Genomic DNA, 72,089 nt, shown 5'->3' on the forward strand with positions numbered 1-72,089 from the left:
AATCTTTGGCAAATCCTTCGAATCATTTCTACGGACTGTCAAACTTCCTTCGGTCCATAGACTCCATCCATGGACTTCAACTTTCAACCCAAATTTTCACTAAGTCTGGAGCTTTTCTACGAGACAATCCTACGGTCTGTAGTCCATTTGACGGACCATCCTGGTCGATCGTAGCATGAGTTACCATGACTTAATTTCCAAAATATTTTCCCACTTCCTACAAGACTGGTCTACGATCCATAGAACCTTCTACGAACCGTAGACTGGTCTTATGGACTTGAACTAGTAGTCATCTTTTGACCTTCTTTCCCTTTTCCGAATTCCGAGGTGTTATAGTTCTGGTTCTTCTTTGTTTTCTCCCTTTAGAACCACCATAGTTCACCACTAAATCGTCATGCCATAATCGGAAAACACCACCTCCATCTCTTCCATTCAAATATCACCGCCAATCTCGCTAATGGAAGATACTTTGCTTGCCATTAATAAAATGAAAAGTTCTAAAAAAAATAGAAAAGAGAAAAAAAGATTCAAAATTACGAAAGAGAAGAATGAATTTAATAATAATAAAAAGAGTTAATGCTTAAAAAAAAGTGAAGCACGTGTAATGCAAACTGAACATACTCATTTGGCTATCTATTAATTCCATGCCAACATTTAGGGTGATATTTATTTCATCTTAAAATAGTTTAGGGGGATAAATAGGACCCCAGTTAAATTTGAGTATGTCACTAAGATTTCAGGTATAGTTTGAGGGGCTACTTATGCATTTTCCCATGAACCAATTAATTTGTATTTGAGCTCTAATTTTCTAGTTCACCTTATAAATATTAATTCTTTCAACAATATTTTTTGTTGCTAAATAATCGCATAAGCCACAACCGAGTGACTTTTTATCAATAAAATTTGATTTATGATAATAATTTTTTTTGGTTGCGTATGTTAGCTTTTTAAAACAATAATTTTTTCCTAACAATGTTTACTCCAACAAAACAACTATTGTATTCTAGTTGCCAAAAGTACTCTTAGCAACAACATTGAATATATTTGCAGCAAGAAAAACAAAATTGTTGCAATTTTTATACTTCTTTATAGTTAATTTATCATAATTTTACATAGCATTTTATCACTAGAATTACATTTCAAAAAATATTCCTATATTAAATTATTATTATATCTACTTTTGAATATTTTCATTGCATTTTTAGTTCTCAGAAAACTACATGTACATTAATTATCATGTATTTAACTCATTTAATAAAGTACTTCATATGACATTTTTTATTACAAATTACTTTTATGATTTTATCGATATCATTTTATATTATCGTTGTAGTATTTCTTTTGGTTTTAAAATGATAACCCTATAGACAATTACCATTTTTTTTCAAAAATTTTTTTGAGCAACTTTCACATATAACAAATACAAAATTCATATTTGTATGATATAGCAAAGTTTGCATAATTGCGCTCCATAGCAAACATATATATGTATAATTCGCTATACATAGACAAAAAAAAACAGTTGTATAATTCGCTATACATATACAAAGAAGGCAGTTGTATAATTTGCTATACATATACAAAAGATCAATTGTATAATTTGTATATGTATAAAATGAGAAAGAGAGAAAGGCAAAAGAAAATTGGGCAGGGAAATATTTGTATTGTATAATTATAAGTGTATAGGATGAATATATATGTATTTGCATGTGTATATATAATTTTCTCTCGCTTTATATAAACAGAAGCAGTTGTATACAAAATATCAATTGTATAATCTGTGTATGTATAAAACGAGAAAGAGAGAAAGGCAAAAGAAAACTGGGCAGGGAAATATTTGTATTGTATAATTATAAGTGTATAAGATGAAAATATATGTATTTGCATGTGTATATACAATTTTCTCTCGCTATATACAAACAAAAGCACAATTTATACATTTCATTTTCTGTTTGTATAAGCAAGAGAGGCGAGGGTGGCGAGCGAGATTTGGGAGAGTGGCGAGCGAGATCTGGGAGAGGGGAACGAAAATATATGTATATATACAATTTCCTCTTGCTTTATACAAAACAAAAACACATTTTATACATTTGTGTTTGTATAAAAGAGAGAGGGCGAGCGAGACTGCCACCAAACTAGAGTAGCGAGCGAGATTCCACCAGGGAGAGTGGCAAAAATAGCAATAGTTTGCTATTATATACAATTTTCCCAAATTTTTTAGCTAAATTTTGTCAATTTTAGCCCAAATCCAACCCCTAAATTGATCCAATTTGTGGCCAACAAAACAATCCAAAACCCAACCCATTAGATCCTTTTAATCTCCACCGTCCATTCAATCTAACCAAACGAACCACACATCTCCCCTCCACTATTTGTTTAACCCTCACAATCATTTTCTAAACCCTAATTCATTTTTGTTCTCTTAGGTCGCCCCAACTCTTATCTTTCTCTCCCATTCATCCTACAAACCATTTGACAACATGCCAAAGAAATCATTTGAGTATATGAATCTGGATCTTTAAGTGAAAAGGAAACTCATGAACGTCATAGTTCCACCCAAAGTGTTTTTAAGTTTTATTGACCATGATCTCAAGCTATCACTGACAAAGATGCGAACTCTATAAAATCGAGAACAACCTGAGACTGACCGTCAAGATGAAGATGCAAGATTGGCAGAATAGACTTAATTGGCTGGCGAGGCAGCGACTACTAATGATCCTGAAGAAATCATAATCTAAGGAACATGGGACATAATCCATAAGCTTTAAAATTTGATGATCAGGAAGAGGAGGATGATATTGAATTTGATGGAGTTGGTGCCACAAGTGCTATAGTCCCTCATCCATAGGCAGAGCTTTTGGAGGTTATCCAAGCCACCATTCGATCAACTTTTTGGGGATATGCAAAGCCTACAGGCTTCTGCAAGTCAGACATAATGTTATAAGGCTAATGCTGTTCCATTTCTCGTTAACTGATGAAGCAACATTTTGGCTTCTTTAACTTTAATATGACTACGTTACAATTTGGGGAGAGCTAAACATTGTTTTTCTTGAGAGATTTTTTCCACCGTCTAGGATGTTGCAGTTGTATAATGATATAAATAATTTCAATAAACAAGGGGAGAAGCATTGCATGAAGTCTGGCTGAGATTCAACAAGAAGCTGAAACAGTACTGCCTGAACCATAAGCTAGGATGAAAACCAGTTGGTAATTTTCTATAGGTTTTTGAAATCTGCAACTAAGACAGATGTTGATACTATTGTTAGAGGTTCCCTGATGTCACATCCCTTTTGTGGAATCACTTGAGCAGATGCTAGGATATGCTAAATTTATGAATGATATGGTTACCAAGAAGAGAGCTGTAAATTTTGAGTCGACTAATAACTTGCACCAATGCAGTACATGCAATAACATCTTGTTCTCTTGCCTAGAAAAAGGAAGATCTTGGGTCTTTCACTTTTCCATGCACTATTTTGGCGTTCAGCTTTGATACGACATTAGGTGATAAGGGAGCAAATACAAAATTAATGTCGCTTGTTGTGTTCAAATAGGTTGGCTTAAGATCCCCCAAACTAACTACAACACGACTACTTATGGTGGATCACACTGTGATGCGTATAATAGGTTCTTTGTATCATGTGCTAGTGAAGGTTGAGACCTAAATATCAGGCTATTGTTTTTTATGTTTGGTTAGAAAGAAGAAAATATTGTCTCAAGAGCATTTAGGTAGAATCAGACAAATACTTTAACATTAGACTCGTGCCCCACCTTTTAACCCAAACCTAGACCCTGATACCTAACCTTGACCCTACATATAAATAGATCCTCAAGACGATCATGCCCTAACACAAGATCCGACACCAACTCAAGACCTAATTTCTATCTTAATCCCGACTGAGATTAAAGACCCAAATTCGAACCAGGATCTGACCCGTCACTTACTTAGGATCCGGTCAAGGAGGTTGGATCTCGTGTTAGGAGTCAACTGCTCAAATCCCAAGTCAGGGTCAGTGATCAAGAGTTGGGAATAAAGAGTCGAGTCTGAGGTCTCGAGTCTCAGGCTCAGGGTTAGGCTCGGGGAATTGGGATCCATAGTCGAGTTTAATTAAGGTTGGGAGTTGGTACCATGTCAAGATCAATTATGAAGTTAGGTCTTAGGTTGGGGAAGACTGCATTTATAAAATCATTCCACACTTAACTAGGAATAAGGTTGAATTAACTAAAAGAAAATTTCACTAAATTTATTAAACTAGATGGATTCTATATCATATATCAAGGAAAGAATTCAAATCAAGACAATCAAAAATGGAAAAATAAATTAGGGTTACAAGTGTTTTTGGGTCGGTGAGATGGGGATGGAAAAATAGAGATTGTAGAAATTTTAAATTATGATTTTTAAAATTGAGATAAATAATAGAGCTTGTTAAAAATAAACAAGGAAATGAGGGCACCTAATATGAAACAGACTAAAATATATGGTATCAAGAGGAATTTTAGTAGCTTAGTTGGTTGATCATCCCGATTTTTGCCTTGTTGTAAGAGTTTGATTCCCCACTTTGTCATCGATCCATCATTTCCCTTTTCAATAATAATAATAATAATAATAAATGGTATTAAAATAAATCATACAAACAAAAAAACAAATCAATTGATTGTCAAAGAGGAAATAGATAGTGTTACCCATTTAAATAGTTTCATCCATATTTTGTGATAGCCTCATCTCTTTTCTTTTATTGGACCAATTTATGAGAAAAAGTCCTCTCAGATTTTCATGTTTTTATCCAAACTTTAGAGTAAGTAGGTAAAGGAGAAAAAAAAAGGAAGTGAAAAAGTGGTTCAAATAACCCTTCAAGGTGGCCCAGTGATTTGAGCTTGGGACTTCCATGTTGAAGGTTTCAAATTCGAAACCCCTTGCCAACGAAAGTAAGGGGTTTGCCTTCTGGGTCGAGCTCGTCGCACCGGGCTTGCCTAGTGCGGGTTACCTCTCCTATCTGATTTGCAAACTATTGCATAGGAGTGGAGGTTTACCCTGTGCGCGCCCAAAGGATAGCGACTGCGGGTTTCCCTTGTCATAAAAAAAGTGGTTCAAATATGAAAAGGATATAGTGATTCACATATGAAATAATAGGGCCTGAAGAAGGCTGCTAAGGTTTGTAGGATGAAAGAGATACAAAGAGGAGTGTTGGGGGCGATTGAAGGAAATAGAAATGGATAGGGTTTAGAAATTAGTTATGAGAATCAAAAAAATAATGAAGCGGAGAAGTGTGGGTCATCCAGTTAAATTGAATGAGCAACAGAGACTAAAAGGATCAAATGGGTTGCGGCCAAACAAAACAATCCAAAACCTAACTCATTTGATCTTTTTAATCTCCGCAGTTCATTTAATTTAATCAGACCACCCACACATTTCCATTTCGCTATATATTTAACCCTTAAACTATTTTCTAAACGCAAGTTCATTTCTATTTCCTTTGGTCGCCCCCAACTCTCCTTTTTCTTTCCCATTCATCCTACAAACCCTAACAACCTTCTTCAAGCTCTCATTATTTTGTATGTGATCGATATATTCTTTTCATTTTCAAACCTCCTTTTCACTTTTTTTCTCCTCTGTCCATTTATTGTAAATATTAGATTACAAACATGAAGAATTGAGAAGACTTTTCATCATAAATTGGTCCAAAAAAGGAAAAGAGATGAAGATATTGAGAAACTTGTGTAAAATTATCTAAATACTAGTAAAATTGTGTAACATTGTTTATTTCCTCTTTAAATGTTGATTGGTATGTTTTCATGTTTATATGATTTATTTTTAAAAAATTTTTACTTATTATTGATAAGGAAAATGATGAAGGGGATTACAATGTGGAGAATTGGACTCTCACAAACAAAACAAAATATTTAGATAGTCAATCAACTAATCTACTAAAATTTCCCTTAATACCGTCTATTTTAGTCTCTTCCATATTATGTATCCTCATTTCCTTGTTTAACTTTAATAGACTCTATGTTAAATCTCAATTCTAAAAATATTAATTAAAAATTTCTACAATTTGTATTTTCCAATACCCCCCCCCCCCCCCCCACCAAAAAAAAAACCTTGTTATCCTAATTTAGATTTCCATTTTTGGTTGTTCTAATTCCAATAGTTTTCTTGATAAGTGACTTAAATTCATCTTGTTACAGAAACTTGGTGAAATGTTCTTTTAATTTACTTAAGTTTGGAATGTTATTATAAATGCAACCTTCCCTAATCTGAGTCCCACGTAATATAAATCTCATAATTCTCAAACCTTCCTTTATTGCAGTATTAATAATTTTATTTTTAAAAAAATACACTATTTGATTCATGAGCTTTATGTAGTATGATAAGATGGATGTCCATATAGATTACAAGAGAGTTGTTACTTGATATTTATCATTTATCAAGTTGTCTTGGTAAGACAATTTTCTTAATCTTCTTTATATTTTTCATTCTATTTAAAAGTTTGGTATGTTATTATGGTCAATCTTATCATGTGTAGCAATAGTATTTTTGCTGGTTGTTTTGTTGCATGGATAGGTCGCAGCTAAGACATAAGTAAAATATAGCTCAGTCTAATGAATTGCTTTTGTATTAAGGAGCTGGAAAATATCCAGTTGGAATATGAGTTTGAGTGCAAGGGTCAAACCTATGGATTTCTGGTCTACGTCTGTTAAGATTCACCCCTTGGAGCCAGAAGCTCATGTTCAGAGTTCTTTAGCAGTTGCTTGGCGTCCATGTATGCTAATTTTAACTGAGTAGTTAGACATGTCCTTACTTGTATAATACCTTGTGAATTGTTGGTAGTTTGGGTGGACGAATGTGTGGATTGCGGATATTTAGGGTGGTAAGGTACTTAACTTGATGATATTGATCTTGCAATTGTTGCTAGGTGTTATTCTAAGGGTGGTAACCGGTAGGTCATGGGTCGTAAGTGGGAAAAATGTTCGTAAAGATTCGTCCAAGAGTAGGTGATGGTTGTTGTTTTCCAAGTTATGTAATGTGTGCATATTAACTGTATCTATTGTAAAACTTGTACAATGCATGTTGGGAAAAACATAAGGGTTTGGATGTGAAATGATCAATTCTTGACAATCTCATGCAATTAAGGTGTTTTACTTACTTGTATTTACTAGTGTGATTGTATATTGTTGTGATTGTGATTGTGTTTGTGTGACTATTCATTGACTCGGGTACCACCCCTGGTGCGGCATATCCCAAGCTATTCTCACGATTATTTCACCCAAACTAGGATTTTTTTTCCACAATTAAATCAACCAAAACCTTCCTCTAAGGTAGTTCCCACAAATTTTATGGCCTAAGAATTGAATTATCAAGCTAAGGGAGTAATTAACTTTCCTTTAACTATGATTACGATGAAAATAAGAGAAAATTCACCCTAGTTCACACTTGCTCTTCCCCAAAATGAAATTTCCTAACAATGGGTGGTTTTGGGAATTTCCTGCATTAAATGCGACTAACCTCGCTATATTTTTGGTAAGATAATTTTCTTAATCTTCTTTATATTTTTCCTTCTATTTAAAAGTTTGGTATGTTATTATGGTCAATATTATCATGTATCGTAATAGTATTTTTGCTGATTGTTTTGTTGCACGGACGGGTCGCAGCTAAGACGCAAGTAAAATATAACTCACTATAATGGATTGTCGGTCTATGTCCGTCGGGATTTGTCCCATGGAGTCAGAAGCTCGTGTTCAAAATTCTTTAGCAGTTGCTTGATGTCCAGGTATGATAGTTTTAACTGGGTAGTTAGACTTGTCTTTACTTGCATAATACCTTGTGTATTGTTGGGAGTTTGCATGTATAGGCATTTGGGCGTCTAGTTTGGATGAACGAATGTGTTGATGGTGTTGATCTTGTGAATGTTTCTAGGTGTTATTCTAGGGGTGGTAACCGGTAGATCATGGGTCATAAGTGGGAAAAACTATTCGAAAAGAGTCGTCCAGGAGTAGGTGATGGTTGTTGTTTTCCAAGTTATGTAATGTGTGCATATTAAGTCTCTATTGTAAAACTTGTACAATGCATGTTGGGGAAAACATAAGGGCTGGATGTGAAATGATAAATTGTTGACAATCTCATGCAATAAACATGTTTTGCTCAATGTATTCACTAGTGTAATTGTATTTTATTGTGGTTGTTATTGTGTTTGTGTGACTATTCGTTGACTCAAGTACCACACTTGGTGCGAGATATCCCAAGCCATTCTCATGATTATCCCACCCAAATTGGGGGTTTTCGATAATTAAATCAACCAAAACCTTCCCTAAAGGTAGTTCCCATAGATTCTATGGCCTAAGAATCTAATTACCAAGCTAAGAGAGTAATTAACTTACCTTTAATGATGATTACGATGAAAATAAGAGAAAATTCACTCAAGGTCACACTTGCTCTTATTCCCCAAAATGAAATTGCCAAACAATGGGTGGTTTTGGGAATTTCCTACATTAAATGCGACTAACCTCGCTATAACGGCCCAATCCCGCTATAGAGGCGTCACTGTAGTGGGACCTTCCGCTATAGCGGGAATTATGTCCACCTCTATAGCGTTTGTCACCCGCTATAGCCGCGTGCACATGATAGAAACTCGGAGATCTCCCAAAAAGAGCCCATTTGGTAACATACTTCGAACCTTGACGTTCTAAATTAACACATTCATGCCAAGTTTGATATCAAGGAGCTTTACTTACCTTAATTCACTTCCTCAAAGCCCTATGGACTCCCCTATACATCTTAACAACAAGAAATAATAAACTCCACTTAGACATTTCACTCAATCCATTTTTCGGATTGCCCCAGACCTCATCACACTCAAATTCCGTCCAACCTAGCCTAAAATTTTTAATTCACTATTCCAAAAGTTTTCTCCCTGATTTTCAGGAGAGTTCATATCAGTGGACAAGCCCTTCGTAACTTTATCCAATATTTGCTGCAAATACTTGCGTGTACCTCTATTCTTATCTATAGTTTCTGGTGAATTTTGTCTTCTTTTAATCCATCCATCTAGAATTATCCCCCAAGATGACCCCTACGTTGTGTATTAATAACAACTAATAGATACATTTAGAGGGGGACACAAACCAAAACCTCTAAGAACTCACAAACTTACATGGATTAGGGAAAACCGGAGGAGTAACACCAAAAAAAAACATAAGCTCCCTGTCTTGAGAAAGAAGCTCAATGTATATAGACATAATAAGGCTCTACAACTATAGTTTCTATAATTGCGCTCCATACCTATAGTTCAGTTTGTATATTTCTGAACGTTTGTATATTTAGCTTGCGAATATACAAATTCTGCATTTATACATTTAGGAATTTTTCAGAATTTTGTTTGTATATTTCGCTTTCCAAAATACAAACAGGGTAAATTTATTATGAATTTTTCATAACTCATATACAAAAAGAATTTTGTATATGCTTACCCTAGATATTTGTATACGATTTACGAAAAAATCATAATAACTTACCCTGTTTGTATATTGACAAACAAAATATACAAACAAAGTTCTGAAAAATTCCTAAATGTATAAATACAGAATTTGTATATACTTACCCTATTTGTATATTCGCAAGCTATATATACAAACGTGCAGAAATATACAAACTAAACTATAGGTATGGAGCGCAATTATCAAAACTATAACTATAGATCCTTATTATGTCTATGTATCATAGTTCCACCCGAAGTGTTTTTTATGTTTTATCAACCATGAGCTTAAGCTATCACTGGCAAGGATGAGTGCTCTGCAAAATCGAGAACAAGTTGAGACTGACTGTCAAGATGAAGATGCAAGATTGGCAAAACAGACTCAAGTGGCTGACGAGGCAGCGACCACTAATGCTCCTGAAGGAAATCATAATCCAAGGCACATGGAACATAATCCATAAGCTTTAAAATTTGATGATCAGGAAGAGGAGGATGATATTGATTTTGATAGAGTTGGTGCCACATGTGCCATAGTCCCTCCTCCACTAACAGAGCTTATGGAGATTATCAAAACCAAAATTTGATGCATTTTCTGGGGATATGCAAAGCCTACAGTCTTGTGTAAGTCAGACAGAATGTTATAAGGCTAATGTTGTTCCATTTCTCGCTAATTGATGAAGAAACATTTTGGCTTATTTAACTTCAAGATGACTCTGTTACAATTTGGGGAGAGCTAAAAACACCGTCTATGATATTGCAGTTGTGTGATGCGATAAATAATTTCAATAAGCAAAGGGAGAAGAATTGTCTGAAGTCTGGCTGAAATTCAAGAAGAAGCTGAAATAGTGCCCAAACGACAAGCTAGGATGAAAACTAGTTGGAAATTTTCTATAGGTCCTTGACTCTACTGCTAAGACAGTTGTTACTATTGATAGAGGTTCCCTGATGTCACATCCCATTTGTGGAATCATTTGAGCAGATGCGAGGATATTCTAAACTTATGAAAGATATGGTTACCAACAAGAGAGCTGTAAGTTTTGAGCTGGCAGACAACTTGCACCAATGCAGTGCACGCAATAGCATATTGTTCTCTTCCTTGAAGAAGTAAGATCTTGAAGCTTTCACTATTCCATGCATTATTTGGGCATTCAACTTTGCTACAACATTATGTGATAAGGGAGAAAATACAAACTTAATGTCGCTTGTTGTTTTCAAATAAGTTGGCTTAAGATCCCCCCAAACCAACTAAAATGCGGCTACCTATGGCGGATCACATTTTGAAGCATATAATAGGTATTTTGTATCATGTTCTAGTAAAGGTTGAGACCTAAATATCAGGTTATTGTTTTTTATTATTTAGTTAGTAAGAAGAAAATATTGTCTCAAGATCATTTAGGTAGAATCAGGCAAATACTTTAACACTAGACCCGTACGCCACCCTTTAACCCAAACACATATCCGATCCCTAAACTTGACCCTACCCACAACTAGATCCTCAAAACGATCATGTTGTAATCCAAGATCCAACACTGACTCAAGACCTAATTTCGATCGTAATCCGAAACTGAGATTAAAGACCCAAATTTGAACCAGGATTTGACCTTGACACTCACTTAGGATCAGGTCAAGGTTGAGGTCGGATCTCGAGATAGGAGTCAAGTACTCAAATCCCAAGTCAGGGTCATTGTTCAAGAGATAAGTATCAAGAGTCGAGTCTGGGTGTCTCGAGTATCAAACTTGGGGTTATGATTGGGGAATCGGGATCCACAGTCGAGTTTAATTAGGGTTGGCAGTTGGTACCCTTGTCAAGATATATTCTGAAGTTATGTCTTATGTTTGGGAATGTTGCATTTATAAAATCATTTCAAAATTAACCAGGAATAGAGTTGAATTATCTAAAAGAAAATTTCACTAGATTTCTTAAACTAGATGGATTCTATAGCACATATCAAGGAAATAATTGAAATCAAGCCAATAAAAAATGGAAAAGTAAATTAGGGTTACAAGTGTTTTGGGGGTGGGGATAAAAAACAAAGATTGCAAAAACTTTAAATTATGATTTTTAGAATTGAGATTAAATATAGAGCTTATTAAAAATAAACAAGGAAATGAAGGCACACAATATGGAAGAGACTAAAATATACGATATCAAGGAGAATTTTAGCAGCTCTGTTGGTAGACTATCCAATTTTTTGCGTTGTTGGTAAGAGTTTGATTCCCCACTTTGTCAGCATTCCATCATTTCCCTTTTCAATAATAATAATAATAATAATAATAATAATAATAATAATAATAATAATAATAATAATAATAATAATAATAATAATATAATAATAATAATAATAATAATAATAATAATAATATAATAATAATAAATGGTATTAAAATAAATCATACAAACAAGGAGACATATCAATCAATATTCAAATAGGAAATAGATAGTGTTACCCATTTTACTAGTATATAAATAGTTTCATCCATATTTTGCGATATCCTCGTCTCCTTTCCTTTATAGGACTAGTTTATAGAAAAAATTCCTCTCAGATCTTCATGTTTTTATCCAAACTTCACAATAAATAGATAAATGATAAAAAAAGAAAGTGAAAAAGTTGTTAGAATATGAAAAGAATATACTGATTCACATACGAAATAATAGGGCTTAAATAAGGTTGTTAAGGTTTGTAGGATGAAAGAGATACAAAGAGGAGATGGGGGCGATTGAAGAAAATAGAAATGGATTAGGTTTTAGAAAATAGTTGTGAGAATTAAAAAAATAATGAAGGGGAGAAGTGTGGGTCGCCAAGTTAAATTGAATGAACAACAGAGACTAAAATGATCAAATGGATTGCGGCTAGACAAAACAACCCAGAACCCAACCTATTTGATCTTTTTAATCTCCGCACTTCATTCAATTTAACCAGACCACCCACACATCTCCCTTTCACTATATATTAGCCCTCATCATAACTATTTTCTAAACTCTAATTCATTTCTATTTCCTTTGGTCTCCCCCAACTCTCCTCTTTCTTCCCCATTCATCCTATGAACCCTACAAACTTCTTCAAGCTCTCATTATTTTGTATGCAAATTGGTATATTCTTTCCATTTTCGAACCCCTTTTCACTTTTTTTCTACTTTATCCATTCACTATAAATATTAGATTAAAACATGTAGAATTGAGAGGACTATTCATCATAAATTGGTACAAAAAAGGAAAAGATATGAAGATATCGGAGAACTTATATGAAATTATCTAAATACTAGTATAATGGGGTAACACTGTTTATTTCCTCTTTGAATGTTGATTGATATGTTTTCATGTTTACATGATTTAATTTAATATCATTTTTAATCATTATCGATAAGGGAAACGATGGATGGGATTACAATGTGAAGAATCGAATCTCACAAACAAGGAAAAATAGTTAGATAGTTAATCAACTGATCTACTAAAATTCCCCCTTAATACCATCTACTTTAGTCTCTTACATATTATGTGTCCTCATTTCCTTGTTTAACTTTAACAGACTCTATGTTTAATCTCAGCTCTAAAAATACTAATTTTATACTTCTACAATCTTTATTTTCATTTCTGTTTGTTCTAATTTCAATTGTTTTCTTGATAGGTGATATAGAATTTGTCTAGTTTAAGAAATTTGGTGAAATGTTCTTTTAATTTACTTAAGTTTGGAATGTTATTATAAATGCAACATTTCCCAACCTGAGACCCAAATTTTTGAACCTGATCGTGACCCTGATCCCTAACCCTTGGCCCTAACATGAACCTTCCTACAACTAGATCCTCAAACCGATCATGCCCCAACCCAGGATCCGACACTGACCCGAGACTTAATTTCAACTCTAGTCCTGATTTGAGATTAATGACCCAAATTCAAACAAGGATCTGACTTTGACACTGACTTAAAATTGGGTTAGGGCCGAGGTCGGATACAGAGCTAGGAGTCAAGTACTCAGATCCCAAGTCAGGGTCGGTGGTCAAGAATTGGGAATCAAGAGTCGAATCTGGAGTCTTGAGTGTCAGGCTCAGGGTTAGGACCGGGGAATCAGGATCCATAGTCAAGTGTAGGGTTTGGAGTTGATACACTTGTCAAGATCAATTCTGAAGTCAGGTCTCAGGTTGGGGAAGGTTGTTTTTATAAACTCATTCCACACTTAACCAGAATCAGGGTTGAATAAACTAAAAGAATATTCCACCAAATTTCTTAAATTATATGGATGCTATATCACATATCAAGGAAATAATTGAAATCAAGACAAAAAAAAAAAGGAAAACTAAATTAGGGTTGCAAGTGTTTTAGGGTGGTAAGGCCTGGGATGGAAAAACAGAGATTGCATAAATTATAAATTATGATTTTTAGAATTAAGATTAAACATAGAGATTGTTAAAAATAAACAAGGAAATGAGAGAACATAATATTAAATAGACTAAAATATACGGTATTACGGGGAATTTTAGCAGCTCAGATGGTTGACTACCAAATATTTTGTCGTATTGGTAAGAGTTCGATTTCTCACTTTGTCATCTCCTCCATCATTTCCCTTTTCACTAATAATAAAAATAATAATAATAATAATAATAAATTGTATTAAAATATGTCATACAAACATGAAAACAATCTATCAATATTCAATGAGGAAATGGTCAGTGTTACCCATTTTTCTAGTATTTAAATAGCTTCGTCCATATTTTGCAATATCCTCATCTCTTTCCTTATTGAATCAATTTATGATAAAACGTCATCTCAGATCTTCATATTTTTATTCAAAGTTTACATTAAATGGATAAAGGGAAAAAAAGAGTCAACAAGTGGTTCAAAAATGAAAAGAACATACTAATTCACTTACGAAATAATAAGACTTGAAGAAGGTTGTTAAGGTTAGTAGGATGGAAGAGAGACATAGAAGAGAGTTGGGGTGATTGAAGGAAATACAAAATGGATTAGGGTTTAGAAAATAGTTGTGAGGGTTAGATAAATAGTGATGGGGAGAAGTCTGGTCATCTAGTTAAATTGAATAAAAACGGAGTTTAAAAGGATCAAATGGGTTGCTACCAAACAAAACAACCTAGAACACAACCCATTTGATCTTTTTAATCTCCGTTGTTCATTCAATTTAACCAGACGATCAACACAACTCCCTTTCAATATAAATTTAACCCTCACAAATCTTTTCTAAACCCTAATCCATTTATATTTCCTTTGGTCGCCCCCAACTCTACTCTTTCTCTCCCATTCATCCTACAAACCCTAAAAATCTTCTTCAAGCTCTCATTATTTTGTCTGTGATTCGGTATGTTCTTTCTATTTTTGAACTCCATTTTCACTTTTTTTTTATCCTTTATCCATCTACAGTAAAGTTTAGATAAAAAACACGAAGATCTGAGAGGTCTTTTCATCATAAATTGGTATAAAAAAAAAAGGAAATCAATGAAGATATCGGGAAACTTGTATGAAACTATCTAAATACTAGTAAAATTGGGTTATACTATTTATTTCCTCTAAGAGTGTTGATTGATATGTTTTCATGTTTATATGATTTATATTTTAATATCATTTTTTAAATTATTATTGATAAGGGAAACGATGAGGGGATTACAACGTCGATAATCAAACTCTCACCAACATGACAAAAAATTTTGATAGTAAATCAACTGAGCTACTAAAATTTCCATTAATACCGTCTATTTTAGTTTCTTCCTTATTATGTGACCTCATTTCCTTGTTTATTTTTAACAAGTTCTATGTTTAATCTCAAATCTAAAAATCATAATTTAAAATATCTGCAATTTCTATCTTCCCATCCCCACCCTCTTAAAAAACCTTCTTACTCTAATTTAGATTTCCATCTTTGGTTGTTCTAATTTCAATTATTTTCTTGATATGTGACATAGAATTCGTCTAGTTTAAGAAACTTGGTGAAATGTTCTTTTAATCTGCTCAAGTGTGGAATGTTATTACTAATGCAACCTTCCCCAACCTGAGATCCAACTTTTTTTAAATATGATCCTGACCAGGGACCAAACACTTAACCGCGTACCCAAATTCCAACTAAGGATCCTGACTCCTAGATCTTTATCATGAGCTCGAGACTCGAGATCCCAGACTAGACTCTTGACTCCTAGATCTCGACCCCTAACCCCAACATGGGATCCAATTACCATACCCTCATCTTGAGATTCGACCTAGATCCCAACTGGATCCTATGTCAATGTCAAGATCAAATTCATATTGTATGTCAAAAATTAGAGCCTCACCAGTTCCTTGTACTACAAAGAAGAAATTGCTCCTTCCTTACAACAAATGAAGTAATCACATAGATAAAATCCAATATATACATAATCTTCTTTTGTTTTCCCTCTATTAAGTATTGGGAAGCCCGAGTAAAGTATGGGGTAGCGAGTCTCAGGCTCAGGGTTAGGATCAGGAAACTAGAATCCCTACTCGATCTTAGGGTTCAGAGTTGATACCCTTGTCAAGATCAATTCTAAAGTCAGGTCTCAGGTTGGGGAAGATTGCATTTATAAATTCATTCCACACTTAACCAGAAACAGGATTGAATAAACTAAAAGAAAATTTCACCAATTTTTTAAAAACTAGATATAGATTGTATATCACATATCAAGGATAGAATCAAAATCAAGACAATAAAAAATGGAAAACTAAATTAGGGTTACAAGTATTTTGGGGTGGTGAGGGTGGGGATGGAACAACAAAGATTGCAGAAGTTTTAATTAAATTATGATTTTTAGAATTGAGATTAAACATAGAGATTGTTAAAATAAACAAAGGAAATAATTGCACATAATATGGAAGAGACTAAAATATACGGTATTAAGGGAAATTTTAGTAGCAAAGTTTGTTGATTACCCATATTTTTGCTCTATTGGGAAGAGTTCAATTCCCCACTTTGTCATCCCCTCCATCATTCCCTTTTCAATAATAATAATAGATGGTATAAAAATAAATCATACAAACATGGAAACAAATCACTCAATATTAAAAGAGGAAATAGACGGTGTATAAAACCCCCATTTTACTAGTATTTAAATAGTTTTATCCATATTTTGTGATATCCTCATCACCTTTATTTATTGGACCACTTTATGACAATAATCCTCTCAGATCTTCATATTTTTATCCAAACTATGTAGTAAATGGATAAAGGACAAAAATGAAAATGAAAAAAGTGGTTCGAAAATGAAAAGAATATACTGATTCACATACAAAATAATAGAGCTTGAAGAAGGTTGTTAAGGTTTGTAGGATGAAAGAGAGACAAAAAGGAGAGTTGTGGGCGATTGAAGGAAAGAAAATGGATTAGGGTTTAGAAAATAGTTATGAGATTGAATAAATAGTGAAGGGGAGAAGTGTGGGTCGTCCAGTTAGATTGAGTGAAAACCGGAGATTAAAAGGATCAAATGGGCATTGGCCAAACAAAACTACCTAGAACCCAACCTATTTGATCTTTTTAATCTCCGTTGTTCATTCAATTTAACTAGACGACACACACATCTTCCTTTCACTATTTATTTAACCCTTTAAACTATTTTTCAAACCCTAATCCATTTCTAATTCCTTTGGTCGCCCCCAACTCTGACTTTAACATTGGACCCGTACCCCACACTTGAACCCAGACCCCTTAATATTTGGCCCTAACCTCAACCTTGCTCACAACTAGATGCTCAAACTAATAATGCCCTAACCCATAACCCGACCCTGACTCGAGACCTAATTTCAACCCTAATAATGAATTGAGATTAAAGACCCAAATTCGAACCAGGATCTAACCTTGACAATGATATCGGGTTAGGGTCGAGGTCAGATCTGAATATAGGATTCAAGTACTCAAATCCCATGTTAGGGTCAACGGTCAAGATTTGGGAATCAAGAACGGAGTCTAGGTCTCGAGTCTCAAGCTTAAGGTTAATTAGGATGGGGGAGTCAGGATCCCTAGTCGAGTCTAGCATTTAGAGTTGGTACCCTTGTTAGGATCTCAGGCTAGGGAAGGTTGCATTTATAAACTCATTCTACTTTTAATCAACCCAGAACCCAACCCGTTTGATCCTTTTAATCTATATTCTTCATTCAATTACACATCTCCTTTTCACTATTTATTTAACCCTCACAACTATTTTCTAATCCCTAATCCATATCTAATTCATTTGGCCGCCCCCAACTCTGTTTTTTCTCTCTCATTCATCCTACAAACCCTAACAACCTTCTTCAAGCTCTCATTATTTTGTGTGTGAATCGGTATATTATATACTTTCCATTTTTGAACTCCTCTTTTCACTTTTTTTTCTCCTTTATCCATTCACTATAAAGTTTAGATTAAAAAAAAAACACGAAGATCTTAGAGAATGCATATTTTGACGTCTAGTCCTATAAGGATGCATATTTTGACGAACTTCAATTTAAGTTGCATAACTTTTACTTCCTTTAGTTATCTTCATACGTGTTACCCTCATTAGTTCTAAGATCCCCCTCTATCTGTGTGTTGTTTGTAGCTCGGTTACCTTGTCGGCATGGTCTTGTGATGTTGTAGTTGTTGGAAAAGTGGATTATTCTGCTCACTCTCTAACCTCTCTTTCTTACACGAGATAGAAAGTGTAACTACCAAAGCTCTTTCAACTTGTCCTCACTTCAGATAAGTATTTCGGTTAAGTCAGTTAACAAGATGCTACTAGAATTTTGTTGTTTGCCGACTGCAAAATTGGTCGGAAAATGGAGTTTTTCGGTGACTTTCCGACTACTTTTGAGTAGTTGGCAAGCTGAGCGTCGAAAAATGGAGTTTTCCAATGACTTTCCGACTACTTTTGGGTAGTTGCCAAACTGAGCGTCGGAAAATACTTGCCGACTACAGCAGTCGGAATTTACCGATTTCCATAGTCACAATATATAAATTAAGACCCGACCATTAAATTACCTAAACTGCCGACCACTGTAGTCGGAACACTAGTAAAATAATACTTTATTAATTTAAATACTACCGACTACTGTTGTCGGAATACTTGTTAAATAATAATTTATTAATTTAATAATGTCCATTGTGGTTGTCGTAATAGTTAAATAATTAATTATATATATTCTGATCACTGTGGTCGGTATTTATTAATCATTTAATTACTTTAACGACTACTATAGTCGTTATAAATAATTAATTTATTAACTATTTAGGTGATCTTCCGACTACTGTAGTCGGCATTTTTAGTTTTCTAAAAAAATCTACAAAAAGCTATATTCTTAATACATAAAATTGTTGTTTATTTTGGTACACCACCAGCTGCTAAATTATACTACTATCCATACATAATAATTCAATATAAAAGTAAAACCAAACATCGAATACATTCCTAAACATTCAAGTTCCACTTCATTCACAATGGATTCTAAAAGTTCAAGCATCATCAAAATTAAGTCTCTTAAGTATTCAATTGTTATTCAAAACGGAAGCAAATGGTTTAGAACAAGTCTAAATCTCATAGAAAATGTCTAAACAATCAAAACATAATCTACTCTTCATTAGAGTTAGTTTCTTCTTCGCTATCATCAGATTCAGCCATATGTTTCTCCATGTACTTCCTGCACTTTAGCATAGTTAGCTTCAGATGTTTGAAGTCGTTCCATCAGCTTTGAAATCTCCCTTCGCATTGCTTCCATTTCTTTTTTCAAAGTTTGAGAAGTAGAAGCACCAGACAACAATGGTGATGGATGACATGAGGAAGGTTGTGCTCCAAGCCCGTAAACTCTACCTTTCATCACACCTCCTGCCACATTTGTCCATATTGAAGTAATATAGATGTTAGTTGGGTTGTGGAACCCGCCTCAGATGTAGGTTGTCTTTGACTCCATCCGTCGAAGCCTCTTTGAAATCCAACCTGAAATAAACGTTAAATAACCAATAACCCCATTTTAAGATATAATACACAGTTAAGCAAGACAAGACGACCATCACAAAGGAGGAAATTAAAAGAATAAGAAACTTATGTTTCCCTGCAATGAAGCAAAATATACAAAGCTTTTGTCCAAATTTGCTATGAGTCCTGCAAGGAATAAAAAGGTGAATACTCCAACTAACTTTGTCTTCTTGACCTACTTTCATCATATGCTTGTTGTCACAATCTGACAACTGAACTTAAGACTTAGAAAGACCCAAGATGGTTGGTATGGGCTCACTCAAGTTCCTTATGGGATGTTGTACGCCATGTCATCGGTGAAGCTAACAGATTCTCTGGACTTGTTAAGTTTCACGTAAAGATTCTGATATGTTTATCTTCAAAGTATTTAAATTGTAGTCCGATTGTTGGAAATTACACAGAACTTCTTGTAGATTGAGGTGTGTCAAGAACACTGTCCATAAGTTCCAACAATCTGACTTCCGGAGTCAAAAAATTGAAACGAGAATTATCAAGTTGTTATTGAATGCATCTTCAAGTAATTGATGGTTTCTTCATGAAAGGCTTGACCTCCAGAAGATAAAGACTTTTTCGGAAGGGTAGAGTCATTGTATTCCCGATTACTACTTCTCTTTGACGAAGGTATTCTATTGAATGAAAGGTGGATCGTGGATGTACATAAATAACATACATATATGTTTTGACCAGTGTCCGTAATTTCCCCCTACCCTTGCTAATATAGCATGGTCTTGGAATTCCTTTGCGGCTACAATTTCTCCAATTCTTGCTTGTATGTCTAATTTATGTCTAAATAGGATTTGTGTAGTCAAACAATATTTGGACATAGACTTGCTACGGCTGGACATAGACTTGCTACGGCTGGTAGAAAATAGTAATATCTGGATAGGACATATAAACATATAATAAACAAAATAATTTATATTCTTAGTATATTCATATATGAAGTAGGAATCTAAAATTATATTTTATGTATAAATAGGATTTGTATAATAAAAACAACATTGTACGTAAATTTTTATTTAAAGTTGGCTATAAATAAAATTTCTACCGCTTATTTGGACAACAAAATAAGCCGATGGATACAAACCCTAACCCTACCAACCATGATTACACCCAAAACGTTCCTCATGATGATATCATAATTGATATACTCACACAACTTCCTGTGAAATCACTTATAAGGTTTAAAGATGTTTGCAGATCATGGTATTCGTTAATTAAAGACAACAAATTCATCAAACAACACTACGATACTCACAAAAATTGCCAAAAGTACTTTATGACTTGTAGAAGACATAATATGAAGAATCAATTCAATTACTACCACTACACCATGGACGTCCCTCAACTTGGTTCTACTAGTACAATCTCTCTTGTCGAATCTCCGGTTCCAATTGATTGATCGCGAATGGTATTGGGTAACACACAATATTTCTCATGTAATGGAATACTTCTTATAATTACATATGCTAATGATATCGTGTTGTGGAACCCAGCCACTAAAGAATCAAGAAGAATCCCTTGTCCAATTCGGAGTAAGAGTGGTGGTCTTTATAATTTTTGCTACTTTCCGAGTATTGACAGCTACAAAATATTTAGACTAGGACGTGAAGTTTTTAATGATGACAAGAATGACATGGATATTGATATATTTTCAACGAAAGGTAACTCGTGGAAATCTGTTGGCATGTTTCCTTCAAATTATGATTTCTTAGATAGTAGCATTGTTATGTCAGATGGGATTGTTTATATGATGGCGAAGAGAATTGGAAATTTAGTCAATAGTACAATATTACGTTTTTGTTTGGAGAAAGAACAATTTGAAGAGGAATTGCTATGTGTGGACACGATACCAGGGAGAATACGTGTTTTGCATTCTGTAGGAGAAAAACTTTGTTTGATTACTTTATCTGGAGATAATAATGAGGTTTGTGAGATTTGGTTGTATATGATGACAACAAATTCATGGAATAAGATATTGACAATTCCATTAACTTTGAGACCTTTGAGTTTTATGGAGGATGGAAGCATGATGTTTCAAAAGTTCAATAGATCTGGGTTCGTGTTCGAGGCTTACAATTCAACAACACACAAATTTGAACAAGTTAATGTAGCTGAAATTAAAGGACTTAACTTATTCAATAGGGTTGTACCCTACGTCGAAACTTTATCCTCTCCTAATTCCTAAAGGTAATTAGACAAGACGTGATATACTTGCAGGCGGACATTCACGGGAGAAAGCTGTTTATATAGTCTGTTCATATATCCCCTGCTTTCAGATTCCTTTTTTTTTAACATCGAAGTCATTTCTTCATCATGTTTCTTATTGAACTCATTTAATTCATTTATCTCTTGTTCTAGCTTATTTATGTGTAGCCTCATAAGACAAACCAACAACAACAATGTATCGTAACAATAACATAACTCTAGATAAGAAGATATGGAAGTTAAAGATTAAGGTAGAATGTTAGTAAGTAGTTGAGTATTGTCTAGTACCCCTATTAGTATTGTTATTATTACTTCTCACTCGATCGATCTGTTAACGACCAATTGCTAACGAACTCAAAAGTGCAAATAGTCTGGAAACTAGAATGCACAAATCATGATAATTGAAGAATTAGATGTGAAGTTTTTTTGTTTTTATTGGTTAACAGAATTATATTAATTGAATGAGTACATAGTAATTGCAGGACAGAACACGCTAGTAAGTAGTGTTCAGTCGGAGGGGGTATTAATACAGTAACTATTACAATTACCCGATGTAGTGGTCTAGTTAGCCAAATAAAAAGAGTTCCTACTTCCAATTTCCTTGCCACAAACAAAGGTGGAACTGTCCAATGCACAAAATAGTTAGCTTCCGACATCCTAGACCCCTGCTTTGCTAGCGTGTCTGCCACTTGATTTGCAAGTAATTCCTTGAAATCAGACAACATATTAGTATAACATTGTGGAGAAAATGGATGAGTTCTTCGCAGTCCACATTGAGTTGTAGAGGCATCAGCTTGTTCCTCAAGGCAATCTTTAATCGTGTAGTAAGGCGTACAATTCTGCCTTGATAGATGTGATCTCGAATATGTTCCCCATAAAACCTGTTTTCCAGTTACCATTCTTGTCCCTAATTACTCCTCCTATTCCACCATTTCCGATAGTTGTTATTGCAGAGTGATCACAGTTTAATTTGAAACCTGAAACTGGAGATTTACATTTAGCAAAGGCGACTTTTTTGTGATTTTTAATTATACTTGTGTCCAGTCAAAGACCGTAACCTACCTCAAGGCTGAAACCACACTCGAACAGGTTTCTGGTATATGCTATTTTTACTTATATATATTTCGTCTTTTTTGGTAACTTTTGTGCCACTAGTGTATATTTTGTACCATTATGTATATATCTATACTGCATCCCCACGCCTTGTCTTTTTTGCTTCTACGTAGCCTTATTTTAAATTGTTTAGCTTATCGCTTATAGTTTTAGTGGGAGTAACAGACAACTCCTTGAGAAGATTATGCACCCAACAAAGTTGAGCAGTGGCAGAGGCAATGACCCTGTATTCTGCCTCCGTCGAAGAACGAGCCACAACTCGTTGTTTCTTAGAACTCCATGAGACTGCATGACAGCCAAGAAACACAACATAGGCTGTAGTAGACGAGCGATCATCTTGATCACCAGCTCAATCAGAGTCGGAATAGGCATGAAGCAAGAAAGGAAATTATTTCCTTAGAAATAGACCACGGTCTGATGTCCCAGCTAGATAGCGCAAGACACATTTTGCCACGGTCCAATGAGTTGTTGTGGGACAGCTTGTAAACTGAGACAACTTGTTGACTATAAAAGCAACATCTGGACGAATAAACATCAAATACTGTAAGCTTCCAACTACATTCCCATATTGTGTTGGATCTTCAAGAGGAGGACCATCTTTAGAACCTTGGCATGAACCACAAGCGGTAGGTCTCATCACTAGTTTTGCATCTGCCATGTTTGTTCTTTCAAGTATCTCACATACATATTTTTGTTGGTTAAGAAATAGACTAAATGGTGAATGAATGACTTCAACACCCAAAAATAATTCACATCACCAAGATCTTTTATGGAGAACCGAGTACCAAGACCCAAGTCGTTTGACAAATTCTTCAACACTGTGAGACGGATTGCCAGTAATTATGAGATTGTCAACATAAACAACTAGATAGATGATAACTTCAAATTTTGCATAGATGAAAAGACAACGATCACACTAAAAATGATGAATATCAAGAGACAAATGATAGGCTTTCAGTTCATCATACCAGCGGCGTGGAGCCTGCTTCAAAGCCATAGATAGCCTTGTGTAATTGACAAATATGATTGGGAAACTTCTCATTGACAAATCCAGGTGTCTGGGACATGTAAACTTCTTCTGATAAATGCCCATGTAGAAATGCATTATTGACATCCAATTTCCTAAGTGAATGTAATGACCCGGTCGGTCATTTTTGGAAAGTTTTCAGAATTTATCATTTTTTTCCTCCTGATATCGACCCCAAGTCTTTTATGATTGAGTTTGAAAAGTTGGTTTTGAACTTTGGGTTAAAAGATGAGATTTTGGTAAGTTTGTGAGTTTTAAAGGCTAAGTTGTTAAGAAAGTGGTTTTTGGGGTCGTTTGGAGTTTCGAGTGTTGAATTGAAATTCTGTTGATTCCATCAGTTCAGAAATGTGAAATCTAATATGTGTGAGTTTTCGGTTTCAAATTCTGAGTCTTTTTGAGGATTTGAGGTCCTAAGTTGTGAAATTGTGGAAATTAAGCCTTTGGGTTGACTTTGGTCAACATTCGGGGTTCAGATGCTCAGATTAGAATTTCTAGAGTTCTGTTGGATTCGAGGGATGAAAACCCCGCATTTGCGTAGTCTTGACCATTCGCAGGAGACCTACCGCGTTCGTGTAGGTCCAGGTCATTAAAACCTGCATTCACGGAGGACCCTTGGCAATGTTAAACCTAAATTTTGAGGTTTCTTCCCCATTTTCATTTTTGGAGCTTTGAGAACTCGGTAGAGGCGATTCAAGTGGGTTTTTTCAAGATAAAATTGTTGGCTAACATTTCTTAACTCTAAATCATCGATTACCCATTATCTATACTACCTTAAAAGCATGAACTCTTTAACATTAATATTAAATTATTATAATACCCCCAACTTAAAACACTCAATTTAGTATATATTCTATATTTTATATTATATTTATTAATTTGTTCTATATTATATTAAAAGCTGACACCTTTTAACATTGATGGGTAGTGACTTTTCCGAAGGATTGTGACTTTTTTGATGAGTTATGATATTTCTGAAAAGTTGTCATTTTCCTGAAGGGTTGTAACTTATCTAGTAAGGCACGATAAGCACATTTCCATACTACCCTATGTTGCCTATAAATAGAGAGGTTTTCTCACACTTTTAAACTACAAATTTTGTATGTTTACTATTCTTCTTCTTAAAACAAGGAAGATTGTGAGAGTTGTTCAATTATGTAATTACAATATTTTTTGTGTAAACTAAACAGATCAACAAAAATAGATGCAACAAGGAGAATGGAATAACTCAACTTCAAAAGAGAAGAATATCTAGATAATTAATATGTACTCATGATTTTCCTAGTCATAAATATATTTTTTAAAGAAACTTCTACTTGACCAAAAGTATAATGATTTTCTATTGCACAAACTACAACTAGGTGTTCAAACTTTGTATGTCTCAAGCTGTTGGAGAAAAAGCATTTGATCAAAAACTTGTTTTAAGAGTCCAAACTAGATTTAATAGGTACTCCTCTGTTCCAAATTTATTTGTTGTACTTTTATTTTTATTCAGTTTAATATATAATGTTCTTTGTTCTTGGGGGGTGGGGACACATCTTTAAGACCACAAAGTTAAAGACATTTTTATATATTCAACATATCCTTAAATTAAACATCTTCTTTATTTTTTGAAATATCATGTCAAAATAAAATCAGACAAATCTGTATCTCTTTGTTGTCTATAAATAGAAAGGTTTTCTCACACTTTTAAACTACAAATTTGTAAGTTTTGTATTCTTCTTCTTCTTAAAACAGGGAAGATAGTGAGAGTTGTTCAATTATGCAATTCCAAATTTTTGTGGGTAAAATAGACAGATCAACAAAAATTGATGCAATAAGGATAATGGAAAAACTCGACTTCAAACGAGAAGACTATCTAGATAATTCATATGTACTCATTTTCATAGCCATAAATATACTTTTGCAGCAACTTCTACTTGACAAGAAGTTCAATGATTTTCTATTGCAAAACTACAACTTGGTGTTCAAGCTGTGTAAGTCTCCAATTGTTGGAGAAAAAAGATTTGATCAAAAATTTGTTTGAAGAGTCCAAACTACATTTAATTGGAACTCCTCCGTTTCAAAATTATTTGTTGTACTTTTATTTTTATTTAGTTTAATACAAAATGTTCTTTTTTTCTTGTGGGGGCATCTTTAAGACCACAAAGTTAAAAAACATTTTTATATATTCTACATATCCTTAAATTAAAAGTCTTCTTTATTTTTTAAGGTTTCATGTCAAATTAAAATTACACAAATCTATATCTATTTTTTTTTAGAAAAAATTACTTAACTACACACCCTTTATTATCATATTTTCTTATTTTCCCTACTATTTCAAAAAATATCAAAAATCCCTTCTTTTGCTCCCATCATCCCCTTTTCTGGATACATTAATTTGATATCTCATAACACAAATCTCTCTATAATTACATTATTAATCTATTTTTGAATTTCAAATCTTTTTGAATTTCCAATTAATAATTTCAAGTTATTCAAGAGGTAGATTTATTTCCATCACTTCAGTTTTCAATCTTTTTTTTTTTAGTTTTTCATCTTAAAAAGAAAAAATTACCTCCGCCCCCTACCCCCATTGAAATCTTATTGAACCTTTGCAATTTTAGTTAATCATATCGTCGTTAAAAAATTTTCTTGAAAAATATTTATTTTCTTTCTATTGTTGAAAACGCACAAAAAAGAAGAAAAAAGTTGGATCTACCATTGCATGACCATCATTGTCAAAGATACATATTTTTAATATATCTCGTTTATTTTGATTCTTAAATTAGTTTTTGTTAGTGTTATCATTGATATGATACATCACTGCTACAATAGTCTTTGTTTTATGCAATGTATCATGTTTATATTTAAGGTATTTATACATAACTCTAATGTTGTTGAATTTTCAATTAGTGTTTATCATTTCAATAAGTGTACTTGATACACAAACTTTGTGTTATGTATCACACACACAAAAAAAAGCTATTTTGAAACAATTACATGTATAATGTATTTTTTAAAAAATTTTAAAATATTGTGTTTCTCAAACAAAATAAGATACATAAATAATAATGTATCATGCACTAATTTTTTTAGTGTGATACGTAAATTCGAACTTATACTAAATGTATCGACCTGATGCATAATAATTACCAAACAACAATATATTGTTCTCAAATCTAACATGTTATGGCTAACAATTACTTATTTAATGCATCTAGTAGAAATACAACAATTATCAATTTAAACAAGATACATAAATAGTAATGTATTGATAAATCTATCAATCTCGAAAACACAATTCAATAAACAATCACACAACATTATAAAAGGGATAGATGATCCATCAAAGCTATGTATCTCTTCAGCCCTTTTGTCTGTTGTATTAATGCATAGCGGATACATTGAAAATTCAGGATCTTGTTTCTTCACCTCAACGATGTATCAAACCTCCAATGTATCTCGAAATTTTATCAACAATTTTGATTCAAAAATTGAGAGTTTTTTGGAAGAATGGAAAGAAGAATGTTGTTGATAATTGAGTTTTTTTTTTTTTTGTGGAAGAATAGGAAGAAGAATGTTGTATTAATCTGTAATGTATCTCAAATTTTTATCGACAATTTTGATTCAAAAATTGAGAGTTTTTAGAAGAATGGGAAGAAAAATTTTGAATGTTGAATTGTGCTATCCTTGAATCCCACTATCAATAACACTTCCCCGTGATTTTCTTCTACTATATATCGAATTTCCAAGTTTTTCTCATCTCATGATCTCCTGCAATTCTATATTTGAGATTCACAAAAGAAATTGTTTGTCCAACAACTATTCATTATGTATCTTATCAAATTTTCGATAAATTTGAATCTAATTTGAATGGTTCTTTGATGAACATGGAGAAAGATGAGTAGGGAGAAGAAATTTGAGTTTTTTCGAATTGTTGGTTCTGTTAAGATTTGTGTATGACTGATTGACAATAAGAAGAAATATGTAAGCGTAATTTATGGGATTTTAATTGAATTTTCTGATTTTTTTTCCTTTTTCAGCGTAACAGCTTGATGCATGATGTATCAGCATTAATGTATTCGGATGGGGAGTTATGTATCCAGATTATGTAAAAAATAAGGGATTATTGTAATTAGAAAAAAAAAAGTAGGGATATAATGTAATTCACTCCTTACACTATGTGATTTATGTAAGTTATACTTTTTTTTATCAATATCTATATTGACTTAAAAGATGTAATACCTAACTTAAATGTTAAATTATTATAATACCTCAACATAAATCTCCAAATTTAATATATCTTTTATATTTTGTATTGTATTATATTTATTTGCTTATATTATATTATTTTATAAGGAAAGCAGAAACCTTTTCACATTGAAAGGTTGTGACATTTTCAAAGAGCTGTAAATTTTCTAATGAGTTGTGATTTTTTTTTTTGAAGGGTTGTGACTTTTCTACAAGGTTGCGACTTTTTCGAAGAGTTGTGACTTTTCTAAGAGGTTGTGACATTTCTAAAGAGTTATGACTTTTTTCGATGAGTTGTGAGCATTTTTAAGGGTTGTGACTTTTTTTTATAAGGCACAATAAACATTTTTTCATACACCATCCTTTATTGGCTATAAAAAGAGAGGTTTTCACAAATTTTTTAGCCACAATTTTTAAAAGTTTTTCATTGTTCTTCTTATTATTGAAACACCCAATTTAGTATATCTTCTATATTTTATATTTTATTTATTTATTTATATTATATCAAACGAAGACATCATTTCACATGGAATGGTTACGACTTTTTCAAAGAGTTGTGACTTTTTCGATGAGTTGTGACATTTCCATAGGGTTGTGACTTTTATGATAAGAAAAAATATGCACATGCTCATACTACTCTTTGTTAACTATAAATTAAGGGGTTTCCTCACATTTTTAAACTAATTTTTTTATGTTTTCTATTCTTTTCTTCTTAAAAACTCAAGTTTGATTTATAAACGTTGACAATCTCAAAGTTCAGTGAATTTGAACACTCCCTAGTGTGAATGTTAAATTTATAAAATACTCCAACTAAAAACATCCAATTTAATATATCTTCTATATTGTATATCAGTACTTATTTATATTATATTATATCAAAAGTAAGAACGATCCAACAATACAATAATAACTAAGTAATGAAATATGAGGGAGGGAGAAGAAAATATATTTAATTAAGAGGTGTAACTAAGATATGTTAAGAGTGACTAACTTTCAGTAGTAATCATAAGAAAGTTTACATCCACTACTCATAGGAACTTATACTTTATCATTCATTTTATAATTGTTTACTTAATTTTTTTATTCAATAATATGTCACGATCCGAGCCTACACCCCGGACGTGAAACGGCGTACAAGACTCCGAAAAGCCTCATACAAGCCTCATATCATTCATAACATAAGACATATGAAAAATGGTACGGAATTTAAAACTTTTAATTCATACAATCGAAAACTTCATTTAAAACAATGGAAGTCTGGACATAGTCTCACATGGTCATCTAATACAATCGAAGTCTCAAAATAGGATCGCAGCCCTTACAATAGGAAGTCTAAAAAGTGTCTAATACAATGAAAGACATGAAACAAAAACATAGCACTTGTCCTCGGATCCATGAGGGCATACCACAAGCTTTGGAGAATAGTCAACCCAAGCTTGAACTAGAAGGAATCACCTCAAATGCCGGAACCTATACTTTATAGTAAAAATAGAAGAAATATGGGTTAGCACACAAAAATGTACTAAGTATGATAGCCATGCAAAAATCATGCTTAAAAAGGACAATTTGGTTAAAAACCATGCTATATGCCAATTTTGAGAAACATCATGAACTTTAGTATAAAAGGCATAAGATACAATCATATTCAACATATAAGCCATTACAACACATTAGAACCATAACCTTAAGTAACCTAAGTTATACTTGTGCAATGTATGAATGACATCCCATAATACCATTCATACTAAGTACCACTTTGAGGCCACCATAACATACTTACCATTCTTCATTCTCATCTTTAGTCAATACTTCATGAGACAAGAAACATTCACATTCAATAAGTCATGACAAGGAAAGCAACTCATAATAACAATCCAAGTTAAACATTCATCTTTACATTAAGCCTTCAAGTCAACATTCTCATTTAGCATCATTATAAGCACATTCATTTCATTTAACATTATGACATTGAGAAACACACCATAGCCCTCTCAAAGCCTACTCATGCAATGCATGAATGACATGTCATACTACCACTCACACTTCATAGATCTTCTTGAGCAACCATAGTACCTAACTCATATCCTTAATCATAAAACATTATAACATAAAGGAACATACCATGACTACTCTCAAAGCCTATTTGTGCAATGCATGGATGAAGTCCCATATCTCCACCCACACTACGTAGTGCATTCTTGAGAAGCCATAGTTCATTATCATTCTTTGTGGGGGTAAGCATTAACCGACATAGACCATGTGAGCAAATCATGAAATCTCGATGTTACCCATACTGAATAAGGGATTCCTACTTGCCTAAGGTAGGACCATTACATTTAGCTTAGGTGGATCCACTAGCTATAAACCTATGTGGGCACATAGTTATGGGATAAGGAGATTGCTATTAGATACCCTGCCTCAACTCACGTGAGGACATCCATCTCAAGAGACTGCTACTAGAAACCCCGCCTCAACTCATGTGAGAGTTTCCATCTCATATCGCTATCCACTCGGTGCTTAGCATTATTCCCCACAGAGTACTTGACATTCATTACTTTAGTTCATTATTATGGGAATAAGAGATTGCTACTAGATACCCCGCCTCAACTCATGTATGAGTATCCATCTCAATCCCAACATTCATTAAATAGATAGATTATAGATTCAAAGGTGAGATTAGCCTTTCAACTAAGAATCCCCATATTGTGGGAAAGACCTTTCACAACATGTCATTATCATTCATTAGTGTACATTTGAGAATAGCTTTTCAATCAACACATCATTATTAACATAATCATAGAAACTTCATTCATTCTTCATTCATGAGTGTGTGTATGTGAGAATAACCTTTCAACAACACCACCATTGCATTATAGTCATGATCACATTACTTTCATTGAAACCACAAAGCATATACACAATTCTCATAGTCATGTATTGGTTTTTCATTCATTGCCCTTCAAGAATCCTATATCACAATTCATGATTCACATCTTGCATCACTATTCTATGCATGGATATTCACATATTTCAATTAGATTAAATACTACATGCATAATTTGATCACAATTCACCCACGTCAATCATCACCCACACTTTGAGATCCAATCTAACAAAATAGGGGAATTCATGGATTCATAGGTAATTCATCATAAAAAAAAGTAGTAATTCATCAAATTGATCATAATAAAAGACTATAAACACATTGGAATCGTTTTGAAAGTGAATCCATGCCATAGATTGAATACCCTAGGTTTTGGAGAATTTCAACTTTGAGAAATAGAGTTTTGAAGGGCTTTATGGAAGGAAACTATCCATAAATCAAGCCTAACATACCTTGATTGGATATCCTTCATGAAATTGGAGAGGAAATATGAGTTCTTGAGCCTTAGTCTTTAGTTATTCTTCTTCTTCAATGGTGATTTCTAGTGAGAGAAATATTTGGGAGGGAAGGAGTTTATTTTGGGGTCTTGAGAGAATGAAATAATTTCATAAGTTTGGGGGTCTATTAGGTTTATATAGTTAGTTTTAATTATTATTAAACGACCCTACTTAATTAATTAATTAACCCTAAGCCCCTCTCTTAACTCTAGCTTAAAAACTAAATGACAATTTCAGTCCTCACTCACGAAACCCCACCCACGGACCGTGGGTGGGTCCACGAGCCGTGTTGTCCATTCATGGATGGTTACTGGAACTTAGGAGGAACAGAGGAGGCCCATCCTCGACCCACGACCCCCACCTACGGGGCGTGGGTCCACCCACGTATCGTGAGTGCCCATCCATAGGTCAAGCTGTTTTTTGACGGCTTTTTGGGCAGCCTCTTGGTCCTCATCAAGAACCCTTGGTTGGTTCTTGGGGGGTCGTACCTTGACATCTACACCAAAAAAACACTTATTTTAAGCACCGGAGGTTATTTTACGACTCTTAGCTTTACATTAAACCTCAATTAGACTACTAGTTTACACTTTAGGCTCTAGCTTAGTCTTCTAGTTTTAGGGGGTGTAACATAATATTAACATTATTTTTAAAAATAGTGCAGTACATGGTTTGATATTCACGTGCAACGCACGTGCGTCAATACAAGTTATTATTAAATTATGAGTTTAAATCAAGATTTTGGGTTGATAAATTGGGGGTTCTTCGTGAACTTAAGTTTTGAAGTAAAAGTGAGTTTGCAAACTGAGTTTGAGCCCATTTTTGAAATTCTTTTACCTATTGAGTTCCTAGAGCCTTAGTAATGTTTTAATGTATTATTTTGCATATTCAAACTTCTATTTTGATATTGAGTTTTGAGTTGTTTGACCCATTTCTCTATATAATTGATGTGAGAATTATTGCTTCCAATGGATGATTGTGAATACTTGATTATTTTAGATTGTTTGTCTTTGGAATTGATTTGGAAGGGGAAGACTCAACTTTTGGAGTTATTGTTTTTTATTTAAGGTAAGTGGCTTCCTAAACTTTATATTCCAGTTGAACTCGTATACTTCCTTCGTTGCTTGTGTGTTGGGAGTAATGAGGATGAGGTGAAGGGTTAAATTGTCCACTTGTTACATCTAAATGAATAAAAAGGGGTTGAAATGAAAAAGACTATGTGTTGAACATGATGATGTGAGTTGTCTTAATGTAACCCTTGTTGATTGATTGATGAAATGCTTGAAAGCATGAATGTTTACTTAAATTATACAGATTGTTGTCTCTTTCGTGTGGTGTGATATTGCTTGTGTACATTGATTGTGAACACCGTGATGATACATGCGATGATTTATGATGTCGAGGTCTTTGCCGGCGAATGTTGTGATGCCGAGGTCTTTGCCGGTGAGTGCTATTATGCCGAGGTCTTTGCCAGTAAGTGTTATTAGGTCGAGGTCATTTTTTACGAGTGTGATTAGGTCGAGGTCATTTCCGATGAGTGTTATTATGCTGAGGTCATTGCCGGCAAGTGATAGTGTGCCAATGGGAAATGGTTCCGGCGAGAGGTTGATTATTGTGACTTGATACCTTTGATGCTTATGTGTGACTTGCTTGATACTTAAGATTGATGTATTTGTTGCGTGTGACTGAACTACTTGACTTTGAGGTTGACTTATTTAATTCACTTAAATAGTTGAATTGTGGCTATTATACTGTGAATATTGGGCCGTGTGGGCTGCGTATCGTAGAATTGCTAAGGTTGGGCTGATTTATATGCAGGTTGTAGTTTGAGGTGGTTCGGTTGGAGAGTCAGGGTATTCGTTTTCTAGCTAGTTGCTTTGTTTAGTAGGTTGCTTGTTGGATACCATATTGTTGGTACTCACCCCTTGCTTCTACAATTGGGTAGGTTCTGAGCCCGGACCCATGTGATCTTTTTCTTCTCCTAACAGTCGAGGCTCGTGAAGGATTGTGAGAGGTAGGTGTTTGTCATCCTGGCGGGTCCTCTTTTCCATTTTCTTTAAGCTTTGTTCTACTTGATAAATAAAGTCTGAGACTTGTATTTATCTTTCAAATTCTGTATTTTCATTAGTGGCTTGTACACGTGACAACCAGATTTTGGGGTATTCTTAAGAATGAATAAGTTTTCCGCCTTTGTCTTGTTTTGTTATATTGTATTTCTACATTTCTTTCATTTTCATTGGGTTGAGATTGACTTGTCTTGGTGGGAATAGACAAGTGCCATCACATCCATTTTTGGATCGTGACAGCGGTCAATCTATAGGGACGGCGAGAGAAAGAACAACTCTCACTATAGTATGTTTAGCAACAACTGAGTAGGTCTCAAAATAATCCACACTAGGTCGTTGAAGATAACCTTTAGCAACCAATTGAGCTTTATAACATCCAATGTTTCCATCAGAATTATATTTAACACGAAATACCCATTTGGAGCCCACCGGTTTGGCATAAGGGACATATGGCACAACAAACCAAGTGCCTTAACTTTGCAATATTGAAATCTCTGCATTAATAGCAGCATGCCAATTTGGATCTCTTAAAGCTTGATGAACAATGTGATGTTTTATTGGCTTAGGTAGGGATGAAAGATGTTTTGGCTTGGTGGATATTTTAGTTGTTGGAGATAATTGGGATGGTTTGGTTAATAGTGAGTCATGGGATACATTGAGATTGGAAGAATCATGAACATTAGCACTTAGAACAACTTCTCAATGGGTTTATGAATGTTATTCTTTGACCGAGTAGTCATGTACTAGGAGGATTGAATGGTCATATTTTGATCTGACTCATTTGTGTTATCAGGTAAAGAGGGGTCAGAGGATGATGAAGGAGAAAGAGACATACCTGAGTGGTGACTGAATGAATTCACAGTTTCGTTTGAGGAAGAAGCACTATCAAGTGCACTGGTGAAAGATTGTGGGACCAAGGGGCGGTGTAGTAGAGGCTACAGAAGAGGTGATAGATGAAGGTTGGTCAAGTGTAAGAGGAATGACAAAGTGGTTGGCAATCCAAGATTCAACAGTGTCATTTTGGGGTCTACTTTCTGTTAGTTTAAGAAATATATAAGGAAAAGAGTGTTCCACAAAATCAACATGACGAGATAAATAAAGGCAAGAATTTACAAGATCATAACACTTAATAATCACTCTGATTTTGTGAATAGCCTAGGAAAATACAAGGAATAGAGCGAGGTTGTAATTTATTCTAATTACAAGGACGTAACCATGGATAACATAAAAAACCAAAGACACAAACTTTGTTGTAGCTTTCTAGAGTACCATATAATCAAGAATAAGGTGAATCTCCATCTAAAGTTCAGGTGAGAAGCATGTTGATTAAGTAGGCAGCAGTAATGAAGGCATAAGTCTAGAACTTTAAAGGAAGATTGGCATTTTCCAATAATGTGATACTTGTCTCCACAACATGTCGATGACGACAATCGGCAATGACTTTGTGTTCAGATGTGTAGGAAGGAGTGAGAAAATGGGATATCCCATTCTCTTCAAAGAATGAACGGAGCTCGCCATTGTCAGAGTACAAACATATATTGAGCTTTTGAAATAATATCTCTACAGTTCGTTTGAATTTCAAAAACACAATTGAAACATCATATTTTCTCTGTAGAGGAAATAGTCAGATATATTTCATGATCCAAAAATATTGAATAATATTGAAAACCATCAAATAGAAACTTCTGGGGAAGAACTCCAAACATCTGAATAGATATATTCTAAAGGAGAAGAACTTAGTATCGAAGAGTTATAAAAGGTTGTCTTATGCATTTTATTGCATTTACAAGAATTGCAAAGAAAAAATCTTCTATAAAGATGAAGAAATATTCAAAAGCTTTAAATATGAATATTTTAACCCTCGCCTTGAGACTAGAGACCTAGACCCGACTCTTGATTCTCAACTCTTGACCGTTGATGGGATCTGGCTATTTGGCTCTCGATCCGAGATCCAACCTTGACCCCGACTCAAGCCTATGCCAGTGTTTGACCCCGACTCAATCCTATGTCAATGTTAAGGTCAAATCCTGGTTTAGATCCATATCTTCAGGATTAGGGTCTAAATTATGTCTCCAGTCAACGTCAGGTCTTGGGTCATAGTTGGTATCGGAGGTCGGGTTATGGGTTATGGAATAATCAGGTTGAGGATCAAGTTTTGGGGTGGAGTTGAGGTCAGGGTGACGGGTCGCGGTCGAGATCAGGGTCGGGTGTTATTCTTCTTTTTAATTTTCTTTGTTTGTGATTGTATGTTAGTTAACCCACGATGTTTTCACAACAAAAGTTAATAATTAAAATAATGGGTGAAAATCATTTTCACCCCTCAACTCTGCTTTAAAAATCAAACTCCCTCTTCAACTTTGAACAATAATTAAACTCCTCTCTTATTCTTTGCATTGTCCATTTTAATCTTGTTATATCACATATATGTAATACCTCTTTATATTACATATAATTTATTTTTTTAACCTATGCATTATATGACTTTTTCTTTAAGTTCATTAACATTATAAGTATACACTACAAGAAACTTGTCTTTTCACGACCTCTTTTTAACGAAGGAAGATAAATCCCATCGTTATAAGTACATTTTAACGACCAAAATAATTCTGGTCACTAAAATTAATTTTTAGTTATTAATGACGGGATATATCCGGTTATTGAAAGATATATCACCCCTTCTTTAAAACCAAATTAATTCTTTAAAAAGCGGTAATTTTTCCCTCTTTAATTATATTCATCACCTCTGTCACTCACTCACGCAGGCATAAGAAAAAATCCTTGTGTATTGTTGGGGTTTCATTCTCCATACCCTCTGAAGGTAAATTCTACCAAATTGGTGAATCAATATACTTGCAATTATTATTAGTAATTATTGAATTGAGTATTTTTTAAGTACTGTTTAAATAATTTTCCTAGTGATGTTATTTTTTATTTCTTCATAGAAGTACAAGCTTCCAAATATATAGAGGCTTATTTAATTTTATTTGTGGCTTCTTGTTTTTATTTGGTTAAAAGATCTTCAAAAGAAAGAGGAATGGATTTGATTGCCCTCAGAAATGGTGAATGATTCTCCGAAAACTCCAAAGACATCGTCGAGGTTGGCAACAATCCATCAGTGGGAATATGGGCAGCACAATTAAGAAAATGCTTGAAATAGAGGACGATTTCAAAACAGGAAGAATTTGAGGAAATCAGAAGTAGGTTTGTTGAAGAACCCTTTAACTGCGACAACAAACCCAATGGTTCTTGTGATGAACCTACCGATATTGCGTATGATTCTTCTTAAACTTGGGTGATTAACGATACCAATTTGCCTAAAACCCCATCTGAATTTAAGAAAGAATTGTACCTGAGGAAAGATTACACTGAAATGGATGCTTATTATTTCACTCCTTCATGAAAGAAACTCCGATCCTTTACAGAAGTGGGTACTTTTCTTCAACAAAATCCTGAGTTCAGTGACATTAAATTATCAAATTTTTATCTTCACTAGCTCCACAATTATGGAGGATACTATACCCTCTACAACTCTTCTTGCCAACTCCAACATGAAGGTGCAAATAGTAACACTTTAAGGTCAAATCAAATCTTTCCTCACAAAAGGTGAATCTAGCAATTGAGATATCTTTTTGCACCTTCATGTTAGAGTTGGCAAGAAGAGCAGTAGTGGGTATAGTATCATCCATAATTGTGGGGCTGGTAAACTGAAATTTGAGACTTCGATTTCACTGAACTCAGAATCTTGTTAAAGAAAACTACCCACTTTTGTAAAGGATCGAAGTTTCTAAGGAGTGAAATAATAAGAATCCATTTTAGAGTAATATTTCCTTAGGTACAATCTTCTCTTAAACCCATAAAGGGTTTTAGGTGATTGGACTTGTCAATTACCCAAGTTTGAGAAGAATCATACTCAATATCGGATGTTTATCACAAGAACCATTAAGTTTGTTGTCTCAGTTAAAGTGTTCTTCAACAAACCTACTTCTGATTTCTTCAAACTCTTCAAGTATTGATATCGTCCTCCATTTAAAGCATTTCCCACATTGTGCTACCCATATGCTCACTGATGGATTTGTTGCCAACCTCGACGATATCTTTTGAATTTTTGGAGAATCATTTGTCATTTCTGAGTGTAATCAAATTCATTCCTCTTTATTTTGAAGCTTTTTTAACTATATAAAATTCAATAAGCCTTTATATAATTTTTTTTTCTTTTGCATGGGTGAGTCATGAGTGGGTGACAGAGGTGATGAATATAAAGAGGGAAAAGTTACCAATTTTTATTGTTATTAATGAATTAATTTGGTTTTAAAGACGGGGTAATATATCTTTTAAGAACCGGATACATCCCCTTGTTAATACTTAACTAAAAATTAATTTTGATGACCGCAAATTTTTTTGGTCATTTTAAATGTACTTATAACAACGGGATTTATCTTCCTACATTAACAAATGGTCTTTAAAAGTCAAGCTTCGTGTAGTGATACTTATAATGTTAAAAAAAATTATACATAATATAAAGAGGTATTACCTATATGTGATATAACAAGGATAAAATGGATAATGCATAGATGAACGGAGGGGGAGGGGGTTGATTATTGTTCAAAGTTGAGGGGAGAGTTCGATTTTTAAAGCAAAGTTGGGGTGAAAATGAGTTTCAACCATTATTTTAATAATCAAGTTTTGTTATAAAAATATTGTGGGTTAACTAGCACACAATCACAAACAAAGAAAATAAAGAAAAAGAAGAAGAAAAAGAAGAATAACACCTACCCTGATCTTGACCTAATTCAGACCCTAATCCCAAACTGAGATTAAAGATACAGATCCAAACCAGGATCTGACCTTGATACTGACATATGATTGAGTCGGGTCAAGTTTGGATCTCACTTCGAAAGTCATATATTAAGATCACATCAAAGGTCAAGAATTGAGAATCAAGAGTCGAGTCTGAGTCTCGAGTCTCAAACTCACGTTTAAGATCAGGGATTCAGGATCCCCAGTCGAGATTCACGTTTAGGGTTGGAAGTTAGGTCCTTGGTCAGGATCAGGTTCATAAGTTTGGGGAAGGTTGCATTTATAATAGCATTCCACACTTGACCAAAAATAGTGGGGAATTTGGAAAAAAAATCAACAAATTTGTCTAGATGAATTATATGTCATGTATCAAGGAAAGGATAAAATTATGACAATCAAAAAATAAAAAAAAAACTAAGAGACTAATATACTAAGAGAAATTTTAGTAGCTTAGTTAGTTGATTACCTGAATTTTTGCCTTGTTGGTAAGAGTTTGATTCTCCACTTTCTAATCTCCTCCATAGTTTCCCTTTTCAAAAATAATTTTTAAAAAATGACATCAAAATAAATCATATAAACATGGAAACAAATCAATCGGCATTTAGAAAAAAAATAGACATTGTTACCCCATTTTACTAGTAGTTAAACAGTTATGTTCATATATGGTGATATCTTCATCTCCTTTTTTGGGGAACAATTTATGACGAAAATTCCTCTCAGATGTTCGTTCTTTTATCCAAATCTTACAGTAAATGAATAAAGAGAGAAACAAAAAGTGAAAAAAAGGATTCGAAAATGAAAAAAACTATACAGATTCACATAGGAGAATAGGCATTCGATAATTCGGTTCGGTTTCAATTATTTTTCGATTTTTGATTCTTGTAATAGTGTTACTAAACATCTAACCGAGTTATTTCGGTTCAGTTTTTGTTAATTCGATTCGATTTTTGTTTGTACAAAAAATTAATTTCACAATTCACACAAAAATTTAAAAAAATGGAAAAGAAAACAGAAGCATGTTGAACGAATACCATGGGTCGCGGTTGAAATTGATGGTCGCTAACTCGTTAATTGCTGGTCGACAATCCTGGTCGCGGCGCTGGTTGCTCCCCTGGTCGCGGCGATTGCTGGTCGGCAGTCCTAGTCGCGACGCTGGTTACTACCCTGGTCGCAGCGATCGCTGGTGGCGGTGATCGCTAGTCGGTTGGTTTTACTTGAAAAATGTAAAGTTGGAACCTAAAAAGTGCAACGCAAAGTAGAAAAAAGGAAAGAAAAGTTGAAGCCCTAATGCTAGTTGGCACTTGACAGTTGTTAATTTGCTAAGGGTAAAAAGAAATAAAACTTAAAAGGCAAACTAATATAATATAAATATTAATAATTACATAATATATATATATATATATATATATATAGTAAATTCCTGTTAAACCGAAATACCGAAAAATACAAAATACATATCCAAAACCTAACCGAAATACCAAAAATTAAAAAAATACATCCCGAAAATTAAACTGAAAACCGAAATACTAAAAATCGAACTGAAAATCAAAATACCAAAATCAAAATACCAAAAAAAAGGTCCAATTTGGTATTTATGTCCAGCCCTAGATTCACATACGAAATAATCAGGGCTTGAAGGAGACTCTTATTGTTTGTAGGATGAAAGAGAGACAAAGAGAAGAGTTGGAGGTGATCTGAGGAATATAAATGAATTAGGATTTAGAAAATTGTGAGGGTTAAATAAATAGTGAAAGGGAGAAGTGTGGATCATCCGATTAAATTGATTGAACGGAGGAGATTAAAATGATTAAATAGGTCGGATTTTGGGTTGTTTTGTTGGGTCATGAATTGAATCAATTTAATTAGGGGTTGTAATTGGTTTGAAATTTTCGCTAAAATTGACATAATTTGGATAGTTTTTTGAAAAAAATAAAAATTAAATTTGTATTTAGGATCGAATGACCTGGGAGGCCCCTGTACTTGGCTTCGTTTATCAGTTGAACCCTTCTACTCATCGCTTTGCCAAATGAACCCTTAAACTCAATGAAACTCTATTTTTTAAACCCCTCTGACCATTGACCGAGCTTATGTAGCACTGAAATGGCTTAATTGGACAAATACATGGCTCCACGCGTTTTGAAGCAAGTGAATACAATATTTTTAATTTAAAAGTATCAAAATTATAAGACAAAACAATAATAATAATTTTTTAAAAAAATAATACTAAAAACCTCCTTCTTCTTCACTCCACCCCACCTCGCCCCACCCCCCACCCCTTCTATCTTCTTCTTCAACCCCACCCCACCCCACCCTTTTCTCCTCTTCTTCTTCAACCTCAGCCCCCACCCCCCATCCTCCCCCGCCCCTACTCATTTTCTCTTCTTCTTCTTCAACCTCAGCCCACATCCAACACCCCCACCCCACCCTCCCCCACCCCTACTCCTTTTCTCTTCTTCTTCTTAGACGTACACATTATCACAATAAAATCATCAAATAAAAAATTGAAAAAAGTTTTTTTGCAAGAAAATATACCATTCACCATTTTTATAAACTTAATTCTTTAAGATCTACTACTTGAATTTACATATAAATATATTTTTTTCAATTTGAAGTTTTCTTGATATCTTTTTTTATCAAATCAAAATAAATAGAACCATAAAGCATGTTCAAGAATTAATTATAATCTATCACATTTTGTGATTGAAGAAATTTTTGAGTATGAACTACGAAGAAAGATGAAAATGATAAAAGGTGGGAACAAAGAAGATGAAGTGGGAAGGGAGAGAAATGGTACAGTTAGAGAGAGAGTGAGAAAAGTGCATTTTTTTAAATATTATTTAGTTATTAATATTTAATTTCTAATGTGTCATTAAAATAATAATAATAATAATAATGTGTCATTAAAAAATGACGTCGTATTTCATGTGTAAAATGAGTGTACTACACGCACATCCATCAGATAAGAAAGGGGTCTAAAATATTGTGTTTGAATGAGTTTAAGGGTTTAGTTGGCAAAGTCGTAAGTACAGGGATCCAACTTACAAATCGAGTCAAGTACAAGGGTCTCTTAGGCCATTCTGCCTTATTTAAATGTAATACTACAACAATACAATAAAATAATACTAATAAAATTTTAAAATAATTTGTAATAATGAATGTCATATAAAATACTTTATTTAAATGAGTTAAATTCATGATGATAAATGCATTTTATAGTTTTGTTATAACTAAAAGGCAATTAAATTTTTCAAAAATAGGTATAATAATAATATAATATAGAGAATATTATTTTTTAAATACAATATAAGTGGTAAAATGCCACGTAAAATTATGAGTAAACTAACTATATGAAAGTACAATTTATTTTTGTTGCAATATATATTCAACGTTATTGGCTAAGGGGCCGTTTGGTAACTGTATAAGTTGCATTTTATTCATGTATAAATAGTTGCATTAGTTTTATTATATTTGGTAGAAGTTCTGTATTAGGTGGAAAAGTCAATATAACGTATACTATGCTTGGTTGGTAGGATTTCAAATTTTGTATTAAAGTTATTCATGTATTAATTTTATGCGGTGTTTAGTTGTGTTTTTTGTAGTCCTACATAATTAATATCTACATAACTTATGAGGGAATCTATGTATAAGTTACGCAGGGTAGAAGATGAAATAAATTATGCAGATATTAGTTATACATATATTAAAATAGTAAATTACACATTTACCTCTATTAATTTATTTTTTATTTTTTTATTGAAAACTTTACCTAACTATACTATTTTCCTAACTTTTTTTTTACTCTTTTTTAATTCACAATAACTTTTTTTTTCCTGTTTTCATTTGAAATCCAAATGTAATATTTTATTAATATTACAAATTGAATTGTATATGTTTTGCTGGCACATATGTTAATCATTTATTAAGGTTATATATTATTAAATATATTCCACTTATTTAATTAATATGTATTATTATTTTGTTTAGGATGTGAATTTATACATAATTCATATATTCGGTATATTAAAAATGTATAAACAATATATACAACATATTAGAATATTTACATTATATAAAATAGGATATTATAATGTACTTGAAATATAGTAATCGTATTTTATTTTTATAAGTTATAAACATAAAGAAAATAACAAAATGAAAAAATAACGGTCCCAATTTAGTATAGAGGGAAACATTTTTTTATTTACTTTTTATTCAAAAAGTGGGAGAACTTATATTATTTGCTTACTTCTTTATTTGTAATTATATATATATATATATATATATATATATATATATATATATATATATATTAATTTACAATAAATTCAATATTTAATAGTTAATACTTTATGTATTGTGATCTCTACATAACTATATAGGAGTACATGCATAACTAAAGCATGCATAACTAATACCTACATAATTAAACTCTGCATAACTAATACCTGCATAACTCTACCCAGTAACCAAACGGCCCGTAAGAGTACTTTTAGCAACAGAAAAAAGTTGGTGTAAATATTGTTAAAAAAAGTTTATGTAACAATAAAAAATATTGTTGCTAAAAGCTAAGTTATGCAAAAAAAAAAAGTTGTTGTCACAAATCAATTTTGTTGGTAAAAGGTCACATGGTTATAAAGCTTATGCGATTATTTAGCAATAAAAAATATTATTGCAAGAAATTTATATTTATAAGGTGAGTTAAATTATAGCTCTAATTTAAATTAATTGAATGTCCTATTTTCAATTGCATTGAATGCTAACTTGCTTATATGGAACTGACTTTGTTAAGTTGTTTAAATGAAATTTGTTTGACGTACTATATTTGAAAGTTCAACTACATTTATATTTAAAATTCACTAAAATTTGTGAATAATTGAAAATGCAAGTAAAATTGATTTTGACTAAGATTTTCATTATATATAGTTATTTAGGAATCGTTTGATAGGTTTTTTTCCGAGTGAAGTTGTTTTTACATTAAATTTTGCATAAATAATACTATATTTGTATTCTTTTGCTATGTATGAAATTCAACACACCTAGTATAGTGTTTGGTATGCAATTTTAAATCTATATAACATACATGTATAAGATACTAGGAAAGTGCCTTAGCCCGCCCCTACCTCACAAGTCACGTCCAAGTAAGAGTAACAACAAACACGCACATACACTCAACACAACAAATAAGACTCGAGGTGTCAAATGGTGTGACTTGATTTTGAGGAGAGGCACAATAAACAAAAGGTGGGTGAGTCTCCATACAAGGAGAGCAATGAACTCCAGGGTGATTCGCGCAAAAATTCTCAGTTTCTTTTTACGAGAGATCTTTATTTTACATATAAAAAAACTTTGAAAATAACACAAGATATCTTTACAAGGTCATTTGTTTCTATTCAAATAGTAAAAGAGCCAATGTTCACTCATTTCCTCTGTGCTCTGAGTAGACAATTCAACATGTGAGAAAAAGAACCACAGAGAACATAGATTATAGAAACAGGAATCACCAATTTACAGGTTTCGACTGGAGAACTTCAAAACGCCAACTAGTTCAGGTTGGTCATGTACTTGATGTCGGTCATATGGGCAGCGCAACAGTTCATTGAAGAATCACTCCCGAGTTTTACCTCCAACGACTAGGAGACTCGTGTTATTAGAAGAGCTTGCCTGGTTGTTTAGCTCCACTTCTCATCATTGTACAAAATTCCTCATAGTTGATTCTTCCATCCTGTAAATATGACAGAACCAATACGTGTTAAGAAAAGTTTGATCGTTTTGGAATATGATTTAAGAGTAACCAAACTCACATTATCAGCGTCTACTTCAGATATTATCTCCCTTATACTAGCTGGATCGCCTATTCCATGCTCTTCCATAGATGTTTCGAGTTCATCTCTTGTGATGAACCTGCATTATACAGAAGAAAACTCAACTGGTTTAACAATTCCACACATTGATCATCCACTGCTGCATTTGCAAAAGGACTTACCCGCTACCATCTTTATCGAAATACTGAAATGCTTTGTATAGATTTTCATCTCTTTCAAGTCTATGTTTATGCATGGTAGCAGTGATGAACTCAATATAGTCGATCGAGCCATTTCCATCCACATCAGCCTGAAGTGGACAAGATATTAGTTATTTCATGGTACACCAATTGACAACAAAGTGAAAGGAAGAAACAGTTGATGTGTCTCGAGTAATTCAGCCTTACAGCTTCCATCAATTGCTTTACTTCCGCCTCTGTGAGCTTTGATCCAAGTCTGGCCAATCCGCTCTTCAATTCTTCATACGTGATCGTTCCACTATTATCGGTGTCAATGTTATGGAACATTGATTTGAGCCCCTGAATTTCATCTGCTGAGAGATTCTCAGCAATGACCTGATACCAAAACCATTTCAATTAGCAGTGAGCTAGTTCAGGGTAAATGAATTCACAAGAATGAGTAAACGAACTAATTTCATAGAAGAAGGAATTCACAAGGAGGATAAAACAAATCATCCAATTGCACTAGGCTCAAGGAGGGACACTAAACATTCCCACAGACATCAAGTAGCATGTCAAGACAATCTGCATCCAATTTGATCCAGTAGTTGAACCTTCATTTGTTGATTGCAACAAATATTGTCAAGATACTATCAGTGCGTTGTCCGTTAGTGTGAAAAGGAAACACTAAAAAGAGTAAAGTTCATTTCTGAAATATGCTCAGATTTATATTTAGAAGAACACCAGCACACTAAATTCACCAACTTCATTCAAAGGATATGATTCACAACAAATATGGTCTCTTAAGCTCATATTATAATTATGCTCTTCTAAAAGTTGTTTGTTTGAAAGAAAGGAATATAATTAGCGTTCTTATGTTTGATGTAAACAGGAAGTTGTAAGCTTCTGCCGCTTACTCGTCTAAGAAATTGGGCCAAAAGGTAAGTGGTTTTCCTCATCTTGTATCTGTTTTCCTCTTCTTTAGGCAAATAAAACAGAGAAGTGAATTTGAAATAATGCCGTTTACACCCTTTTCCCCTAACATCACATTAGACTGAATGAATAAAATAGGTTCAAATGGAATATTCATATAGCAAACCCCAAATAGCTAAAGATTGACATATAGTTGTATTGAGTTACAGCAAAGAAATCAGAGTCAACTAACTCCAATGTTACCTTTAAAGCAAGTCTCTTGAGTTTGTTCATAGCTCTGAATTGCTTCATTCTTGAGAGGACAGCATTATCTAATGGTTTATCTGATGCTACTCCACCTACCTTGAGCCAAGGATGCTCTATCACCAGGCAAATCAAAAGATCGGTTAGATTGTATTCTCTAAGTATATCATTCATCTATGCATGGTCTAAGTTAATCTGAGTTCGAATACTTAACCAGAATAGCAAAAATATGTGTTCCTGTTGATACAGATGAGTGAAAGCATAAATAGGGATCAGACACTTTAAAGATTTAACTATGAAATAATGATTGATTCCAAGGTTTTAAACAAGGGGTAACACGTCCTAGTGTCTGTGACGAAATAACATTTGAAAGTATGTAAATCACATCAATTTTTACCTTAAAACTAAAAGGGAAAAGGATCAAAAATACCCTTCAACTTTGGTTTATTGTTTGACTTTACCCTTGCCGTTAAAATGAAGTTAATTTTACCCCTCCCGTTACTAATTTCACCATATTTACCCCTCATTTGACGGAAAGCCCAAAATTGACCCAAATTACCCGTTTTTAAAAAAAAACCCACTCCCTATTTTTAACCCAATGCCCCGATCCCTGTAGAGGACCCGTATAACCCAATGCCCTGTTATCCATTCCCATTTACCCATTCTCTCTCTTTGAAAAGATAATCTCCTTTTCTCCATCAGAAGCTAAGTCCAAGAACAATGAGTTGAAGAAAAGATAACCCCTTTTCTCCATCAGAATTTGTACTTATGGTTGTTAAGATATCGAATTGAACAAATCTTCTTTGATTATTGTCTTTCTATAACATTTAGTTGTTGATTACGAGTTAGGATTTGTCTCCAAATGTCTGACTCATTTATTTGCCTTTTTACCGATATGTATTAATACATTCGGATTACTAATGCAGATTCTGCCTCTCTTCAGCAAAGCATCAAGTAATACATTTCAACAGAACAGATACTAGGCTAGCAAACAATGGGATTCCTCTTGAGCTTCAAAAACTCAGATGTCGTGTGAATTTTCAGGCATTGAAATTCACTCCAGATATTGAGGCTTTGGGAGAAAAATTGGTACGAATGCTTTAGGGGAGAGGGCCATTTGTAGCATTGCATCTAAGATATGAGATGGATATGTTGGCATTCTCTGGTTGCACCCATGGCTGCATTGAGGAGGAAGCTGAGGGGTTATATGGGTTAACCGGGTTATCCTCTAGAGAGGTCGGGGCATTGGGTTAAAAATAGGGAATGGTTTTTTAAAAAAAAAAATCAGGTAATTTGGGTTAATTTTGGGCTTTCCGTCAAATGAGGGGTAAATATGGTGAAATTAGTAACGGGAGGGGTACAATTAACTTCATTTTAACAGCAAGGGTAAAGTCAAACAATAAACCAAAGTTGAGGGGTATTTTTGAACCTTTTCCCAAACTAAAATAAAGGTAAAGGAAAGTCAACTAATCCCACTATTTTGAGCTGCAAACAGTAAGCCTTCTCATGTTTGGTGTTACTATCTTTTAGGTTTCATATCTCCTAGGCTCCATGTGGAAACAAGTGATTTGAAATCTATCGCATTGAACACAAGAATGTCATTTTGAGAACATACATGAAGATGAATTTAACTTTAAAATCAAATCATTTTATAACCCTTCCGAACGGATTTCGACAAGGCCATAAACATGACTCCAATCTGGTGTTTAATTTTTTATTTCAATAATCGACCATAACAACTTCAATAACTACACCTAGATTCCGAGCAAGTTGTGGTTATTTAATTAATCAGTCATAAAAATAAATATATTTACAGCTTTCATTTTCATGTTTTATTGATTTATTAACTGAACTAGGAAGTAGAAAGGAGAGAAGCACTTGAGCAGAGGACTCACATATTAGAAGAAGACGATGTTTAAAGAAAAGTAAATTGTTTCAAAAGAAAAAAGAAGCAAAAGTAGTAGAAGAAAAGGTGTAAACCCCGAAGAAGAAGCACACAATGATGGCAAAGATCATACTAAAGCATATGTGAAGAGGAGTCCTAGTACTAAAATTGTTCAATGACCAATTTCCACTATTTCTCAAGAAAAAATTGAGTTTAAGCACTTCTCACAAGATTACTTTGAGCCATATAGTTGTATGCTCCATCGTTTTAAGCGATGAAGCGATCGCTTTCGATAACATTATTCACATGCCAAACCTATTTGGTTATCAAGAAAGAACTCATTATGAAGCAATACCATCAATAAACTGTAAGACAAATTTAAAATAGATCTATGCAACGTCACCAAATACATGACAAACTAAACTTCGCATCCTTTGAGGATTCATTTAGAAAGCAATAGCGGCAAACATTACTACTCAGTGTGAAACCATTACGACTATTAAAGTCAATGAACTATTTTTTGAAGGATGCATACCAAGAACTTGAGCAGCAGAAATACGTTGCTTTGGGTCTTTATTGAGCATCTTTCGGACCAGGTCCTTGGCACTACTTGTGATAGAGGGCCAAGGTTGACTTTCAAAGTCAATGTCTTCTTTTAATATGGCATCAAATATACCTCTCTCGGTTTCTGCATTATAGATTACAAAAACCAATAAACACAACTAGTCCTAGATAAAACCACACTGTAAACTGATAATTATGCAGAAGAGAGCACTTGACTTTACCTGCCCAAAAGGGAGGCACACCACTGAGTAGTATATACAACATAACACCTGCACTCCAAACATCTATTTCCTTGCCATAACTCTTCCGTAAGACTTCAGGGGCAACATAGTAAGCACTCCCAACTATATCCTTGTACACCTTACCTGCAAGGAATGCCATTATTTTATTACACCAAACAAAGTATGAGGCAAAGAGCAGGGATAGAATCAGTAAAGAAGAGTGGAAAAGTCATGCAACCCCTGCTTAGGTTGTGTAAGTTCAAAAGCCGGTAAGAAGAGAACAGGATTATCTTAATTCAGATAATGAGCTATCATCTTGTAGAATAGCCAATTTTGTATAATGGTAAGCAAGGTTCGTAGAAGTTTAATCAGGCCTAAAATAATTTGAACTTCCTAAGCAAAGGAGAGAAGAGTCTGAACAGGCTGCAGAAATATAAGTAACTTTACATGCCAATTTGAACAGACTCGAGACATTAATGACAAATTCTAGGAACCCTTTATGATGCTAAAAAGGCATGAATGCATTTTACTTATTGCCTGAATTGATGACAATGATTGTTGCAAAATCTTTCCAGTAAAAAGTGAGGCCTCTTTGGCACAGAAACATTGGATTAGCAGGCTAGCACGTTAATAATGATGCGAACATCTCCGGAGTCTAAACAGATAAAGTCCTCTACTTCTAAACTTAGCAATCAGGATCTTAGCCTACATAGATACAATTACTTTTGATATGTAGATAGCAGACCTAAATCTAGAAAAGATGGAAGGTCTGTGGTTTGATGATTTCATTAGAATTGCCATCAAAAAGACTCATCCCAAAGCTGCTACATACAACAGCATATCCATTATAGTTCCATAAGGAAGTCTAGGAAGGGTAGAGTGTACATGGACCCTCGGCTTAAGAAAAGCAACAACACAACATTGACAAAGACATAAGCAGTAACGACAACAGGATAGTAAGAAAATCGAGCCATAAGCGAAAACAAGTAGTAACAGAAAACTAATAATGAGAAATACGGAAATAGTAAAATAATATTAATAAAAGCATACAGCAGAGTTAACCTTCTTCAATGAACATGGACAGCCCAAAATCTGTTGCCTTCAAAGCAGCATTTTCACTCTTGTCTGACAAGAGAAAGTTCTCAGGCTTAAGATCACGATGCATAACACCCATAAAATGGCAAACATGTACAACATTAACAATAGCTCTACACATTGATGCAGCAGCTCTTTCAGTATAATGCCCCTTAGCTATGATCCTATCAAATAACTCTCCACCAGCACACAACTCCATAACAAGACACACTGAATTCTTATCCTCATAAGCACCTTTAAATGCAACAATATTTGGCTGTCCACTTAAATGCTGCATAATCTGAATCTCTCTTCTCATATCAGCTTTATCAGATTTAGTAACAAGTTTCTTCTTTGATATTGACTTACAAGCATATTGATGACCAGTTGCTATTTCAGTACAAAGAAATGTAACCCCAAATTGACCTCTACCCAATTCTTTACCTAGTGTATAGTGTGCCTTAATATCCTCAAATGCCTTACCCAAAATGGTTTCTTGCTTGAAAACTGGTTTAGCACTTGCTTGAGGCCTCAAGGGTAATTGAGTTTCTGGGCCTGGAGATTTAGTATACTGAATTTGAGATTGATGGGTTCCATGATTATGCCCTTTACCCCCAACTCCACCCCCATCACTCCCACTTGATCTATAATGCCCATCAGACTTAGACTCTGCTGGTTTACTTTTGCTCAAACAAACACCCATTTATCTCAACAGATCCAGAAATCAAGAATCAAGAAAACAACAACCCCAGATGGAGATTCAAGAAAGATTAGAATCTAAGTTGAAGATACTAAAGACACCATGATAGTGATACACAAAAAGATTGGATTTTTATTCAAGAAATACCAAAAAGAAAGATTTTTTAAGGAATTCTTCAAGATTCTAGATAGGAATTGTTAATTATATCAAAAATTGTAATGAGTTTGGATTGAATCTTATAGGGAAAGTTATGAACACTGAAACCTTGGTCAGCATAAATACTATAAACCCTTTAAACACTGACAAAGGTACTAAAAAAAGTGGAGAAAAGAAGAGAATTTTTTGGAAAGGATAATTTTATTTAGGTGGGTTGTTACAACCAATAATTATAAAATTCGGTTTTGGTTCGCAGACTAAATTATTCATAATTATAAATATGGATTGAATGAAATAAAATGTTTCAAGCTTAAGTTTAAGATTACTAATAAAAGTTATGGTAGAGCGATAAGAACTCATTCATCCTTAATCAAGAAGTCTCGGATTTGAGTCCCCTTGGGTACAGACTACAGAGTCTCTTTTGTTAGAGAGCACTTTACGTCCAATGTGAGACTTTCCAGCGTGAATCAGATTTAGTCTGACTCCAATGTGGATACCAAACACCGAGTGGAAAACCAAAAAAAAAAAGATTAAGTTTAAAATCATGAATCTGAATTTTGTCGAACTCCAATTTGGATACCAGACACCAATTGGGAAACCAAAAGAAAAAAAATGTTTAAGATTAGATTTATACTGGTTTGATTAATCTCAATCTATATGTTATTTGGTAGAATGTATTAGAGAATCTAATACATATACTAGTTATACACGATATTAACATATTAAATATTATTTTTATACACTATACCGAAATGATCCTTATCCTAAGTCTTAATAATTAGCTTAATTAGTGGAGTTATTCTTTCTACAGAGTGACAAGTTTTGTGGTAGGTATGGCTGGAGCTGTCTTTGTGGGGCTAATTATGCACTAGGTCAATGTACATAGTTTATTCATTAATCATGTTTAATCCTTTCTTAAACACTTGTACATTTCTACTATAATATATGTTATATAATAATTGAACTAAACTTGACAATATTCTATTATTAGTTTTTGGTACAACAATATTCCATTAAGAGTAATAATATTTATACACAGTAGAATATTAATAGAGTAAGTTATCTCAAGGAATAAGATGGTATTTGACTTTTAAGACCTATACATTTTATTAGTGGTAGAGTCAAAAAAGTTTATTAAGAAAAATCAAAAACATAAAAAATAAGCAATGGAACTAAGAAAAAATATTCTTACTATAAATTCAAAGTTTTAATCAAAGTTATTGAGTCCGATTGAATTCATAATTAACACACTGGCTCGATTCCTGATTGTCAGTGTGATGTTGAGAAAAAGGTTAGGAAGCAACCAACAAAAGAAAAAAAAGAAGAGATTGTGATATATTAAGAGGGTCCCAACACAAAAAAGAGATATTGCATATTCTTATTACAAATTCAGAATTTTAATTAAAATTATCAAATCCAACTAAATTCATAACCAACACACTAGCTCCGCCCCTAATTGTCAGGGTGATAGTGTAGGGGAAAAGGTTAAGAAGCAACCAACATAAGAGAAAGAAGAGATTATGACATATTAAGAGGGTTTCCACAAAAAAAAAGATATTGAATATTCTTATTACAAATTCAAAATTTTAATCAAAGTTATTGAGTCCAATTGAATTAGTAATCAACACACCGACTTCGTCTCTAATTATCAGGGTGATGCTATTGAATAAAGGTTAGGAAGCAACCAACAAAAGAGAAAAAGAAGAGATTATGATATATTAAGAGGGTCCCAACACAAATAAATATTGAATATTCTTATTATAAATTCAGAGTTTAAATCAAAATTATTGATTTCCGTTGAATTTGTAATCAACACACTGACCTCATTCGTGATTATCAGGGTGATACTATTGAAAAAAGGTTAGGAAGCAGCAACCAACAAAAGAGAAAAAGAAGATATTCTGATATATTAAAAGGATCCCAACACACACAAAAAAAATTGAATATTCTTATTACAAATTCAGAGTTTTAATTAAAATTATTGAATCCAATTAATTTCATAACCAACACACTAGCTCTATCTCCAATAATCAGAATGATGCTATTGGGAAAAAGGTTCGGAGGTAACCAACAAAAGAAAAAAAAAAGATATTATGTTATATTAAGAGGGTCCCAACACAAAAAGAGATATCGTATATTATTATTACAAATTCAAAGTTTTAATCAAAATTATTAATTATAATTAAATTCATAATCAACACACTAACTCCGTTCCTAATTATCAGGTGATGCCGTTGGGGAAAAGATTAGGAAGCAAACGACAAAAGAAAAAAAAAAGTGATTATGATATATATTAGAGGTCCCAACACAAAAAGGAGAAGCAATTGGAATTGAGTGTGATAGGACCCAGAGAAGAACAGGTTGTACACGTTAAGATTTGTCTATGTCATATGAGTACCAGAATAAGGTCACACATAGAACTAATTTTATTACTTTCCATTACAATTTATATGATATAATATTTTTGTAAGGAAGAATATATTAATATTTCACCAAATCTATTCATATATTTTATTGGAATAATGTAGAAGTACTCCTAGATGATAATTGAAATTACAGTGATACATTTAATTTAACTAGGATTTTATTATCCTCTATACTTATGTTTTTTGTATTTGTGCATCTTCAACCAGATAAGTTGATTGCGATTGTACAACACGAGCTTGCTACGAGTGTAATTTTTTTTAATTTTTTTTAAAAAAAATTTTATATTTAAAATCTTTATTATCTTTATCTTGTTTTTAAATTAAGTCAATACACGTAAAAAAATTAATTTATTTTGTCTTATATTTTTTTTAAAAAAAATCATTTTATTTGACCTTCATTCATTATTTTTCCTCTTTTATTATTATATTGATTTTTGTTTTTTTTAATTTCCTTTTTGTCCTTCCTTTGATTTAATTTTAAATTTAATTCAAAAAATCTATATTTAAAATAAGCTAATTTTAAAGAGATATCAAAATAAGTGAAGAAATAAAATTAAAAATTAAAAATTTAAAACATTGGAAATTAGAGGACACTTTTTAGTTTATTATTTAAAAAAAGTATACATAATTTTTTTAAAATAATTAAAAGTGAAAAGAAAAGAAAAGAAATTAGTGAAAGAGAAAAAAAATAAAAAAGTTTAAAGTGAGGAAGAAATTAAAATAAATATTTTACAAAGAAAGAAATGAAATAATTAAATATATATAAGTTTTAATGTAAATAATTATGTGTACTAACTAATTATAAATAGACCAATTAAAAAAAGACATGTGTCCAATTTTTAATGTCTTCATTTGCCTTCAAGTGACACTGCACACTCTCCGGTATTTAGTTTTTGGGGTGCATTTATTTTCATTTTAAAATAGTTTTGGGGGTAATAAGACCCTATTTTATTTAAATGATTAAACTATATTTTATTTCAATTGAATACGTGAACACATATTAAAGTACGTACTACGTAATATAATTTGTTCCAATTAAACACTTGAACATATATCAACTCTATTTATTTAAAAAAATTATATATGTTCTCAAACGTCCATTAGATGAATAAACTAATCACTTAAAATATATGTTTATCGGAAAACATGGTATAATTAAATTTATATGAGATTAAGAACACACGTCTTAATTTAACTCATTAGATTTGATTATTAGCAGTTAAAGGTATTTGTTAAAGAAATAAATGAAAACAATAAAGTAAGTAAATAAAGTTGTATGAAGTGGCAATGCTCTGATGATGTGTGTTTGAACGGAACTCCTTAACGTTTAAGCGTTCTTGATATCATATTCGGGGACGTTTGTATATATTAATATTTGAGAGCTAAGACTTGGTAAATAAGAAGTTTAGATCAATTTATTGCTTTAATATTGTTCAGAATTCGAATCCCTTATAATTGTGTTGGAATTACTATTTATAGGTATAAAGGCAATACATCATAATTAGAAAACTTTCATTCAAGCCTCAAAGTACTATGTCCATGGTCGTATTCCACGTGGGAATACCATTAGTATTTGTATTTGAGCACACAAGACTCTTATATTTATATCTAAGCACACAAAATTTATGTATATGTACTATCTGAGCACATAAAGCTTCTGTATATGTATCTAAGTATACAAGATTCATGTATTTGTATTTATATTTAAGTAGATAAGACTCTTGTATCTGTATCTATATTTGAGCACATAAAACTCATGTATTTGTATCTAAGCACACAAGGCTGCAGCTGTCTAAAGCAGTCACATCAATCTCAAACGCAACAACAGACAAGAAAGTAGACCGAAGGTAAGCGGGAAAGATGTAAGCGTCCTATATCGGTAATTCTACGTCGTATTTAACATAAGATTATTTTTTATAGAAGAAGAGTCCCTACAATGATGATATATAAGATCGTTCTTTTATAAGTCATAATTAGCATAAGATTGTTATTTTATAACAAGAATATATTTTTAAACTTATGAATTCAAAGTCTACTATTCATCACAATTAATAATTTTTCTATATTAATTTATACTCCACACAAAAAATATTAAGTTCAAATGAATTTGATGCTAAAGCAACAACCACCTTTGTTTGTGGGCCGATATTGAAAAGTGAAACATCAGTTTTAGGGCCCAAAGTTTCATCTTGAATACTTAGCACTAGGGGTGTACAAAATCAAACCGAAAATCAAATCAAATCGCAAATCAAGTCAAACCAAAAAAAAAACCCGACTAGTGGTTTGGTATTGGAAAAAAAAACCCGACTATATTTGGGTTGGTTTGGTTTTAACTAAAACAAACTAACCCGAGACCAAACCAACCTGACATTATATATGTAATTTTAAAATTTTATTTTATACATAAAAATATTTACTTTGATATAATTTTAAAATATTTCTTATACTATTTCATAGTTTTTATCTTTTAATATATTAATTCAAGTTTAAAACTTAGAATTCGGAATGGTCCAATAAAGATTATAGTTCATAGATGTTGATAATTATAATAAAACTTATATCAAAATCAAATTAATACTAATACAAAATGAAAATCAATTCAACACTAAGAATGACAATAATATTGAATATTTGTTCTTTAGTTTTACACTGGTTTAAACAATTAAAATACATAATCTAATTTTAATTTTCCTTAAATATTTAGTAATGTAACTAATACTTATTAAACTTATTTTAGCATGATTTTGTACTTTTAAATTATGATCATTTTCATTATGACTTTGCAATATTCATTTTATATGATGATTTTATTATTATTTTTTATTGAATATTTTAGTGTCATCAGAACTCATCTCATATTTTGTGTTATTTTCTTAAGAAACACCTTAGATAATTGTATTTTGGTTGGACTAAAGAAATATTTGGAGCACAAGTTAATTATATGTTTGTATGCAAACTTTACCAAAAAAAATCCAAAAATCTGAAAAAATCAGAGGTTTATTAGTTTGGTTTGATTTATAAATTTAAAAATTCGACACAATGGTTTGATTTGGTATTTGAAAAATCCGAATCAACCCGAGGTTGAAAAACCTGAAAAAATTCAAATTTTATTAGTTTGGTTTGGTTTATAAATTTAAAATCTTTACACAAATGGTTTGGTTTGATAATTAAAAAATCTGAACCAACTTGGTCATGTACACCCCTACTTAGCACTAGAAAAAAACAGTTGAACTCCCAACTTTTTTTCCACAAGACATGCTAGAAAACGTGAAGAAAAATACAATATAAGTTTGGATAAAAATCAATCTAGATCGAAAAATCAAATCAAATCGATTTTTATGAGAAAATTTGAGAAGTATACAACTAGCAAACTTGCACGGTAAAAATATAGTCCAACACTTGCATCATAATTTTTTTAGGCCAAAACACAATTTAGTATACAATATTATGCATTTGGTATACTACAATATACAAAAGTTCATATTTTATTTTTAAGAAAAATTTTAAAAACTTATATACTCTATTATACACCCAATATACAATATTATACAAAATTATAAAAAATATTATACACCCATTATATGATAATATACAATATTATACATTATTATATAAAACAACAGACTTGATCTTCTTCCTTGAATCCAAGCATAAGATTCATCCGAAAGCACCTTAGAACTATACCAAATCACCCAACATTTCATATTTAGGCTCATCAATATGTAAGCAATCTTTTGCAATAATACTCATTTGAAACAAAGTTTATTTTAGGAAATCCAATTTTTAAATTTTGAAGCTTCAAGCTTCAACAATAACTGCTTATGACTTTAACGAAATTGTACTCCATAGTAGCTCCAATAACGGAAATAAAACAATGTTAATATATAAATTTCTTCAAAAATAGGGGTCATTACAGGTTGTTCAAATGATTGTTACTTATTATGTTCATTATTTAAATAAAAAAATTGTTTTGACTGTTATATTTTATATTTATATTGTGTTCGTTATTATATTATAAAATATCATACTTTTATTCTCTTTGCCATTATACTCGTGAATATTATTGTTTTGAATTTTTGCCCTTTGGTAAACTTCTTGTTTTTATTAAGGAGATATTTCATGAAGCGCATTATAAAGTATCATACTTTTAAGTTTTACGTATGAATTGTTTTGGTCTCAATATTTTTTTCATTTTATGAAACAATGTTGAATTATAACATATTTATGTATTTTCCTTTTAAAATTGTTCATTTTGGAGATATAATTTAAAATTTATTAATATGTTTTGAATATGGATTAGGTTTTGTTGAGTCATTTGTTCTTTTTTCTAGAGATATCATTTTGGTAATTCTTCATTGAACCATTTCCCTTTAAGTAGTCCATGCATATATGGAACACCTTTCTTAACATTTTAATAATGAAGCATATAATAATATTTATTTCGACATTCTTTCAAATTACTAATATCAAAACCATTTTAGTTAGATTGTATTTCTTATCTTATAACATCTCATATTTACATTTTCTAGATTATCAAATTACCATTTTCCCTTTTCTCCTTATTTTTAAATTTTATATAGGATGTTCTATTTAATTCAAAAGTACAAATATATATATAATATTAGGGGTATTCACGGTTTGGATAAAAATCGAACCAAACCGAAAAACTGAACTAAACCGATAAAATAAACCAATTTTATTTAGGTTTGGTTTTAGATTTTAAAAAACCGATAGTACTTGGTTTGATATGGTTTTGTTCGAAAAAATCGAAGAAATAACCAAACTGAACCGATAAATTATATACATATATTTTATTATCATACATACTTAATATATTATTTTTATAAACAATTTTAAATATCTTATTTATGTTTTCATCGAAATTTCTTTATAATTTACTTATTGAAAGCAAAAATGCCCAAGGTGAAACATTTATCTTATTGATTTCATGTATATGGGTGTCTATGACAATTATTTGTGGGACTCAAAATGTTATTGTCTCTTCCTTCTAGGCCAAAATAGTAAATTTTAAAGCTTTATTCATAGTAAATTTAGTGATAGAAAGTTCAGTATTGTCACTCATTTTAACTATTTTTCATTTTGAATGGATTGTAGTTACTTTTTTCACGTTTTGAATGAATTGTTTCTTTTATTTTTGTGTATGGTTAATAACCGAATAACCGAACCAAACCAAACCGAAACCGATAACAACCAAACCGATAAATGTATATTATATTTGGTTTGATTTGATTTTGATAATTTTAAAACCGAGTAAGTTGGTTTGATTTTGGTTTTGGCCAATAACTGATCCAAACCAACCCGTAAACACCCCTAATATATATATATATTGATTTTGATAAAAAACAATTATATAGGTAGGGACTCTGGGGGTGGGATTGTCACGACCCGAGCCTACACCCTGGACGTGGCTGACACTCGAGAACCATTGCTGGTCCCCAAACGAACCCTTTGTCACGCCCCGAGCCTACCCCCTGGGTGGGACCGGCACTTGGAGACCATTACTGGCCCCAAGCGAACCCTTGGCCTGGCTTTCTTAACTCAGCGAAAACTTAACTCAAAAGCATAACTCAATGCAATGGAAGGTTATAAACAACCAACTGATAAAAACTAGCCAAAAAGGCAACTCGAGTCTCAAAATAGAATATTTACATATACATACACAAAGGAGAGACTCAAACTAACTGATTGACTGACTGTCTATGAAGCCTTTAAAGTACTGAGATGGATGTTGGGACAGACCCCACAATATCCTAATAAAACAAAACTAAGAGTACAAAACAACTGAATCCTCCGGAAAGCAAGGAGGCTCACCACTGACTCTGAACTGCTCAGCTGGATCAACGACGTGCAGGATGCTGATCCGGGGTACCTGTATCTGCATTGTCATAAGATGCAGGTCAACTGGCATCAGTACATGGAATGTACGAGTATGCGAGCTGGAAAACTAAGCAACATAGACTAGAAGGAAATTTGGAAGAAACTGAATAGCTTACCCGGCTCAACTCAACTCAACCTGACTGACTTCTTTCAATATAAGGCAATTTAAAACAAGTGCGATATAAAGAAAGACTGTTTAAAACATGCTATAAACTTTGTGTGTATACAAAGATACAATAAGCCTGAATTGTATATAGAAATACAATGAACTGATGTATATAAAAATACAATAACTTCTGTGTATGAAAATACAATAACTGCTGAGGGAGTTTCTCTAACCGACAACCATCACATGAGAGCTATAGTGATGATACAGCGATTGACCTCACGCTGCCAGAGCATCTTATACCCGCCCAAAGGTATAAGACCTGAACTGCCTAATGGATCCACTAGTCTATCTGGAAAAGGATTCATCTAAAAAGTATGTTCATTTTCTACCCATGGTGGCTAACATGGTTCTATGGGGGCTGTGGGTTCTTTGAACGCTCCCCCAATTCGGTGCTCGATACTACTCCTAAAAATGTACTGGCTCTTATGTTTTTAAAACATATGTCTTCCTGCTGATATGAGATAATTACTCAAAAACTAGCCCGAAGGCTCTTTTGGAAATCTCAATTTCCAACCTTGTTTAAATGTAAAAAAAACATTTATTTAAAACTTCCTTGGGAATACATAGTTTCCTAATAACTTTGAGAAATGAACTCAACTTGGAACTCTTGACTCTTTACTCTTTACTTGACTTGCAACTTGAGCCTTAGAATAAAGTGAAAACGTTCAATAAAGACTCTTGAACAACTTTGAAAACTTACTTGAACTAACTTCTTAACTTTGCTTGACTTGACTCTAACTTCCCTTAACTTTGATCCTAACTTGCCTTGAATTGGATTATGGATTCAAGACATATAATCGCATGTTTATAGATGAGTTCGAGAGGTTTAAAAACACTTTGGGGTGTTGGAAACAACTAGGGAACATAGGTATAACACCTAGGAACATGCATGAGAAAGCATGAGAAGAATGGGAAAACTTAGCGCTCTTAGCGCTCTGAGAGGCGCGGAGCGCCAGACCATAAACTTTAGAGAGGGACTACTGGCGTACTGAGAGGCACGCCGCCCCAAGGGGAAAACCTCAGAGCCCCTTTTGGGGCGCGCTGGCAGGCGCGACGCACCGACCCCTTGCCCAGAAAACTCGACTTTTCTTCCTCTTTTCTTCAACTCTAAACCACCCTAACTTCAAGGGTTCCAATCCCAACCACTAAGGATCATAAATTCCCTCAACATATAATAGATTATAACTCAAATACACAACCCAATCATGTCCCACAACCAACAATAACTTCAACAACACAACTAACAACATCAACAACATCAAACCAACAACTTCAACAACATACCCAATCTTTTCTCAATAACAATGAGTTGAGTGGTGGGGGAAAGGATCAACCCACACTAAGAGCTCACATACCTTGATAGGGATTACCCCCGACGATTTCCACGACGGAACCTTGACGGAACTAGTTGATCTCCTCTTTCTTCTCTTCTTCTTCCCCTTCTTCTCTTCTTCTTCTCAAGCCCTAGCTTTTACTCTTTTAAAATGGGACAAAATGATCCAAAGATCAGCCCTATACAACAATATAATCCCAAAAGAAATGGCTAGAGAAAAGACCAAAATGCCCTTAAAATTTCCGGACGGATTCCCTGCCAACTGCCCAACTTTCAATGGCCATAACTCGCTCATACAAACTCGGAATCGAGCAAACTCGGTGGAGTTGGAAAGATCATTCCACAAGCTTCACAACAATAACTGGAACCACTCCTAACTCACCCTGAGCTAGGAGTTATGACCGCTCAAAATTGGCCAAAAACTCACTGATTTCCACACTTAACCAAATTTCCAGATTTTTAAATTTTTCCAAAAAAAATGACTATTTCAAATTCCAAGCTTTTTCATAGTTATTTCAAATTGCGGGATGTTACACCCTTATCCTGGCTGACTTCAAGCGGAAGACTAACTTAAGCATACAAAAGTTTAAAACTGAAATAAAAGTTCATGAACTCAACTTTACAAATCTTTAACTCAAAAGAAAACTCTGTATAATAAAATTATACAACTCGCCATAAAAAGGCATCTTTAGTCTTCAAAACATTTAGCAAAATAAATGAAAAGACTTCTGAAACTCTACCGTCTATCTATGAAGCCTCTAACTGATAAATATGGAAATAGGGACAAGATCCACGACCTCCTACTAACTGATATAACTGAAAGGTAAATGAAATCCTCTGAAAGCAAGGAGGCTTACCATAGCTAACTCAAACTCCCGGATATATCAACGAATCTCCTGTTGATGATCCTGAATACCTGTGTCTGCATCATGAGAAGATGCAGGCCAAATGGCTCAGTACATGGAATGTACGAGCATGTAAGAGGAATTCTAAAGCATAAACATAAGCTTGAACTTTGATAAAAAAAGATACATACTTACCTCTTTACAAACTCACTGAACTCAACTCAACTTAAGAATAAGATACTCAACTCAAGGATTAGATACTCAACTTCAAAGATATGATACTCGACTCAATGAAGCACAAATCAACTCAAGATACTCAACTTAAGGTACTCAACTTGAAATACTAAACATAACTGGACTCATTTCAATATAAAGCAATTTTTAAAGCAAATGCAATATAAAGAAAAGTTGTTTAAAAACATGATGTCAACTCTATGTGTATGCAAGGATACAACATAGCTCTAAATGTATGTAGAAATACAAATAACTGTGTATATAAAAATACAATAACTTTTGTGGGAGTTGCTCTAACCAACAACCATCACTTAAGAGCTTTAGTAATGATACAACACTTTACCTCGCGCTGCCAAGGACCATCCTATACCTTGCCATCGGTATAGGACCTTACTTAACTTAGTGGATCCACTAGCATAACTTACGTGATCATCTAAAAAGTATGACCCGTTAAATCCCATATTGGCCACATGGTTCTTATGGAGATTTGAGTTAATATGAACTCGCGTCCCCAATTCGGTGCTCAATACTACTCCCAAAAATATACTTTAGCTCATATGTGTTTTAAACACCTCTTTCTTTAGTTTGAGATAATTGCTCAAAGCTTAGCCCAAAGGCTCTTTTGGAATTGATGTTCCCTTTATTGAAAACTAGCCCAGAGGCTCTCTTGGAATCATGTTCCCTTTTCTTGCTCAAATGTGTGAAAACATTTATAAACTCTAAAGGAATACTTAGTTCCCTTGTAACTTTTGAGAAATGAATTCAACTCTTTACTCTTTGCTTAACTTGAAACTTCCAGTCTTATAACGAAGTTAAAACGTTTATAAAAGACTTTACTCTTACTCTTTACTTAACTTCAAAGCTTAAGTCTTAAAACAAAGTTAAAATATTTGTAAAAAACTCCTTAAAATATGGTTCATGTCAAATTAGGGACATGAATGACTCAATGCAAGGTTTTCTATAACCATAGATAAAACTCAATACTTGGAACTTAAGAACTTCAATGATACTACTCATTTAAAGAATGTTCAACTCAAAGGTTTAATGCGGAATTATAGGCATGAAATTCTTAACTCAAGAACTCAAAGATACTTCTCAAAAGGAATTAGGAACTCAACATTTAAAGGCTTGAAACTTGAAGATACCACTTCTCTGAAAAATGCTCAACTTAGGAAGTTCATGCGGAATTATGGGCATGAAACAACTCGACTCAATGATCTATATAACAACATGGACTCATGTATACGACTTTTCTCATTCTCTTACTTACTTTCTCAGAACTTAGTTCAAATCTATAGTTAATCTCAAAGAATTCACAATTGAACTCAAAGACTTACTTGAACTTTACTCTTAACTCTCTCTTGAATGTGAATTATGAATTCAAGAGTTTTCGTTCATGATATGAAGGATCTCATGATGACAAAGTAGATTCATATATACATTCTCTTCATCCTCATACTCACTTGCTTAAGTCTTGAAACAAGTTACTAGTAATTGTAAAAGACTTCTCAAAGACTCTAAGGGACCTTATCAAAAGGTTTGAAAGAACTCTCAAACTTGACTCTCAACTCTACCTTGAATTTGATTTATGAATTCAAGGTTATGATCATGTTAGGAATGATTTTAGGTGTTTAGAAGTAGCTTAGAGTAGTTAGAATCGAAAAAGAGTGAAGGTGCACTTTAAACGAACTCAAACGGGGCAACCGACAACAAACTGGATGGGGCAAGCGACCCTAGCGTTGTGGGTGGCGTGGGGCGCCAGCCCCTAAACTTCAGAGGTGGGTTTGGGGCGCTCTGGCAGGCACATTGCGCCAGGCCCCCAACCCAGAAAATTCAGCAAGTTTCTTTTCTCGTTTTCTCACCCTATTTCGCCTAGAATCGAATTGTTTCTTCCCCAATCACTTAGAATTGATTACTTAACATAAGTACACTCTAATCTACTTAATACATCCCTTAAAACACTCACTTTGATCTCAATAAATCATCCAAAACCCAACACAACAAGATTTAGAATAAACTTCAAGAACACCTATCAAGAACTCATCAAGAACTCAAATCTTTCAACTTCAAGAATGAAATTTGCGCTGAAAATAACATGTTTGGCGTGTGAGTGAACAAATCCAACACTATGGAAGCTTACATACCTCTTAGAGATTAGACCCATGGCGAAAATCCGCAACAAGACGCAAGAATCTCGACAAACGCTTGATCATCTCCTCTTTTCTCCTCTTTTCTCTTCTTTTCTCTTCTTGAACTCTCAACTAAAACCCTAGGCTAATTTAGGATTATAAAACTGAACTTAATAGGATTAGACCCTTAAAAATATTACTAAACACGACTTAAATCTGTTTGGATAAGGAAAAGACTAAAATACCCCTTACTATTTTCGGCTAACTTTCATTAACTAGACAGCCTAACTTCAAAAGGCCATATCTCACTCATCCGACCTCGAAACTTAGCAAACTCCGTTGGAAAGATAATTCAAGGATATTTCCTACGGTATCTGTAGAACACCTAACTCATCCTGAGCTAGGAGTTATGATCATTTGAAGTCGACCCAAAACTCATACTTAGCTTAACTTGCAAAATTTCAGATTTTGCTATTTCCAATTTAATTCTTTTTGGAACTCAAGGTACTACATCTATTGACCTTAACACTTAAGAAATTTTAATTCCTCGATAAAATCCTACTCACAACGAAGGATGGTTCAAGTCTTAGTTCGAAAATTTTTCTGGGGTATTATAGGGATGGCCAAGGGTAGGGGCCAAGGCGTTGAGTGGATAGAGATGATACAATAAACATAAAATGTCATTTATGGATTTTTTTTTTTTACTTTCATTAAGGAAGTTATTTTCCTCAATTTTACGAAAAAACTTATTTTTATAAAAAAGATATTTTTCAAAAAATTTATTCAACTAAATCTAAAAACAAAAAAAAATATTTTCCTCCATATCAAACATGCCCATAGAATCGAACATAGTATAATGGTGGGCATATGTTGGCCTCTACTAGCTTAATTGTGGCATAAAAATAAATAAAAATTAATAAAAGGGAGAAAAAGAAAGGCTAAATTGCACAAAGCATTTAAGTTTGAGTGAGTAATAAAGAGAAGAAAGAAGGTTGGGATATGGGATATAGTTACCGGGGCGGATATACCAGGGCAGAGAATGTTCAGTCGAACCTTTCGACGAAAAATTTACATTATATATAGAGAGGTAATTATTAAATTTTTATGTAAAAAGAAGTATTGAAAATACTCTTAAACTCAACGTGAATTACTAATTTTATTTCAGAACTATTTACAACTGTAAAAACAATCTTTAACTTAACTCACAGATCTTAAATACATCCTTAATCTTGCAACCAGGGGTGGAGCCAGTCTTCTGTTAGGCCTTCGACGGAAAATATTACTATTTATAAATGGTTAAAATTATTTTTTTTATCTATATATAGTAAATGTTGAACCCCCATTAGTTAGTTCGTGTGTTTAGTTTTTCAGATTTTGAACCCCGCTCCTTATGAAAAATCATAGCTCCACCACCGCTTGCAACATGAATGAAATATATCTCTAAATTCTTGCTAAGTTTAGGATGTTTTCAATACTTCTCTCGACTTTTTATTAAGAATCCCATGTTCTTGCAAAAGTTTGAGACCACTTACAATACCATGTAGCATATCAGAAGTGTATCTATGTTTAGTTAGTCAAGTAAATGTATATTTTTAAGGCTATTTATAATTTGGGGATAAACTAATATAGAGATTTTGAATCTCCTAAACACAAGAATTCACTTTATCATTCCAAGTTCAAATCTCCTAAACAAAAATCCTAAATTCACTATTACCAAATCTCAAAATTCTAATTATATCACGTAAATTAATATACCAAGAATATCATTTCATCTAAGGTGTGGATGTGGGGTGCATCAGTGCATGTATGAACAAAGTTAGTACATTAATAAAAAAAATATCTTAAAGAGGTATCATAAATGTAAATATATTGTAAGATGAGTCAGTGGACCACTCTTTCTATTAATTTTGATTGTGATGTGAAAGCCCATATCTAAAATGTCCCACTAAATATTAAGCAACTTTTTTTTAGTCAAGCTGCCCATAGAATACTGTTAGCTCCAAGTTATTTTCATCCACTCATCTATAAGAACCTGGTTTTCAAAGTTTCCCACACTGTTTTTATTAGTATGCCATCTTATTTTACGTGATATTTTTTTATTTGTTTTTAAAATATATTATTTTATTATAATTAGAAGTAATTAAATTTGAAAATTAAAGTCTTTTTTGATAAAATGATTTACAATTAAATAAATATTTTAAGAATTATTTGAAATCAAATTAAAATGGAAGAGTATATTGGTAGTTTAAACGAGATGCCAAATATTAATTACATGTTACTAGGACCCGTTTAGCCATAGATTTCTCAAGTAATATTTGGGGGAAAATTTGGCAAATAGTATTTGTTCATACAATTTGTCATTATTTGGCAAATATTTTTGACAAATATCCCAAATTCCCAAATACTAGAATTTTCTAGTATTTGGGCCAAATCTCATGTATTTGGGATCTTTTAAAAATTGAAATTTTTACACCAAACTTTTATCTCTTACAAAAACTCCCTCTACAGTAGTTGTTTGCGTTATATTACATAATTTTTTACGTGAACACCAAAGTAGTGATGAAATATTCAGTGAATATGAAAGTGATGATATGGCTGTTGATGAAATGCTGAACAATCGGCTCAGGGTAACAAAGTCATGTGCTTTGTCTCTTTCACGATGTACGGAATGATGCTTGTTGCACTCACTCCAAACCATCACATTGCTCCAGTGTCATGGACACTACTGGTTATTTGTTGCAACGAAGACCCAATTAACTTGTAATACAAACTTATGGTTAGTTTTGATAGTTTTTAAAACTTAAGGGTATAAATCATATTTTTCTAAAACAGTGAAATATGTTTCCCAAATACTATGGCCAAATACATGATGTAATTTCATCCAAATTTTCACTCAAATAATATTTGCCAAGAATATTTAGAAATCTATGACCAAACGCTAGCTTAATAAATGTCATTCCTATTAAATGTCAGAAAACCATAAGCAAATTAAAGTTATTTATTTTAATCCAACGTAAAATGCAAGTTGAGTATGCATTCAAGATTTTAAAAAGGTGGACACATGACTATAAAAAATATACAGCTATATTTTACCTGGAAGATATTAAAATTGGTTGAATCCATTGACTTAATATTATAATATTTGGTTCTATTAGTTTTATATATATATATATATATATATATATATATATATATTAGAAATTTCTAATGTGATGAACTTGGAAAATTTGAAAGATTAAAGCAGAGAAAGATATATTAATTAATAAAAGTGTTATCAATAATCACTTAAAGAGGGGTTACTTAATATTAGAGAAAGAAAAAAAAGAGATAGATATAAGATTTAACTTTCGAACCTCGCTTAAATGGGTGCACTCAATCATCATTGCATTATATAATACTTCGAGTGTGGATTCACATATCTATATTTAAATATTTTTTAAAAAATATAACACTACTATATATAGATATTCTCCGAAGGAAAATATGAATTCACGTAAAGTCCCCCTTAAATACATCCCTATGAGTATCAAGATATGTGAAGAAATTTTCTATTATCGTTAATTAATTACCACTAAAGATCATTTTTTATATATTGTTAATCCGATTGAAGTAAAAGATCAATACTCTTTACATCCCAAGTAATTATCACAATTTACTTTTTTAAAATCAACTTACATGATTATTATTTTAAGGTGATAAAAAAATATGTTACATCAAGTAAGACTCTATTTATTTTTCCTCAATTTAAATTGCAATTGCTCCTCATGGTATCTAATAGATAAAAAAAAAATACTACAATATTGATACTAAACAAAAATAAAATTAGTAAAACTATAAATAATATTGTGCTACTACAAGTCTTTATTTTGAAAGTGATTTCAGTTTGATAGGAATCTTGAAATTTGCTCAAAACAATTGGCCAGAAAACCAGTATCGTTACCAATCACAAATCCAGTGGGGTAGAAGTACTTGAAGAAATTCTTTCTATTCAATTCCCTTGCAATTGAATGTGCTATAGTAGGTTTCATTTATTTCCATCATTTAAGTATTAGGGTGTGTTTGATATAGAGGAAAATATTTTTTTGATAAAATAAATAATTAATTAATTATTTATTTGTATTTAGTATGTCAAATTAAAAAATATAATTCTAAAAGTATTTGTGTATATTTAAAATAAAATTGTGAGAATAAGGAGGGATGGGGTGGCGCAAGGCGGGTGTGGAGGTGAGGTGTGTTGGGCGGGAGTGGGGGTTGGGGTTGAAGTAGAGTGGGAGAATTGAGAAGACAATGCAACTGTTTTTCTAATTTCATTACCGAAGTCATTTTACTTATTTTGAGATATCTTGTTTTTCTAAAGAAAATATTTTTTTAATTTTTTGACTAATTAAACATGAAAATATAGGATAATATTTTTCAGGAAATGTTTTGGTCCATACCAAACACACTCTTAATCTTAATTATTTAGATTTTAGTTATGAATTTGTTTGTTTTATAAGTCTGAATTGTAATTTTTTCATGTTGTCATTTTTATAATTTAAAATCATTGAATGTGTATGAAAAGATTTGAATGATTATATTTATGAATTTTTTTTAATATCATTAAAATGTCTATTCAAAGATTTCTACAAAATTGACAATAAGTTCAATACTATGTATTCATTTTCAATGTTAAATGTCGTTGCCTCCACCCACACCATGATCAACTACCTACAACCGACATCATCAACCACAATCATCACCACCACAAATCATCAGAGTGCGATATCATCTCCATTAACCAATATATATAATCATCATCTTCAATCATCATTATAATTTCCAATCACTTACGATAATCACTTCAATATTGTACCTACTATATATCGTCAACCACTGCTATTTTTAGTTGCCACCATGAACTACCAAAATCAACAATCACAAGTAATCACTATTCAATCATCATCACAACTAAATAACTACTATCTAGAATTACCATCATTACTAAACATAATTCTCAATTGGCACCCACAATTACCATCACTCATCAATGTCATCATATATCACCTTCAACTATCATATATATTCTAAAATATTCAGATCTGTATTCAAATTTAGACATTTACATTTTAATATATAGACACACTCAAGTTCAGACGTCTTAATATTAATATCCAACGTTAATACACAATCTTTGTTAACCGGATAATTATGTATACAACACAACAAAGGAGAATCAAATTTCACTAATTTAACCAACACTTTTGTATCCTCAAATTGTAGCTAGCTGCGTGGGCCTTCGACTACAACTTGTCATAAGATGACCAGGATACACAAAATGATGGGAAAAGATGGAGAGATATTCCAAAGTACAAGTGGACCTAACATATACATGATTCAGATGTGAAAAGTGTTGGGTTATGAAGGGTGAGTAGGGCGTCATGCGGAAGCTTGCAATTTGCAAATCATATGGTTGATAAATCAGATAACAAAAACTTATACTAAAAATCAAAATATTATTATATCAAATTAATATAAAGAAAAAACATTGAAACTTTAGAGAGAATAATAGCCCCATAAACAAAAGTCTTAAACGACTACATTGTGGATGTTCTTGTGTTGTGTTAGAAGAAACAAACCTATATTTATAGAGTCCTAAAACCTTTCCTACTAGAAAAGGAGTCCTAAAAGGAGAGAATAAATCAAATATAAAATAATATTATATTTTCCTTTCAAGAAAAGTAAAAACATTTATGGTAATATTTTGTTTTTTCTTTAAGGAAAAATAAATCTTAAATTATGGTAAGAAAATCAGGGCAAAACCCTAACAAATCTCCCCTTTTGGCTGGATTTTCTTGACAAAACTTGATTCGCCTTCTTCGTATGCTTGATAATCTTGTTCTTCACAAATTTTTCATGTATCACTGCTGCTTACCATGATTTAAAAATTTATATGAGTTAAAAATTGGAGCCCTGTGTTAAAAGTGATGAATAGGGTTGAAAGTGGAGCTCATGCGTTAAAAGTAATATGCATGAGTTGAAAGTGGAGCTCATGCGTTAAAAGTAAGATGCATGAGTTAAAAGTGGAGCTCATGCGTTAAAAGTAAAGATACATGAGTTAAAAGTGGAGCCCGAGCATTAAAGTTTGCAGGGGTTGAAAGTTGGAGCCCATGCTATAAAATAAGCATGAGTTGAAAATTGATTTTGTTTTAAAGGATGGAGCAGCAGGATATTGTTGAAAATATATTTGAAAATTTTCTCCACATGTAGTAACACAAAAATCTTCATTATCATCACGTTGATTACAAATTGATTTGAAACCATCTTGAGCCTATCTTCAACCTCGATGAACCTGGGTTATTGAACCATTGAATCATTGAACCATGTGCTCTGATACCACTTGTTGGGTTATGAAGGGTGAGTAGGGCGTCATGCGGAAGCTTGCAATTTGCAAATCATATGGTTGATAAATCAGATAACAAAAACTTATACTAAAAATCAAAATATTATTATATCAAATTAATATTACACACTAGTGACACATTTTAAAAATTGTGCGGATCTAGGCCTACAACGGACACTATCACTAGCGGATCGGACCGTCACATATGATATCAAAGCCACTCTTGTCGATGTGGGCCAAAGTTCAATTGAGTTTACATAAATCTCGATAAAGCGGAGCAAACCTCAGTATTGAGTCTAAGCAAATTCCATGTGATGAGACAAACCTCAGAGATGGTGCTAAGTTCATAAGAGGGGGTGTACGTAACACTCAAACTTATATGATAAGAATTCTCAGATAAATACATAATGGATATTGAGTATATAGTAAGCAAACTTTACACACTAGTAACACGTTTTAAAGTCATGTAAATCTAGATCTAGAACAGACAATATCACTAGCATGTTGTGCCGTTACTGATCCATCTGTGAGTTGAACAATAAAACCACAACAAAAATTATTAAGGGAGTTTTCTATTTTCTTAGTTGAAAGAGTTGCTCAAAAGCTTGACGAATAAACGAAAAACAAATGAATGTATCCTATTTTCTTAGCTTAACAAAAGTTCATCATGCAGATCTCAAACAAAATGAGAAGACAAAATCCTCATAAAAAAAGAATTTTAAAAAAAATTAAAAATGATAAGTTGTTCTAATCAATTGTCTCATAAAAATATATTAAATAAATTGGTTATTTGATTCAATTGAAAAAAGAATTATCAGAAAAATCTTTACAAATAATAATTAACATTCAAAAGCTAAAAAAGACTTATATATATATATATATATATATATATATATATCTTCTTTTTATTTTGTAAATAGTTTTGACACCTCTTGTTAAAATTTAGTTTTAACTATCGATTTTATTGAATCGTATTTAAATTAAATAAATCATTAGGAGAGTGACTGAATGACCAACATATAAATATAGAAAAAGAAGGTGAAATAGGCGCATAGACATTTTGTTACTGTTCTCTATATTAGCTAACTCTGACAATAACAGTCAAACCAATAGTCAATACTATGCACCTAATAAATATTATTACATAAAATAAGTAGGTAAAGATAAGATGAAGAATGGTGGGCACATTAAATTGTATTGTCAATTGTGACAGTAATTATGTACGTACGTTCTTTGTAAAGGAAATTAAGTTACGCTAGTATATGGTTTTTCTAATTTTACTAGATATAGGACCCCGTGCCAGCACGGGGCCCAATATATATTATTTTTTAATTTTAATTTATGTCATATTGTGAAATTTGAGAGATTATTGAAATTTTTATATGATTTTAAAAATATTTTAAATTTTTAGCTATTGTGATTTGTAGTACTTTTTTTTAACATAATTTTGAAAATAATATTTATTACTCCCTCCGTCCCTTTTTAGTTGTCCACTTTAAAAATGACACACAGATTAAGGCAACAATGATTAGCACAGTGAAGTTACAATTTTACCCTTATGACAACTTTTCACTTCAAAATTACAACCACTTATTTGAATTCAAGTGAAATAAATTGGAGGGAAACAACGTACACTTTTACAATTTTCAAGAAGTGTAAATAAGGGTATAATAGGAAAAAATTTGTTGTTCTTTCTTGATTTGTCAAAATGGACAACTAAATAGGGACAACTAAAAAAGGAAATATGGACAAGTAAATAGGGACGGAGGGAGTACTTTGTTTGTTCTAATTTATGTGGCACACGCAGAATTTCAAATATTAACCATTTTTTATATGTCTCTTTAATATATTAAGTTGTTAATTATTGTATTTTATAGTACATTTTTAACCTAATTTTTTAATAATATATGTTATTTGCCATGTCCCAATTTATGTGGCATTAATTGATAGATTTGTTGGAGTCAAGAGATTTATTTTGTTAATTATTGTAATTTATAGTTTTTTTTCCGTCAATTTCAAACAATATATGTTGTTAATTGATAGAATACTTTTAATGTAATTTTTTTAAAAAAATATGTGTGACTGTCCATGTCCCAATTTATGTGGCACATGTAAAGTTTTGACAATTAACCAAAATTTTAATACATTTTAAAAAATATTTTTAAGTCGTTAAATTTTAAGTAATTTAAATTGTTGTATTATTTATTACAATTTATAATACTTTTAAAGTAGTTGAAATATTGTACTATTTATTATGATTTATAACACTTTTTTTTTAAATTTATGTCATATTATGGAATTTGAGAAGTTATTGAAATTTTTATATGATTTTAAAAATATTTTAAATTGTTAGCTATTGTGATTTGTAGTACTTTTTTTTAACATAATTTTGAAAATAATATTTATTACTCTATTTGTTCTAATTTATGTGGCAGATGCAGAATTTCAAATATTAACCCTTTTTTATATGTCTCTTTAATATATTAAGTTGTTAATTATTGTATTTTATAGTACATTTTGAACCTAATTTTTTAATAATATATGTTATTTGCCATGTCCCAATTTATGTGGCATTAATTGATAGATTTGTTGGAGTCGAGAGATTTATTTTGTTAATTATTGTAATTTATAGTTTTTTTTTCGTCAATTTCAAACAATATATGTTGTTAATTGATAGAATACTTTTAATGTAATTTT

At 32.5% G+C, this 72,089-nt stretch overlaps 1 protein-coding gene and 2 pseudogenes across 2 annotated transcripts; 1 reads left to right on the forward strand and 2 right to left on the reverse strand.

Moving 5' to 3' along the window:
- Positions 1-36,482: 36,482 nt before the first annotated feature.
- On the forward strand, positions 36,483-37,001 carry LOC125861612 (methyl-CpG-binding domain-containing protein 4-like; annotated as a pseudogene).
- A 7-nt stretch (positions 37,002-37,008) lies between these two features.
- LOC125861613 (methyl-CpG-binding domain-containing protein 4-like) lies at positions 37,009-37,550 on the reverse strand (annotated as a pseudogene).
- A 5,958-nt stretch (positions 37,551-43,508) lies between these two features.
- LOC125862420 (calcium-dependent protein kinase 2-like) lies at positions 43,509-50,112 on the reverse strand. Of its 2 annotated transcripts, none has more exons than XM_049542482.1 (8): positions 49,112-50,112; positions 48,050-48,193; positions 47,800-47,952; positions 45,380-45,474; positions 44,432-44,599; positions 44,207-44,334; positions 44,025-44,124; positions 43,509-43,945 (listed from the first exon to the last, which is right to left on the reverse strand). In XM_049542482.1, exons 1-8 carry the CDS (start codon positions 49,824-49,826, stop codon positions 43,871-43,873), a joined length of 1,578 nt encoding a protein of 525 aa, XP_049398439.1. In that variant the 5' UTR covers positions 49,827-50,112; the 3' UTR covers positions 43,509-43,870. The 2 variants fall into 2 exon arrangements, with proteins under 2 accessions (XP_049398439.1, XP_049398438.1); XM_049542481.1 differs by having other exon boundaries at positions 45,380-45,495; positions 49,112-50,109.
- Between the last annotated feature and the right edge of the window lie 21,977 nt (positions 50,113-72,089).

The sequence above is a fragment of the Solanum stenotomum genome, chromosome 4 (genome assembly GCF_019186545.1).
Source record: "Solanum stenotomum isolate F172 chromosome 4, ASM1918654v1, whole genome shotgun sequence".
Lineage (NCBI taxonomy): Eukaryota > Viridiplantae > Streptophyta > Magnoliopsida > Solanales > Solanaceae > Solanum > Solanum stenotomum.

Excerpts from the sequence above, each read along its gene's own strand:
- LOC125862420 (XM_049542481.1), bottom strand. The coding sequence starts at position 49,826 with ATGGGTGTTTGTTTGAGCAAAAGTAAACCAGCAGAGTCTAAGTCTGAT. Across the intron at positions 47,953-48,049 it reads TGTGCCTCCCTTTTGGGCAG|AAACCGAGAGAGGTATATTT; the intron begins GTAAAGTCAAGT and ends TCTATAATGCAG. Across the intron at positions 45,496-47,799 it reads TTCTGCTGCTCAAGTTCTTG|AGCATCCTTGGCTCAAGGTA; the intron begins GTATGCATCCTT and ends GCCTGGTGATAG.